The 72,089-nt window shown below is 45.2% G+C and overlaps 1 protein-coding gene across 1 annotated transcript; it reads right to left on the bottom strand.

The window, feature by feature from the left end:
- Window positions 1-28,211: 28,211 nt before the first annotated feature.
- LOC120985982 lies at window positions 28,212-34,569 on the bottom strand. The gene is made up of 12 exons (XM_040414229.1): window positions 34,532-34,569; window positions 34,213-34,446; window positions 33,990-34,096; window positions 33,665-33,833; window positions 32,730-32,825; window positions 32,544-32,562; window positions 32,019-32,134; window positions 31,747-31,818; window positions 28,790-28,878; window positions 28,590-28,701; window positions 28,401-28,509; window positions 28,212-28,222 (listed from the first exon to the last, which is right to left on the bottom strand). The coding sequence occupies exons 1-12, from the start codon at window positions 34,559-34,561 to the stop codon at window positions 28,212-28,214; spliced, it is 1,164 nt and encodes a 387-aa protein (XP_040270163.1). The 5' UTR covers window positions 34,562-34,569.
- Between the last annotated feature and the right edge of the window lie 37,520 nt (window positions 34,570-72,089).

The following is a 72,089-nucleotide window of genomic DNA, read 5'->3' on the forward strand; positions in this document are numbered from 1 at the left end:
GCGCAGGCGCGGCACATCGATGCGGCCGAGATGAGGCCGTATCCCTTGGATACCATAATAAACAATGAGGAGTGAAAGGAGGTTTTTTTGGACGAATGTTAGTTTTTTTTTAATGACATGTATTATAAGAAATGTTCAGTGGGGGGCATTTATTTAATGTATCCATATTTAATGAAGTGGGAATACCCCTTTAAACTTGACCTTATTCAATTCACTTGAATATATTTGATATTGTATTGGAGATTTTTAGATTTTATTTACAGTATAGTAAGAGAAAAAAACCAGTTGTTGGCCACAGACACTGCGTAATGCCCTTGAAGATTAAATGTTAAAAGGGGTTATCTGGGATTTTTGGGCTAAGAGAAAAAAAATTATATCTATATATATAAATCATTACTCACCCCTTAAATGTCACACTGTTCCTGCTGGTCCTGCAGATGACCAATGAGGCCAGTGATTGTGTACATGACATCACTCTAGGACTTGTGTGGTGGCCTGGAGCAGCGGGACCTTTAATGGATAAGCAAAGGTTATTTTTATCAGATTCGTGCTCTTCACTCATTTTTCTTTTTTTAGATTCCAGACAACCCCTTTAAGTAAAGAAACATGTTGGGAATGCTTTTTCAGTTTTTATATACGGCAAGCATTATGTTCTAATAAAATAGCCCTAATCCACTAATATAGTGCCAAGAAATTCAGTAGAACTTCATTCATTTATATTCCTCCTCATTCTGGATTTAGAAGTCCAGTGGGCCTCCCTACTCAGTGATTGACAGCTATCTCTGTATACACTTAAACAAGGAACATTGTCAATCATAAGACCACCCCCTGGACTCTTAAGCTCAGAATAAGCAGGAATTTAAATGGATAAATTAGAAGTTCTACTGCATCTTTTCCCCCAAAACTACATATCGGTCTGCTCAGTTCCTGCTGTTTTATAACATTCTCTCTGTAGATCAGACACCATATTCAACATGACAGGTTTCTTAAGTGAATACATTTATCATTATGATCGTGCAGGGCTGGAAAGCCCCCCCCCTCCCCCTGCCAAAGTTGAGACCATTGCTATACACCTTACAGTTTACTGTCACCCTTTCACCTAGAATAAAGTACACTACCTATGGTATGGACCTAGAAGAAGGTCTCATTATTCATCCGTCCTTACCCATATTTGAAGTTGTATGTTTTCCCTAAATAGTGAGCTGCGTTTGACAAGTCAAAGGGTTTTTCTGTCATTTTTGTTCCTGTTATGATTTCACTGAAACTTGTCTTGTACAAAGAGAAACTGAGATCATATCAGTGGCTGGGTGACAGTACGGCATTTTTTTTCTTATCAGTGAATACTGTACATCTCTCTGTTCCATCTCTTCGATACTCTGTACTGACATGAAGACAAAACATTTGTTTCAGTCTACAGACAAGAACCAGCATTAGACGTTTTTGACAGAAAGGTCATCTAAAACAGGACTGGGTTATCTTGAATACATGTTCAGAAAATGAGGGTAATATCTGTATATATACAGTAAATACTGTTTGTTTCTAATACAAATTTACCTCCAGCATTCATGCACGTACAATGGTTTAGTAGTCTTTTTTTTTAAACTTAGTGCATGTTGTATTTGCTAACTTAGGCTACTTTCACACTAGCGTTCGGGTGTCCGCTCGTGCGCACCGTTTGAAGGGGCTCACGAGCGGCCCCGAACGCATCCGTCTGGCCCCAATGCATTCTCAGTGGAGACGGATCCACTGAGAATGCATCCGCCTGCCAGCGCTCAGCCTCCGCTCCGCTCAGTGAGCGGACACCTGAACGCTGCTTGCAGCGTTCGGGTGTCCGCCTGGCCGTGCGGAGGCGAGCGGATCCGTCCAGACTTACAATGTAAGTCAATGGGGGCGGATCCGCTTGAAGATGACACCATATGGCTCAATCTTCAAGCGGATCCGTTCCCCATTGACTTACAATGTAAAGTCTGAACGGATCCGCTCAGACAACTTTCACACTTAGAAAATTTTCTAAGTTTTAATGCAGACGCATCCGTTCTGAACGGATGCGAACGTCTGCATTATCGGAGCGGATCCGTCTGATGAAACATCAGACGGATCCGCTCCGAACGCTAGTGTGAAAGTAGCCTGAGTTGTGCTGTTGGAGCACTTCAGACATGGTGGAAAATTTGTGCTGTATTATTTTCCAAAGGAGGAAAGCCACTGGAGAAATCCGCAACATATAGGACATGCTGAGGACATGAAACATCATGCCCAAACTTTGTGCAGATCTTTCCCTTTTCTTGTGAAAACATTATTTAAAACTCATGTCAAGAATAAATGTATTGTACACATATTCCATCACTCTGCAATGTTGGTAACATAAGCATTTGCTAAATTATACCATATATAATATTGTTATTATTATTATTATTATACATACATAATATTAAACAGGGATTTCCATGACTATCCCTTGTCGACGCTCATTGCCTTTTAGTATGTGTGACAATTAGGGTCCATTCACACATCCGGATCCGCAAAACATGGACAGCGGCAATGTGCGTTCCACATTTTGCGGACCGCACATTGCCGGCACTAATAGAATATGCCTATTCTATACAAGAATAGGACATGTTCTATTTTTTTCGGGAACGGAATTGCGGACCCAGAAGTGCGGGTCCGCAATTCCGTATCCGGGCAGCACATCGTGCTGCCCCATAGAAATGAATGGGTTCGCAATTCCGTTCCGCAAAATGCGAATGGACCCTGTGAATGGACCCTAACCTGATAATCTTTGTTCTCTTTTCTTTCTTTCATTTTTTAGCCTATCAAGTTCACATCACTGTGACATCAGTACAGCTGCCCTGGACCGGATTAGCAGTTCTGAAGCGGCATGTGATTCAACAGGTAAGTAATGATTGTTTTATTTTGCAACATCCCCTGTTTGTATGGAAAACCCTTTTATGAGTAAAATAAATTCCTTCCCAGCTTCAAATATGTCAAGTATATCAGAAAAAAATCCATGGATCAAGTAACAATCACAAGTAATTCACACAACTAGCAATACCATGGGGAGGTTTACTGACCAGAATTTCCCCCATGCCTGTCAAGAAAGGCATCAAGTAATAAACATATGCACTATAATGTGAGGCATATCACTGGTGTTCAAATGCTTGGTATAAGGAAAAGTAACGTGTAACATTTTGTGAGATGTGGCAAATACCATATATTATGCAATTTGTGCCATTGTACCTACATCTTTTGGCATTACTGATAAATCTCTTCTCTCATTATGTCTTTAGGACATCTAGAACCGTTATTCAACAAATCACTCATTACAACATCTTGAGAAGTAAGTTCTATATCAGGGATCGGCAACCTTCGGCACTCCAGCTGTTGTGAAACTACAACTCCCAGCATGGTCTTCCCACTTGTGTGGGAGTTTAGAGAGCAGCCAAGCAAGTGTGCATGATGGGAGATGTAGTTCCACAACACCTGGTTGCTGACCTCTGTTCTATATGCTTTCTGCACAGGACCAGAGACGGACAAGTACAAATGTGCACTGTGTGGCTATCTCTGGGATCGGCATATATAGGCAGAATGGAGGTTTCCTGACTCTTATGTGCCACTTCAGAAAAGTGGACATAAGGTGACCTTGAATGTGGCTGGAGCTCTGGAAGAGGAACCAGCACCAACTATCAGACTTTTATGGAGTATACTTTTGATATGCCATAAATGTCTTACTTGGCAATACAGCTTTAAAAGGGGTTGTCCCATGAAAAATATTCTACAGTTTTTAAACCTGCACCTGGCTCTCAATACTTTTGTAATTGCATATAATTTAAAATGTATTATAGCTACTGAGTTATTCAATGAAATCTATCTATCTAGCGCCACCTGCTCTTTGCTCTTTTGCTTATTTCTCTATCCTGCTCACTGGGATGGAAGCACATGCTCAGTTTCATCATTCAACTGCCACCAGCTGCAGCAGAAAGGACACACGCCTGAGAAAGGACACGCTCCCTATGCTGCCAACCATAAATCTAGCAGAACAATTGGAGCAAGGAATGTGAAAATCTCTAGATCCATATGAGGTAGTGGGCTGGTTCTAGCTTTGTTAGAAATAGGTTGCCATGTACTAATTATGTATGAATTATATTTTTTACATTATTCATGGGATAACCCCTTTAAGTCATATTATGGTCCTTGGGATTTGTTCAGTCTGACAATGTGGCCCGGGGACCAGAAATATTTCTGCACTAGAGACATAGGGGTGAATGCTGCAGTACGATGTGTCAAAATTATTAAGTATTCTGCCACATCTTCTGGAATCCCATGTGCCAGAAAGTGAAATCTACGGCAGTATTGAGCTGGTATACTTTGCAGGCATAAGGAGCGCCAGTTTTTGGTACACATATTGATAAATGTGTTGGGCCACAAGTGACCTGCCTGCGGCCCAACACCTCCCACCCATGCCCTGCCTACTTTTTGTAAAAGTGATGAAGATGGAGAAAAGAGCAAAAAGTTGCAAATATTTCTGCAAAACAGCCAGCCCTGCATTGAGGATGGCACATATGTCGAAGGGATAGTGGTGGATGGAAATGGGGAGAATATATTGCATCACAAAATAGGAGTGCTGGCAGGTAGGAAGGTGGCATTGGGCAATTAAGTAAATGATTGTCCTTATAACAGCTATAATGCTGAACTTTAGGGGACGAGGGGAAGGGGCATTTCTGAAACCCCTGCCATGTAAGAGAACATACTTGCCCCTGAGATCATATAATGGCTAAATTCTTAACTGGTTCTAGTAGCTATTTTCTACTACAGGTAGCAGATGAAGCTATAGTAATGGCTGTGTTGACTTTAATGAATCGTAATAAATTTATAAATCATGAGACAATTATTAATGAAATCCTGAGACAATTATTAGTAAATTTTATTTCTATTTTATTTTCTACTGCAACCCAATACAGAAATATCAAGTATCCCCACTGAGTGCCACAAACATTTGGCCCTGTGCCACTGTTCTTGTTTTTTTACTGGTAAAATAGTTATCAGTAGAGGCTAATTTGGGCCTTTGGATTACTTTCATTGTTCTGTGATTAGCAGGGTAAAGTAACAACACAGAAGCTAGACATTGACATTTAGAAATGCCTTTTTGAAATCAATTTACGTAAGACGTCGGCAATGATACTAAGTAAAGAATACATTTGGGAGAACAATGGAGGTCTAAATATAGACCTTGTTGTAATCAGCCTAGGGTTGCAAGCACCTTAGAAATACGAGGCAAACTAGGCTTGCATGCATTTATCTAAGAGACTGGTCGAAAAGATCAGTGGTCTGTGTAAAAGGCCCACTGCCAGCATGACAACTATCTTGCAAAATATGCAACAATATGTAAAATGTATAGGGGTAAATGATTGCAGCAATGTACGTTCACCCCATCCCATTCAAATTACTTTGCACTGTGTTAAAAAGTAAAGGGGTTGTCCCACGAAAAATATTCCACAATTTTCAAACCAGCACCTGGATCTAAATTCTTTTGTAATTGCATGTAATTAAAATTTTTGCATAGTCACTGAGATAGTCAATAAAATGTATCTGTATAGCGCCACCTGCTGTTTGTTTTTTCCTTATTTCTTTGTCTGGCTCACTGAGAAGGCCGCACATGCTCAGTTTCATCCTTCGATCTGACTCCTGGGCTGTGATAGGGAGAGCATGGACACGCCCCCTTAGCTGTAGCAGAAAAGACACTCCCCTTCAGCTGTCAGCTTGATATAAATCTAGCAGAGCAATGAATGAGGAGATCTCTGGCTCCATGTGAGGTACAGGGCTGGTTCTAGCTTTCTAGCTTAGAAAGAGATTGGCATGTACTGTATGATGTCTGATATTCATTTTTTTACATTAATCATCGGATAACCTGATTAATGCTGATTGTCTTGCATATCGGCAATCACCACTCGTTTGAGGCACAAATTGTCCTGTCTAAGGATCCTAAGGCTCTGTTCTCATCTGCATTCAGAGAAGGGCTGGACTGGGACTGAAATTCAGTCCTGGCATTTTAACCCCTTAAGGACTCAGCCCTATTTCACCTTAAAGGGACTCTGTCACCACTTTCTAACCCCCCCTTTTAAAAGTATTGTTATCTCCATGGCGCCCCTGTGATTACAAAGGTGTTGTTAGAAGATAAATTCGCCGTCTCCTTTTGATAAAAAGAGCTTTTATCTAACCTGTCAATCTTCTTGATAAGGTGCCCAGGGCGTTTCTGTTGGTCTCAAGCTGCCGCCCGCCGCCGCCGCCGTTGGTGCCCTGCTCCTCCCCTGATGCTTTCAGCGCCGCCTGAATGTAATGAAATACGCCTCCGGCTCTCGCTCAGTGCCCCCTCCTCCTTTTCAAAGATCCCGCGCGTGCGCACAGGCCTGTGCCTGATGCGCCCGTGCGGACATTTACAATCAGCCTCATTGAGCGAAGTGCGCATGCGCGCACTTCGCTCAACCTCCTCATCAGACGAGCACTGCAGCCAGCCACTCAGAGCCTGGCTGGCTGCAGTGCTCGTCTGATGAGGAGGTTGAGCGAAGTGCGCGCATGCGCACTTCGCTCAATGAGGCTGATTGTAAATGTCCGCACGGGCGCATCAGGCACAGGCCTGTGCGCACGCGCGGGATCTTTGAAAAGGAGGAGGGGGCACTGAGCGAGAGCCGGAGGCGTATTTCATTACATTCAGGCGGCGCTGAAAGCATCAGGGGAGGAGCTGGGCACCAACGGCGGCGGCGGGCGGCAGCTTGAGACCAACAGAAACGCCCTGGGCACCTTATCAAGAAGATTGACAGGTTAGATAAAAGCTCTTTTTATCAAAAGGAGACGGCGAATTTATCTTCTAACAACACCTTTGTAATCACAGGGGCGCCATGGAGATAACAATACTTTTAAAAGGGGGGGTTAGAAAGTGGTGACAGAGTCCCTTTAAGGACTTGGCCATTTTTTGCAAATCTGACCAGTGTCACTTTAAGTGCTCATAACTTTAAAACGCTTTGACTTACCCAGGCCGTTCTGAGATTGTTTTTTCGTCACATATTGTACTTCATGACACTGCTAAAATTGGGTCAAAAAAGTTAATTTTTTTGCATAAAAAAAATACAATTTTTACCGAAAATTTTGAAAAATTAGCAAATTTCAAAGTTTCAGTTTCTCTACCTCTGTAATACATAGTAATACCCCCAAAAATTGTGATGACTTTACATTCCCCATATGTCTACTTCATGTTTGCAGCATTTTGGGAATGATATTTTATTTTTTGGGGATGTTACAAGGCTTAGAAGTTTAGAAGCAAATTTTGAAATTTTCAGAAATCTTCAAAATCCCACTTTTTATGGACCAGTTCAGGTTTGAAGTCATATTGTGAGGCTTAGATAATAGAAACCTCCCAAAAATGACCCCATTCTAGAAACTACACCCCTCAAGGTATTCAAAACTGTTTTTTCAAACTTTATTAACCCTTTAGGTCTTCCACAAGAGTTAATGGCAGATGGAGAAACAATTTTGAAATTTCAATTTTTTGGAAAATTTTCCAATATAATCAATTTTTTCCAGGAGTAAAACAAGGGTTAACTGCCAAACAAAACTCAAAATGGGTTGCCCCGATTCTGTAGTTTGCAGAAACACCCCATATGTGGTCGTAAACTACTGTTTGGCCGAACGGGAGCACATAGAAGAAGGGGAACACCATATGGGTTTTGGAAGGCAGATTTTGCAGGACTGGTTTTGTTTATACCATGTCCCATTTGAAGCCCCCTGTTGCACCCCTAGAATAGAAATTTCAAAAAAGTGACTCCATCTATGAAAGTACACCCCTCAAGGTATTCAAAACTGGGTTTACAAACTTTGTTAACCCTTTAGGTGTTCCACAAGAGTTGTTGGCAGATGGAGAAACAATTTTGAAATTTCTATTTTTTGGAAAATTTTCCAATATAATCAATTTTTTCCAGGAGTAAAACAAGGGTTAACTGCCAAACAAAACTCAAAATGGGTTGCCCCGATTCTGTAGTTTGCAGAAACACCCCATATGTGGTCGTAAACTACTGTTTGGCCGAACAGGAGCACATAGAAGAAGGGGAACACCATATGGGTTTTGGAAGGCAGATTTTGCAGGACTGGTTTTGTTTATACCATGTCCCATTTGAAGCCCCCTGTTGCACCCCTAGAATAGAAATTTCAAAAAAGTGACTCCATCTAAGAAAGTACACCCCTCAAGGTATTCAAAACTGGGTTTACAAACTTTGTTAACCCTTTAGGTGTTCCACAAGAGTTGATGCCAGATGGAGAAACAATTTTGAAATTTCTATTTTTTGGAAAATTTTCCAATATAATCAATTTTTTCCAGGAGTAAAACAAGGGTTAACTGCCAAACAAAACTCAAAATGGGTTGCCCCGATTCTGTAGTTTGCAGAAACACCCCATATGTGGTCGTAAACTACTGTTTGGCCGAACGGGAGCACATAGAAGAAGGGGAACACCATATGGGTTTTGGAAGGCAGATTTTGCAGGACTGGTTTTGTTTATACCATGTCCCATTTGAAGCCCCCTGTTGCACCCCTAGAATAGAAATTTCAAAAAAGTGACTCCATCTAAGAAAGTACACCCCTCAAGGTATTCAAAACTGGGTTTACAAACTTTGTTAACCCTTTAGGTGTTCCACAAGAGTTGATGGCAGATGGAGAAACAATTTTGAAATTTCTATTTTTTGGAAAATTTTCCAATATAATCAATTTTTTCCAGGAGTAAAACAAGGGTTAACTGCCAAACAAAACTCAAAATGGGTTGCCCCGATTCTGTAGTTTGCAGAAACACCCCATATGTGGTCGTAAACTACTGTTTGGCCGAACAGGAGCACATAGAAGAAGGGGAACACCATATGGGTTTTGGAAGGCAGATTTTGCAGGACTGGTTTTGTTTATACCATGTCCCATTTGAAGCCCCCTGTTGCACCCCTAGAATAGAAATTTCAAAAAAGTGACTCCATCTAAGAAAGTACACCCCTCAAGGTATTCAAAACTGGGTTTACAAACTTTGTTAACCCTTTAGGTGTTCCACAAGAGTTGATGGCAGATGGAGAAACAATTTTGAAATTTCAATTTTTTGGAAAATTTTCCAATATAATCAATTTTTTCCAGGAGTAAAACAAGGGTTAACTGCCAAACAAAACTCAAAATGGGTTGCCCCAATTCTGTAGTTTGCAGAAACACCCCATATGTGGTCGTAAACTACTATTTGGCTAAACGGCAGGACATAGAAGAAGGGGAACGTCATATGGTTTTTGGAAGGCAGATTTTGCTAGACTGGTTTATTTACACCATGTACCCTTTCAAGCCCCCTGATGCACCCCTAGAGTAGAAACTCCATAAAAGTGACCCCATCTAGGAAACTACGGGATAAGGTGGTTGTTGTTTTGGGACTATTTTAGGGGTAAATATGATTTTTGGTTGCTCTATATTACTCTTTTTTGAGGCAATGTAACAAAAAAAATTTTTTTTAAATTGTTTCTACATTCGCTATTTAGTTTTGTGGAACACCTAAAGGGTTAACATAGTTTGTAAAGTAACTTTTGAATACCTTGAGGGGTGTAGTTTCTTAGATGGGGTCACTTTTTTGGAGTTTCTAGTCTAGGCTACATCAGGGGGGGCTTCTAATGGGACATGGTGTCAAAAAAAAACTGTCCATCAAAATCTGCCTTCCAGAAACCGTATGGAGTTCCCTTCGTTCTATGCCCTGCCGTGCGGCTATATAGCCATTTACGACCACATATGGGGTGTTTCTGCAAACTACAGAATCAGGGCCATAAATATTGAGTTTTGTTTGGCTGTTAACCCTTGCTTTAATACCGGCAAAAAGGATTCAAATGGAAATTTTGCCCAAAAATGGGTGTTTTGGCACCGTTTTTATTTTATATTTTTAACACCGTTCATCCGAGGCGTTTGGTCAAAAGTTATTTTTATAGCGACGACTTTTACGCACGCGATGATGCCCAATATGTATGGCTCTCAGACTTTGGAGACACTAAGCAGGCATCCTAAAAACTGCGGCCCTCCAGATGTTGTAAAACTACAATTACCATGCCCTGCTGATTGCTGTAGGTTGTCTGGGCATGCTGGGAGTTATAGTTTTACAACATCTGGAGGGCCGCAGTTTGAGGATGCCTGCTCTAAAACTAATATTTTTTTGGGGAAAAAAAATTGTTTCCGTGTCTCCAAAGTCTGAGAGCCATAGTTTTTTATGTTCTCTGGTAAACTGTTGGGGATTATAAAAATTTAGTACTCCATGGAAGTGTGATACTCCCTGAAGCAATTGATAATGCAGAGGCCCGGATGATCGGGGCACGTGTCACATTGAGTAGTGGTGTCCTTCCGTATCCCCCTCTTGTGACACACTCTGCATCTTTTTTGGGTTCGTCCCTTCTTTCCAGTATGGGGGACCACACCTGGAAAGTGTTGGCCAGGGACGATCCGGGCGCCTCCAATTCCCGAGGTACTCCGGCCTGCTCTTTCCCGGTCCGAAAAGATCAGGTCTTTGAGGACTGCCTCATAGAATTGGAGGAATGTCCCTGTGCTGCCAGCGCTTCGGGATAGTACAAAAGAGTTGTACATGGCAACCTGTACCAAGTAGACCGCAACTTTTTTGTACCATGCCCGGGTTTTGCGCATGGCATTATATGGCTTGAGGACTTGATCAGAGAGATCAACTCCTCCCATATACCGATTGTAGTCGACGATACAATCGGGCTTGAGGACCGTTGCCGCGGTACCTCGCACAGGGACTGGGGTGGTGCTGTTACCGTGGATTGTGGACAGCATAAGGACATCCCTCTTGTCCTTATATCTGACCAGCAACAGGTTTCCACTGGTAAGTGCACGGGTCTCACCCCTGGGGATAGGTACCTGGAGGGGGTGGGCAGGGAGGCCGCGTTGATTTTTCCGCACGGTCCCACAAGCGAACGTGGATCTGGCGGCAAGGGACCTGAACAAGGGAATGCTGGTATAAAAGTTGTCCACGTACAAGTGGTAACCGTTATCCAGCAGTGGGTACATAAGGTCCCACACGAGTTTCCCGGTAACACCCAGAGTGGGGGGACATTCTGGGGGTTGAATCCGGGAATCTCGCCCCTCGTACACACGAAATTTGTAAGTGTACCCTGAGGTACTCTCACAAATTTTGTATAGCTTCACGCCATACCTCGCCCGCTTTGTGGGAATATATTGGCGGAAACTGAGTCTCCCCTTGAACGCAACGAGAGACTCATCAACCGCGACCTCCCTTCCAGGTACGTAGGCCTGCTGAAATGTGGCCCCAAAGTGATCGATGACCGGCCGTATCTTATACAGCCGGTCATAGGCAGGATCACCTCGGGGTGGACATGCTGCATTATCGGAATAATGCAGACATTTCCGGATGGCCTCAAACCGGGGACGTGTCATGACCATACTGTACAGTGGGGTCTGGTATAGGACGTCCCCACTCCAGTATTGTCTGACACTGGGTTTTTGGACTAGACCCATATGCAGCACGAGGCCCCAAAATGTCCTCATCTCGGCTGCACTGACCGGCGTCCAGCCACCGGGTCTAGCCAAAAATGAGCCTGGGTTTTGAGCGACGAACTGTTGGGCGTACAGATTCGTCTGCTCCACCATCAGATTCACCAGTGGGTTACTGAAAAAAAAACTAAAATAGTCAATTTCAGTAAACCCCACTGTGGGAATCTGGATTCCAGGATTGCCAGCAAAATCCGGAATCTCAGGCTCAAAGTCCACTGGGGGACACCAGCTAAGTTCATCGGCAGGGGGCTCCGGTGGACTTATTTGGTGGGCCGGGAAACCAGTACGAACCCCAGGGCGGCTCGTACTAGGGTGGGCCACAGGATCCCTAGCATGTGGGGCCCCTGGCTCCGCCTGGCGGCGTCTCCGCCGCCTTGGTGGCTCATCGTCATCCGATGATGATGAGGAGGATGCGGATGACAAAAGGAACGTGGGGTCATCCTCATCCTCACTGGGGCTCTCGGAGTCGGAGGCAATCTGGGCGTATGCCTCCTCGGCCGAGAACATCCGGCGGGCCATGGGTGTGTGTGCGTGTATGTGTGCGTGTGTGGCAAACTTTATTATATGTGCGTGTGTGTGGGGGCAACGGGTGTTCGCGTACTAAATAAGGAAAAAAAGGGGCAAGTGTTAGAAAAAAAAAAAAAAAGTTCAAAGTTGCTGATCAGCGGTGGGGCGGTGGGTCGGGCGATGCGCTAACAGTGGCCGGACAAAAAAAGTGCCGGACAGTCAGCGCACGCAGAAAAAAAAAAAAAAAGTGGTGGTAAGGGGGCTGGTGGTGAAAGGAGGGGGGGGGGGCTGGTGAGGTGGGGGGAAGGGTGGGGGGTGGGGGGGCTGGTGGTGGTGGGGGGCTGGTGGGGGGGGGCGAGTGGCAGGGGGGGTCTGATAGATGGATCAGAAAGAAAGAAAAGTTTAGTGTAAAAGTTTTTTTTTTCTTCTAACTTTTCCCTTCTTTCCCTTCCTAACGGTGCCTCTCCCTCACTGACCCTAACCTACCTGGGTGGCGATGGGTGCAGGAGGGTGATGGATTACGATTAGGGGGACTCAGGAGCTGGATGCTGGACGGTGCTGCACGGACAGGGTGCTGGACAGGAAGAGGAGGGGAGAGAGGAGCGCAGGAAGTTTGAATCTCGCGCCTCTCTCCCCTGCACCAATCAGCACCCTGGACAGCGGCGTTCAGCACCAGGGCCAGCACCGCCTCTCCAAATCCTCGGACTGCGATAGGTGGTGTATAATTACGCCACCGATCGCAGTCTTTTTCCGGTTCATTGGGTCACAGGACACCTGAATGGACCGGAAACGCAGAAAACCGCAGGTCTGAATTGACCTGCGGTTTTCTGCGATCGTCGATACGGGGGGGTCAAATGACCCCCCCCTGCATTGTTACGGGATGCCGGCTGAATGATTTCAGCCGAAATCCCGTTCCGATTAACCCCCGCGGCGCCGGAATAGCAAATTAAAGCCATGACGTACCGGTACGTCATGGGTCCTTAAGGATTCGGGAACCATGCCGTACCGGTACGTCCTAAGTCCTTAAGGGGTTAAAACAGACAGTCCTATTGTTGTGTGGTGAATGTGAAGTGTGTTTGTTCGCCTCACTCCCACCCTAGTGCTAATGGTATATTTGGATGGGCATTACATTCACCACTACTAAATATCCAAGAAAATACAGCACCACATACCTATTAGATCCAGTGATGTCTCCTCTAATGTAGATGTTCTCTTTCCTCATCTTCTCCATTGGAAGCAGACCAAAATGACGACATCGTGCAGCCATGTCTCGTCTCTGCAGAGTTGACCACATAGACATCTTAGTTTCATCAATTTTTAAACATCCTTCTTCTCCTGGTGCCACAACATTGCTATCCTGCTGCTACCCCCAATACCATGCCCACTGTGCTCCTCAATGCCCACAAATACTATACTGTAGAAATAACATTGTAAGATAGTCCCCCCCATACTAGGATGGCTTTCAACAGTCCGACCAATTATAATCCCCTCTCAGAGTGCCCTCATTACTAATAGTGCCCCCTAATTACTAATAATGCTCCCTGAGAGTGCCTCTGCTAGTAGTAGTGCCCTCTATATTGTGCGCAAAAATAAGTTAATGTAGGTTTCTCTACAGTGCCTCCAGTAGTTATTATAGGCCCTTCTATAGTGCCACCAGTAGTTATTATGGGCCCCTGTATAGTGTATAGTATAGTGCTCCAGTAGTAATTATAGGAATTTTTTTGTGCACCCAGTAATTATACGTCCCTCTATGGTGCCTCCAGTTGTTGATATAGGATCCTCAGTACTTTATATAGGCCCCTCTATAGTGCCCCCAGTAGTTAACCTAGGCCCCTCTATATTGCCCCCATAGCTTATATAGGCCCCTCTATAGTGCCCCTGTAGTTATTTTAAGCCCCTTTATAGTGCCCTCAGTAGTTGATATAGGTCCCTCTATAGTGCCCCCAGTAGTTGATATAGTCTCCTCTATAGTGCCCCCATAGTTGATATAGTCTCCTCTATAGTGCCCCAGTAGTTGATATAGGCCCCTCAATAGTGCTTCCAGTAATTGATATAAGCCCCTCTATAGTGCCCCCAGTAGTTAATATAGTCCCCTCTATAGTGCCCCAGTAGTTAATATAGCCCCCTCTATAGTGCCCCAGTAGTTGATATAGTCCCTTTTATAGTGCCCCAGTAGTTAATATAGTCCCCTCTATAGTGCCCCCAGTAGTTGATATAAGCCCCTCTATAGTGCCCCAGTAGTTAATATAGTCCCCTCTATAGTGCCCCCAGTAGTTGATATAAGTTACCTCTATAGTGCCCCAGTAGTTGATATAGTCATGTTTATAGGGCTCTCAGTAGTTGATATAGGCCCCTCTATAGTGCCTCAATAGTTGGCATAGGCCCCTCTATAGTGCCCCAGTAGTTGATGTAGGCCCCTCTACAGTGTTCCGAGTAGTTATAGTGTCCCCAAAAGTGACAGGGAAAAAATAAAAAACAGAATACTCACCCGAGTACTGCTCCATTGCCTCACCGCAATATTCAACTGTATTGCCTTCCTAACAATGGCAATACAGTTGTATCTGCAGTGGCAACTAGCTTTGGGGCCTGGGGAGGCCCACCCAGGCACTGGCCCAACAGGCAGTTGCCAGAATTGCCTGATGGGCAGTCCAGCCCTGATTCAGAGCATTCAGAGTTAGCAGTTCCATTACTTTTGAAGAATAACATGGGAAGCAGAGCTTTATTGCTATCAAAATTAACATGGATCCGCCAGGTGCCATTTGGATCCTGCATTTAATGGATTTGCTAAATCATGGTGGCTTTCATTATGAATGAAAGTAGTGACGGAGATGTGAAGTACATCTTCAATGCAGAATTGCCATCATAGCCTGGCTTCACATTATTTAATTTAGTATCACAGTTCTATGATGATGTTACTGTAGCTTGGGGCAAATTATTTTAAAGGTAAAAATAAACCCAATGTTTACCCATGAGTTAGCCACATCTCTATGCCAATTTTCATGTTTAACTGTAGGCAAAACACATTATGATAATAGATAGTGATGACCTGCATCAATTTATATGCTCAATATATAAAATAGATATCTTTTTAGCATAAGTTCATTGATTGTATATAATCATTGCTGATATTTACCTTTTTCAAATATTTTATTTATGCATTTTAATAGACAACTATAAGGCCTCATGCACACAACCGTTGTTTGGGTCGGCGGCTCGGATGCGGACCCCCTGACTTTAATGGGGCCGCAAAAGATGTGGACAGCATTCCGTGTGCTGTCCGCATCCGTGGCTCCGTTCCGCGGCCCCGCAAAAAAAATATAACATGTCCTATTCTTGTCCGCGCTATGTGGACAAGAATAGGCATTAATATTGCCGGCGCCCGTTCCGTTCCACAAAAAAATGCGGAAGGCAACATGGGAGGCTGCCGTTTTATGCGGATCCGCAGTTTGCAGACCGCAAAAAACTGCACGGCCGTGTGCATGAGGCCTAACAGTAATAAAAACAGACAGTTGGTCAAAGGGAACCTGTCATGTTGTATATGCAGTCTGATCTGCAAGCAGCATGTTATAGAACAGGAGCAGACTGACATATGGTTTTATGGGAAAAGATTCCGTATAACTTGTATTTCACTCATTTAAAAGGATTTCTGCAGTTTTTCTGTATTGATGGCCTATCCTCTCATTTGGACCATACACAGATAGGGTGACCAGACATCCTCTTTTGGCTGGACATGTCCAGCCAGGATTTATGTATAGCTACAAATTTCCGGGATTCGGGCGCGGCTGGGCGGGCATTATTACTAATGAGCTTGATTGTGGAGAGCTCATTAGTACAGACTTTGGCTTGAGTAACAAAATAAAAAAAAAACTTACCTTATCCACTTGAACGCTCTGGAGACACGCGCTCAACAGTGGATATGCAGGATAGGACCTGCGCTCCCACTTCACTGGAGTGGATGCTGCAGGACCTGCTATACGTCATCACGCTGGGAGCGCAGGTCCTGTCTTGCAAATCCAGTGAGGAGCAAGTGTCCCCTGTGTATTCAAGTGGATGAGATTTTTGTCTTGTTTTGTCTTGTTACATAAGAGAAGTAGAATGGGGGCATGCATAATACTGGGGGGGGGGGGGGGGGGGGGGGGGCTACTAATGGGGACATTCATAATACATGGGGGCCACTAAAGGGGCATTAATAATAGTAGGGGCCACTAATAAGAAATTAATAATACTGGGGGCCACTGAATGTGACCTCAGTAATACTGGGGCCCACTAATGGGGGTATTACTAATACTAGGGGCCAGCAATGGAGTATTGATTACACTGGTGGCACTATGGGGAGGATTTGATGTCCAGGGGGCACTATGGGGGACATTTTGTATACAGAAGGCACTTCAGGGGTTGTTTTTTTTTTTCTTAAAGAAAAAGGAAATTAATAACAAACAGACGGGCAGAACATGGCTGCAAAAATGATTGAAAAATGGCCATGAAAAATGGACAATGTGTCAGTTTTTTATGGGCATTTTTTCAGTGGCATGTGAATGTAGTTTTATAGGACAGGAGGACCCAGGGAGCAGTGAATATGCTCTTTACTCACCGCTCCTTTATCCTCTTCTGCAGGTGCCAGCACCTCCAGTGTCCTCACCGCACATAGCTTTAGGACATAGTGCAGTACTGGCAACCATCCTGCTTCAAGTGGTTTTTGAAAGCCAAAATATGGTCAGCCTATATACACACACCCCATCCATGTGCAGATTGTTTAAAAAACGCTCTTGTGTTTACTGGTCAAAAGCTTCATATTGCTCGTCTGAAAGAGCCCTGAGCACTCATGTAAAACCATGAACTTGGGTCCTCTGCGGTAGTACACAGAGTTCTTGGATATGTATTAACTTTCTGTAGGCACTACTTTGGAAATTTATGAAAAGATGTATAAAAACTGCCATACACATGTAAAGATTTTTGAGAAAGTGGCATTTTATGCAAAATATGTGACTTTTTTATTTTTGCAAAGGGAGAGGTGATTGTCAGAGAAGTGTGGCCTCCAACGGCCTGACAAAGTGCAGAGAGAGCAGCAACTGCAACACCCCCATTGCTCCTAGAGGCTCATCTGAATATAGTAAAACTTCATTTTTCCCAGCAATGCGGGCACAGATGAAAATGAGACCAACACAGATGCCTTCCGCTGCCAAGGGCACATGTAACAGGTCAGTCAGGTACAAGTCTTTTTCACATGTCAGTGTTTTGCTTGGGCAGTGATTTCCATCAGTAATTGTGAGTCAAAACCAAGAGTGAAGCTTACAAAGAGATAAGGTCTAAGGCCGAATGCACACGGCCGTGTTCCGTGGCCGAGAGCGGTCCGTGGTATGCCGGGCTGGATTCCTGTTCAGAGCAGGAGCGCACGGCGTCATTGGTTGGTATGACGCCGTGCGCTTCATGCCGCCGCTGCACTACAGTAATACACTATACGAGTGTATTACTGTACAGCAGCGGCGACATGAAGCGCACGGCTTAATAGCGACCAATGACGCCGTGCGCTCCTGCTCTAAACAGGAATCCAGCCCGGCATACCACGGACCGCTCTCGGCCACGGAACACGGCCGTGTGCATTCGGCTTAATGGAAAGATTTTCTCCTGTGTTTTTGACCCACACCTGGTTTTGACTTATAATCACTGATGGAAATCACTGACCAAACACTGACGTGTGAAAGAGATCTAATTTATGCTAGGATCTGCCCCCAGATTGCCTGAAGATGCAACACATTTATTACGCACTTCTTAACACTGACAGCTGACAGTCCTAATAAATATCCCCCCCCCCCTCTCAATGTGTACCTTCATATATACATTTTTCTTCTTGTATTTTATGTGAATCAGTACAGCACAGATAGGTAATGTGGCGGTGTCGTCCGGTCTATGATATCATCTAACCCTTTAGTTATCGTTATTTTAGTGGACCGGTATGACATATCAACAGAAATTTTGAATTATTATAGAAAAAAAGATGCTTTTAACTAATTTCTGGATTTATTGGCCATATGTGCCAGATCCTTCTTTATCAGAGTAAGGCCTCGTGCACACAACCGTTTTTCAGGTACGCATCCGAGCCGCAGTTTTTGCGGCTCGGGTGCGGACCAATTCACTTCAATGGGGCCGCAAAAGATGCAGACAGCTTTCTGTCTGCTGTCTGCATCCGCTGCGAGGCCCCGCAAAAAAAAATATAGCATGTCCTATTCTTGTCCGTTTTGCAAACAAAAATAGGCATTTCTACAATGGGCCGTCCGTTCTGTTCCGCAAATTGCACGGTCGTGTGCATGTAGCCTAAATCCAATGGTAGAGTATTTATGGCCCTGCATTTTTAAGCAGCCAGTATTATGCATCATTAATGCTCATTTAAGACTAGTTGAGCCATGTTTTCTTATTTACTTGTCTCATTTCCATTTTAGTGAATTAGGAATGTTAAAACTAATCAAGATAATTGTGCTATGGCAAATACTGTGACTGTGTTCAAATTGAAAATCAGGAAATCATTACTTCACCATAATATGTTATAAACAACACCACTGAGATGGAAAAAATGTTTTTTCTTTTTTTTATATAACTTAGTGGCTACCTTGAGTAAAATAAGAGTTGCATTAAGTTGTAGTCTGCAATCTTTATCCCTTCATTCATTTTCAGAACCCCTTGATATGCAGTTTGCAACATGCTGTTACAGCAAGTCCCCGAGGAGCCGGTGCGGAGGATTGAAGTGGTAGTGGGCCTGATGAGGTGTTGTGTCATGGTGTGCTCCCTCAGGCCGATGCTCCCTGGGGATCGCTGCAGTGGAAAGGTGGTTTGACGAATCTGTCCAGAAGTAAAATTATAATAGTATCTCGTTACATTGTGCAAAATATAACTTGCGGCACACCCAACAGTATTAAGTACAAAGCGCATTTTTTGGCAGCAGATGAGAAAGTAGGGTGGCTGGTTGTGTGGCAATTAAATGACATTGATATAGCTGTCCACTGTGAGATTGAGGCTTGGAGGTAGTCTGGAAGTTGTTTAGGTGATGGGTGTCTAATCTGTTTTGCCTCACAGGCTTATGGGTCTTTCACTGATCACTCTGCTTTCTTTGTATACTGTACCTTTTTGGAAAGTAGGCCAGGCTTCTGGATTCTGGTAATCTCTTGTAGTAATGGTCTCACAGCAGAATTGGATACGGTCCCTTGGAGTAGGAGCTCTGACATGTACTTCCTTCCTCCACTCTGTATGGACTTGAACTCCCCCTCCTGGCATGAAGTAGAACCAGGTCACCCCTACTAAGAGGTTAGGAACAGGGTGAATAACCCTGTTCCTGCCAACAATTGCCAACCATACTTCTTGCTGGAATGCACGGCAGGAACAAAACATAACAATGCACAATAAAACATTTGCAGATACAGCACAATTAATGTTAGAGGTTTCTCTTGTGAGCTTTACCCCCTTCCCCTAGTAAGACATGTTGAATGTAAGGTCTGTGAGTTCAGCATGCTGCTGTCTTCACTAGCTCTCATGCATGAGCATATCTTTATTCCTGGACTGATTTCCCCTTCTATAGCTCATGAAGGATCTAATCTCACTTGTACTAACAGTCACTGATGCTGAGAGGCTTATGATTCCTCCTCCCATTGCAGACATTGCTTTTGGTGCTATGCTATCTCTCTACACGTGTACATATTGTATGTAATTCTGATGCAAACTACCTTGTGCATGCTTTGCTCCCTCTCTACAGCCTGTGTCAACTGCCCTACTTGGTTGCTTGTCCCCCTCTCCACACTCTGATCTACCATGTACCCCCCCCCCCCCACCTGCTGCTAGTGGGAGCCCTGATGGGTTTATGTCACATTCAGAAGCACTGCAGAAAGTTTTTAATTTTGCATTTAGTAAACTAATGCAGAATAAAATATTAAAAATGTGAAAATAAAGATGTGAAGGATGCTGACTGGAGATGACTCTGACTTGTGCATCCTCCTTCATAATATTGTACAAACACTAATATACACCACTATGATAATCAGGATATATACTAATAGCATCAAGTACTTTATCATCTTTAAGCATGATGTCACATAAATGTGCCTGCAGCATGTTATAGAGAAGGAATTGCTGAGCAGATGGATGTACAGTTTTGTGGGAAAATATTCAGCATAACTTGTAATGTATATATTTATATTTCTGCTCTTTCTGAGCTTTGAAGTTAAGGAGGTCCTATAAGTGATTGACAGCTATCTCTGTATACACAGTCATAGTGGGAAGGCTGTAAATCACTGAGGACCTCCACCCTGACTTCGAAGCCCAGAATGATCAGCAATTTAAATCAATGAAATATAAGTTATACTGAATCTTTTCCCATAAACCTATCAGTCTGCTCAGCTCCTCCTGCTCTATAACATGCTTCCTGCAGGTTAATTCTTGTTTTCATGGTGATAGGTTTCCTTTAACATGCACTATTTCTTACATTCTATGATTTGAAATATGTCTTTATTTTCTTTGGGTACTTAAAAGTGTCAAACTGATTTGTGTTCACAGTTGGCACAGAGATATTTTGCACATTTTAAGATGTGAGGACTGGGACACATCCTAAGAGCAATCTTAGGCAAACAGAGATAAGCCACCAGGAAATTTACTTTCAGTGTGTATTTGCCAACCTTAGGTCTTACATAAAGATTTATAGACATTTGGCAGAAGTATGATGGAATCATATTTATTAGCTTTTTTAACAACTGATGACAATTCAAATAGACCAGACAATTATAACACTCCTTCATCTGAGGGCCCACATGTCCACATTGCCACCTGTACCAACAGTTGGGCCAGTTTGCCATACTGCACAAGTCCCAACCAGATGGCCTGAGATAGTTTATATTCTTTTGACCAACATATATCAGTACCCAGACCAATAAGATGGCAATGGACTGCTCTATCAGTGTTTCTCAATGACAACTGAAAGCCTAATGGCATAGCTAGCCCTCTGCTTCTCCTTACATATGAAATCCCAGGGTTAAATGTTGATGTTCATAGCTAGCATAAATTGACTGAGGTCGTAAAAGTGGGAAATCCAAGACAAAACTATATCCATTCATGATCCCCATGAGGGTGGGTAAACATCCGTAGACTTTTTTCCAGTGTGTCCATGATTTTCTTTGATGCTGGAGGAGCTTGTTTGGATTATTGTGATTGTTATTATCATTTTATAGTTCCTAAATGCTGCTAATGTGTTCATATCTGTATTCTGGGCCGTAGACAAATATTATTTATAAGCTTTATGATTCATTATGGTTTTCCAGTTTGTCCATAAAAATTGTTAACTGCCTGCAATTTTTGGATAATTTGTCCAGAAAGAAAAAAAAGTTAGCACTCTGGTTTCCATTGATTTCAAGTTTTATTACACATCCTCTTAAAGCCACTTCAGAGTTTTCAAAAATGTATTCCCACTGCACAGCCCAGGAACTTAGCGCTATGGAGAATGAGTTCAACACACACCACGCACAAAGGGGAAAACGCATGTTGAGGTCTTACATGGGGTTATTGTGGGGTCCCATAGAGGTGGTTCTAGGAAGTGGAACATTTCCTAGAGCTCCAAGTCCACCTTTAAAAAAAACTTTGTCAAAATCCCAGGAAACCCATGTATTAACATGCAGTTTTGTATGGTGAAAGAGGCCTAAGCAGTACAAAAAGCATAGTAAAACACTTTGTTAATCTAATCTGGCATATGATTCTATGAGTTATGCAACTGAAAGGTATAGACGCCTTATTATATCATCTAGTAAGACCCATAAATGTAATCTGTCAGCAACTCCCAATTTACGAGCCATCATTCCAAGAAAGTCAATGTAGGCCATAATTACATCAGTTCATTTGGTTTATGGCTCCTTGCCAATTATTTTCTAGATCCCCATAATTAAACTATTATCTATCATCAGCATCGATCTCAAGAGATAAGCAGCTTGCTACTATTATGTAAAGTGTATGTACTAAACAGATGTTTTCCCTGCTTAAAGCTAACTCCTTAGATATTGATGACCTATGACTTGAATAGGAGTTGTACTACAGTACATCAGCAGGGCCACTAAACAGTGAAGGGAACCTTCTGCTTCCAACTCCATCTACTGTACTGTTTTGTTTCCAGCACCAGTGATTGGTGGGGGTGCCGGTTGTCAGACCCCTACTGATGTGATATTCATAACCTATCTGGAGTATAGGTCATCAATATCTAACTTCATTAAAGTGTAACTGTCATTCATTTTTGTAATTACTGAAATTGTACATTTCTATTAGAAAAATAGCTGTAAAGTGGCCCATTCTGTACCTTAGAAATGCTCCCTGTCTGTTTACTTAACTGTGCAGACACGCTCCACACTGACTGCTGCTGCCCTCACTGCCTTTCTCTCTCAATATATATATATATTTGTTGTAGGAAGGCGCAAGGGGCTGTCATTGATGGAAAGCATGTGTCACCGAGGTTCCTGGCCTCAGTGAGGGAAGAGCCGGTAGTTTTAAGTGTCAGCGGCAGCTACTGCTGTTTGTTGTTAGTATGGTTTATCCTCCATCCGTCAGAGAACCCGTGGAGACTCTGTTTTGAGATCTGTGAATTGGTGCCGTGCTAAAGGCTTGGAAGCTGCATGCTGGAAAACAGGCCCCTAAAGCCTGCTGTGGACGGCTGGGGGAAAAACTGCTAACCAGGTGAAGATTTTGTTCTATGGACATTGCATGGTGTCAACAAACACCAAGACTGTGAACAGTCATTTTGTGTTTCCTTATGTGTGAATAAACACCAAACTGTTTAAGTTAAAGACTTTGTGATTGCCTCTATACTGCCTCCGCTAGCCTGTCTACCAGAGCAAAACCCCACAATATATATTATATATATATTTACGGACCATTAAGTTAAAGATTTGGTTTTCTACACAACATCAAGTACCAAGAAGTAATGATGATAGATTATCTGAACTGTCTTTGTGTAATACAGGGCTATATTTAAAGAGCAATTTTAATCCTGTTATAGATCATCCAGCGATTGATGCTTTCTTTCTGGCTGTGAGGAGAGATATTGATGTGTTAAAACATGATTCTGAGACACATTGCCTAAATATGGCAATATTACATCTCAAGAAATCGCCGCAGTGGGCTCTCTGGCCTCAGACCACAGCCTCACCATCAAGTCTGCTGACAAGGGTGGTGAGGTTGTGGTCATGAACACCAGCGAGTACATCCGGGAGATTTATGGCCAATTGAATGATGTACAGGTGTACAAGCGAGTCACACAAGATCCTAAATTTGGCTTGCTGAGAGAGTTGCGTGATATTTTGAATCAGGCCTTGGAGGCTGACATTATAGATGCTAAGCTTTTCTCCTACCTATTCTGTGACAAACCCTGTACACCTATTTTGTACACCTTGCCTAAGATCCACAAGAGATTGGAGTCCCCTCCCGGGCAACCCATTGTGTCCGGGAGAGGTTCTCTTTTTTGCAATGTGGCTATCTTTTTGGACAAATTGTTATGCCAATATGCTACCTCCTCCAAATCCTATATTAGCTATACAGGTGATTTTTTGTCCAAAATAGATGACCTTGCTATACCTGTGGGCGCCACTCTGGTATCATTCGACGTGTGTAGCTTATACACGTCGATTGACCATGAGTTTGGCCTCCAGGCGGTACAAGCCTGTTTGAGACATTCAGACTACACTGAAATTTGCCAAACTTTCATTTTGACACTTTTGGGATTTGTATTGACTAAAAATTATTTTTTGTTCCAGGACGATTTCTTTGTGCAGATGCGTGGGACGGCGATGGGGTCCAACGTGGCGCCCACTTATGCTAACATCTATATGTCCCACCTCGAGGAGTCGTTTGTGTATGGCAGCCACCACTTCAGACACGTTCTGGGGTGGCGGCGCTATATCGACGATATCTTCTTGGTGTGGACGGGCGACACGTTGGGCCTCCTTGCGCTCCACGCATTTCTCAATGAGATCGACCCTACAGTGAAATTCACTGTGGTCCATTCGACTGATAAACTTCAATTTCTGGACACAGAAGTCCAGATCATGGAACGGGGAGTGGTCACTGATCTGTATGTGAAAAGTACTGACAAAAATACATTGTTGCGCTTTGACAGTCATCATCCCCGTTCCATGATCCGTCCGTTGCCCTATAGTCAATTCCTCCGAGTAAAGAGGATCGTGAGAGATAAATTGACCAGGGAGACACGATTCCATGAAATGGGTCAGAAATTCGCTGCCCGAGGTTACCCCAAGAAATTGATTAGTGCGAGCATTTTGCGAGTCGACAGTAACCCCACATCAAGCTCCAAAGAGGACTCTGTAAGAGCCCCCCGTCTCCCAATTTTCTGCTGACAGTCCGCAGATTGCGACTGCCATCAGGAGGCATTGGAAGATGATAGGGAATAGTTTCTCTCAGATTGAGGAGTTCCATACACCTCCATTATTCTCTTATTGGCGAGGGCATAATTTGGGGGACAGGCTGGTGAAGTCTGATGTGGGCAGCGGCAGGACCAGTGTCAGGGCACTATGTGGCTCCACGCGGACTGGCTGTTACCCTTGCCATCACTGTATAAATTGCAGTCTTATGCTTAAGGGGAATTCGTTCCATAATCCGGCGACCAACAAAACGATCACAATTACCCAATATTTGACGTGTGATTCGTCCTACATGGTCTACCAACTATCATGCCCTTGTGGGAGATGGTATGTTGGGGAGACCACGTGGGACGTTAAGACACGGTTAAATCAACACCGATACTCCATTAGAAAAGAAAAAATGGATCTGCCAGTGTCTAAGCACTTCAAGGAGGCGGGGCACTCGGAAAAGGATCTTAGGTTCCGAATACTAGAGCAGATACAAATGGGCAGGCGGGGGGAGATAGGAAGGCCCTCCTCAAAAAGCGAGAGGCCCAATGGCCTAAATGTTGACTTCAGAGTGGATTAGTGGTGTCTCTCCCCGTGTACCGTGTTATCCGTAGTCCCTATGTTTGGTATAGTGAACATGTGTACAAAACAATCAAGTTGAAGTGTTTTTAACATTTTTTCTTTCTATATTTTTCATAGATTTGGCTATCCATCACAATCATGACTGACATCCTGTTTAATGACTGAAGCATTCTGGGCCCTGCCAGCTACCCATATTTTGCTCTATTGTATAACATACCAGCGGGATGGCGCGATCTGATTTTTGCTAATTGTGTGGCGCTTGATATATGGCAGTTGTAGGTTCACCCACATAGTGAATACGTTTGATATTTTAATAAGAGGTTATCATGTCCCTTGTACAAAGGGTTATATCAGCGCCTGCCTCAGCTACTCGGTGCACTTGGTGGATTGGTGTGGTGACTCATGGGGGACGGAGACGGTTCGCTGTGGTGACGCCGCTATCGCCCGATCACGGCGACGATCATACTGTTGATCCGGTCGATCTTAGCTGTGGGACACCAACCTTCCCTGCAATGTGCACTTACAGAACGGTTTTGTGTCAGGACCTGAGGGTCGACAGGACGTTTGACCCTAGGTTCCCATGTGTGCAAGGCCCGCATACTATTGGTGAACTTGGGTTTCGATGCGATCCTGACCCACAGTTATCTGTTTAGTTTTTCCAACCTTTTTGTTTACCTGGTTCCGTTTGAGTCATGTGATAATGCACTGACATGCGCACATCTGAGCGTGACCAGATCGGGCCATCTTTGATATGGGCTTTTCTTTTTTGCTCTGCGCCTGAAGGATTGCAATATTTAGTGTTCTCGCTCATGCGCAGAGGTTGAATGGGGACGCTGCTGAGACCGCGATGCTCCATGTGTGCAGTCTATCAGCTGATTTGTGAGTTTTTAATTTACATTATGTAATTGGGCGCACCTGTATTATGTAATGAGCAATTATACTGCATTATGCATATTCACAACATATTATGGAATTGATTATAGAACACTGTATATTTATTTTACCTATGTACTTTGGATGACAATGAGATTTTTTTATAGGTTCCAAATGTCAATATTATTAATTTTGCTCACTTCTATGTTTGATTGATTTTTATTGTATGTTTAATTGATACACCTATATATTGTGTGATTGTAACACATGTGCACATAGCTTGAGAAAGACCGCAACAAGCGGTTGAAACGTCGCTGCTACCTGACATTGGGTGAATAAACTGCACGTTTTTCTGAATACCTTGGTGTGCTGCTGGCTTCTTTCCACTGTATATATATATTTATATATGATCGCTGTCTCACAGGGGGTCGGTAATGACAGTCTTCTCAACAAACAGGGGGTTTTCAAGCTCAGATAGAGCTTTATTTGTCACACAGCACATCACCCTTCCAAGTTTGGCATCGCTTGGCACAATGAAGTAGCAGCTTCACCTCCCAATTTGTTACATCAACACAAAACAAACAAACGCTTGCCTGGCTAGGCGCTCACTATACAGAGATCTCCCTAACTCCCCTCTAGCTCAGTGTTCACATTGTAGTATTCGGCTTCACTCAGCCATGCGATCAAACAGCTTCCTAGCTGTGACCTGTGCAACCCTTTGGGGTCTTGGTCCACCAGTCCTTCTGACGGTGACCCCGCAATATCTTGGGGATATGGTCCAACAGTCCTCCATTCGACACTTTTTCAGGAGTTGCTGGGCCCCCAAAACTCAGACTTCCTCAGCCTTGTGGCCCCCCAGCCCTCCTGGCTGGGGCCACACAGAGCCTCTGCAGGCTTCCATTTCAATTCCCCCCACTCTCACACACACTGAGGATTGATTTATCCCCTAGTGATTATCCCAGCTGGCCTCACCTGGGGCCAGGAAAACCTGTAGTGGACTAGGGGTGTGGACTGAGCTATACACCCCCACCGCACCTCTACCGTGCACTTCACCACTATTTTTATATATATATATATATATATATATATATATATATATGAAAATAATGGCGGCACTGGAAAACACACAAGGAGAGTGCTATGTCCAGGGATGTAGCAGCTTACCCCGTCAGATAGAGATGAAAAAACGGACAGCACTCCAAGTAAAAGCTAGTGGTGTTTATTCACCCATGTGGATGGCACATGGGTGAAAAAACACCACTAGCTTTTACTTGGAGTGCTGTCCGTTTTTTCATCTCTCTCTCTCTCTATATATATATATATATATATATATATATATATATATATATATATATATATATATATAAAGGACCCAGTGTTCTGCCAGATTCCTATACATTGGCAGAATGCTATACCCGGAAGTGACGCGGCGGCACAGGAAGTGACGCGGCTGGAGGAGGGTGTGTGTGGATCCACTGGATTCGTAAAAATAATTGCACTGCCGCGGGAGAAGCTGCTACTGTACTTCATTTGCATGTGCAAAACTGTACACCGCACATGCGCACTCAGGGGTAGGTAGATTTTTCAGTGCAAAATGTTCCATCAGATCTCCCTACCCCTGAGTGCGCACGCGCGGGCACATCATCTGGAGCAGTTCAGTTGCAGAGCTGAGTGCAGGATATTGGGGACACCACATAGCAGAGCTGAGTGCAGGATATTGGGGTGGTGAGGTCACCACATAGCAGAGCTGAGTGTGGGATATTGGGGACACCACATAGCAGAGCTGAGTGCAGGAAATTGGGGACACCACATAGCAGAGCTGAGTGCAGGAAATTGGGGTGGTGGGGTCACCACATAGCAGAGCTGAGTGCGGAATATTGGGGTCACCACATAGCAGAGCTGAGTGCGGGATATTGGGGACATCACATAGTAGAGCTGAGTGCGGGATATTGGGGACATCACATAGTAGAGCTGAGTGCAGGCTATTGGGGACACCACATAGCAGAGCTGAGTGCAGAAATATGAAGTCTAAACTGCATATTAACTTAGAAGAAATAAAGTATATTTATTTGCTGGGTCAGGCTCTGCCAACATCAGGTCCCTCCTGCGCACACATTTGGGCTTCCCATCGGAAAGCTGTAACTCAATGCTTTTCTATAGAGTTTTTAAAGATCCTGGTTGTCCTCATGCAAAGCTTGAAGCTGTCCAGTGTCATTTCACGTAGTTGGACCCCGTTAACGACCTGAAGCTCCTCTAGTGGCCGTCTTGTACACCCCTGTCCTCACCTTAGGGTATCTTCATCTTATGTTGCACCTAACCAAAAAATTAAAACACAACGTGTATATTTACATTATGGTAGATCATGTTAAAATTCCCTGGAATGTGTATTTTCACATTTTTGGACTGATTTAATAATGAACACATTACTAGCTCGATTGGATCCATGATGATTTTGAGCATGAATACATATTTGCTTGATAGTAAAACTGACCTTTATACTGGAGCAGGGCAGAAGCTATTTCCAGTCTTGCATTAGCTACATCTTCTGCAGAGGTCTTCACTGCATCAATGGTTTGGGTCTTTAGAAACTCCTTTGCAAACTGGAATATAAATTTGAATATTTTTAACAGCAATTCACATTTATGAGGAATAGCTTTTACAATGGTGCAAGGATGTTTACCATCAAGATCAAAACTCCGCAGCTGCTGAAATCCTGCTGGTTGCTGTGATGCATCACCCAGGTATTCCATTGTGCTCTTTCTTCCTCGGGTATATACCTCTTCAAGAACAAACTATTAAAAAAGAAACACATAAGTTTTAATTGAAAGTAGTGACTATAAGTTTAAGTGACAAAACATGTTTCCAAGGCACGCTACTCACCTCCAGTTTTGTTGTACTTTCAAAATATAGTCAGATTCACTTCCCAGTGGGTCAATTAGAACAATAACCTTCTTCGACCTGATGACAATCTAAAAAAATAATTTTGGAAAATATATAGTTACAAAAAACAAACACCAATTTGAGAGCCCACATATTCAAAATATCAAATTTTTTATATACCATGATTACATTGTAGACACAATAAAACCCATAAAGAACAGATTACGCAGGAGAGAATATGGAAAAATGTGTGTCCCCCGATTACACTGAACTGGTAAGGACACAAAGGCAATAACAACAAATTATAACCATCATGGTTAAGTAACAAACACTGCCCAAGTCCTACACCCACCCAGCATCCATCAATAACAATCCATCTCAGAGGGCACAATGCCTAACTGTGTAATGGAGACAAGTGCCTACACCCCCGACCAGGAGTGCTAACAGCAAGTCCCCAACACACTATTACTCCTGAGCAGCCTAATAACATACACATCAATGGACGAAACTGTGGGGATACCAACCAGCGATCAGGAGACGCACCACCCCAACTTACGTTTCGCTGTCGCTTCCTCTTGGGGGCGTGAATATATATATCCCACTTTGAAGCTCTTTCAATTTTGCAACATCTTCCTGCAACAAAAATTCCTTCTTGACCCCAAAACACTCAGATATCTCCTTGGATCAAGCAGCTATAACCCAGCTAATTAGAAATGATATCCTTGTATGTTGTGTTTTTTGCAAGTAGTTATCCAATTGCTGTTTAAACATCAGTATGGATTCTGATAAAGCCACCTCTTCAGGCCTCTTTCACACTACCGTATGGCTATTTCAGTGTTTTGCGGTCAGTTTTTCACGGATCCGTTGTTCCGTTTTGTTTCAGTTGTGTTTCCGTTTCGGCTCCGTTTTTCCCGTTCTATTTTTCCGTATGGCGTATACAGTAATTACATAGAACAAATTGGGCTGGGCATAACATTTTCAATAGATGGTTCCGCAAAAAATGGAACGGATACGGAAGACATACGGATGCATTTCTGTATGCATTAAAAAAAAAAATTGCACACCCATTGACTTAAATGGAGCCACAGAACGTGATTTCTGGCCAAATATAGGACATGTTCTATCTTTGCACGGAACAGAGATATGGAAACACGGAAACGGAATGCATACGGAGTACACAGCAGGTGTGTTATGTGGTGTCATAAGGATATAGTAAAATATCTGTATGTAACATAATTACATATATTATAATAGCACATGACAACACAAGTAAAGAAAGGTAAATTAACATAGTCCTCTAATAAATACCACTAATATCCAGTGAGCGCTGAAGCTTAGAGGGCATAGCCAAAGATCTTCCATTGGAATCGTCATCTGAAGAATAGAGAGAAATCACAAAAACACATTTTATATAAAAGAAAAAAAACATAATGAGGTTACAAGGTGATTCTTTGCTGAACTCATTAGCATATGCATTCCTCTTGCAGTATTACTACCACTTCAAATTTGAGATTTGTGTGGCAATACAATGTCTTAGGGCTTGACAGGTGTGTGTCTAGATCTGTGTTTATTGATGCATTGACACATTATATTATATACAAAAAAATTATAATATATATATATATATGCACACGTACAGTATGTATACATGTATATATAATATGTGTGTGTTCATTATATATATATATATATATATATATATACACACACATACATATATAATATATACATGCACACACAGAGTAGTAGTAGGAGGCAGTAGTAGTCCCAGTAGTGATAAGAGCACTCGAGGCTGTGACTCATAAGTTGGGAGAGTGGCTTCAACAGATTCCAGGTGGGACATATGAGATTGCTGTCCAGAAGAGTGCACTTCTAGGAACAGCAAAGATACTGTGCAAAACCCTCATACTCCCGAGAATGAGGAATAAACATACCACCCAGGAGGTGTTAATGTGTGTGTATGAATATGTCACGGCTGAGAGTGGGGGAAACTCTCAGCCGTGTACGATGTAAGAGGATGGATGGTAGCTGCTAGGCCAGGAGCACAGGATCAGGGAGCAGGTCACCTCCTATCGCGTCCCTAATGCTGACCCTGACTCCTAACTGTATGAGCCAACCCAGATGGTAGGAAGGCTCATACTCTGTAACCTAGGGTCCCTACTATCCCTCAGGAAAACCCTGTGCTAGGAGCAGGGTAAGACGACCTGTTCCTCCAAGACACAGACGAACAGGGGTCTCACTGGCCAAGCTGCAAGGAAGGGAGAACATATACAGACATATGGATATGGCAGGTGAACTACACCAGTTCCAAACCTACCTGCCACAGCCTTGCTGACTGGAACCCATGCACCAGTACTGCTGTCCACACAAACACTAAGGACACAGCACACCACAAATCACACAGGTAACCAGGACATCCATAGCTGCAATAAACATAGAATGGATAACAACATCAACTTAACATCATGCATAACTTTTATGACCACAAGGGTGGCCCTCACTGGACAGATGGTATAAGACCAGGAGGATGACTCCAGCATAAACATGGCAGGAGTACTCCTCAGACTTCTGGCATCCAGCAGGAGCTAAATAGCCCAAGCAGCCACACCCACACACACCAGAAAAGGAGTTAACCCTTTCATCACCAGAGAAGGTAAGTGTCACTTAAAGGAGAAGTGTACACAGAACAAACTCCCTAACACCAAACATGTGAACACTTAAACTCACGCGTTGCCAGAGGCAACCGCATGCCGTGACAGCGAGACGCCTAGCCTCCAGCTCCAGCACTGCCAACAACCATATGTTGCCAACGGCAACCACGCGTGAGGCAACAAACCCAGAGCCCTCACCTGTAGTTGACAACAAAGAACAACCCGCTGACAACTGCATGCGACCAAAGAGTCACGACCATTACCATGGTCGTGACAGAATAGCTGTTATGGAGACAAATAACTAACCTTTTCAAGTCTATCGAATATTCCGGAAAATAATGCCAATGAAATGACTGCATCCAACTGGTGAATAGGTTCCTGTTTAAAAAGATTAAGAGTTATAATGTAGAATAACAAAGCCAACTTACAACACAAGCATACACTAATTCACACTTGCCTGATGCTTTTCAACCAAGTGATAACAGTATGCATTAATCACCTGCATTATAGAGAAAGAAAAATAATTTTATTTTTCATATTTTTGCTTTTTGAACATTTTCAACAGTGAAGACTCTTACCTCATCAACCAGCCATTCTTTCCCATGCAGCGTTTTAAAGGACGAGATATACAGTTGGTAGGGTCCAACAACGGCTACCACCGAGCCGTCATCTTCAGCACTCCACAGCCCTTTCACTGGAGGAAAATAAAAAAAGAAACTTAAACTGCAGTTAAGTTATTGTACCATCAGGACCCAAAGCTAATACAGGTCGAGTATGCCTTATCTTCAAATTCCAAAGTAAACCAAAGCACTGGTTCCAAATACAGCATCCAATCTGCATGAGCTCTCCTTATAAATGTAAATATTCCGAAATCAAAATCCCCTATGTTCAAAGATATTTGTGATAAGGGGGTAACTCAACCTGTACAGGTTCTTTGGTAGTAACTTGGAAGGCTAATAAAATCAGAACATAATGCCAAACAGCGGCAACTTTCAACAACGGCCAGAATGGCCAACTGAATGAAAAGGCCAGGCCAACAGGGCACTGCCAATTAGATGACCAACAGGGTCAAACTAGGAAATGTAGATCTTTGCAAATGCTACCTCTGTCTTCTATGCTCAGCTGCAAATTCAAAGATGCAGAAGGCTTAAAAAAAAACAATATTAAAGTTAACGAACTACATTTTGTTATATAGTACAAAAATAAAGAATATGCTGAGGATACAGAAGAAGCACACTATATGCAATATAGGTGTATGTAAGCTATTCAGGTAGGGAGTTCAGTTGTACCTCCATAGTGCTATCCTTTTTCTTTGGGGCAAATGGAATCACAGAGGGCCTTTGTGGTACATTGCATACACCAGTGTCGATTTCAATATTTGACAGCTGGAAAACAAATTGTTTAAATAAATGGTAACACAATACAGTATGAATAATAAAACAAAAAAAATCAACTTTCGTAGTACAGTTTTAAAGGAAAAATGAAACTGATGGTTATGAAGATTAAAATGCTTAAAGGGAACCTGTCACCGGGATTTTGGGCATAGAGCTGAGGACATGGGTTGCTAGATGGCTACTAGCACATCCGCAATACCCAGTCCCCATAGCTCTGTGTGCTTTTATTGTGTAAAAAAACCCGATTTGATACATATGCAAATCAACCTGAGATGAGTCCTGTCCCTGAGATGAGTCCAGCGTGAAGGAGCCCAGCACCGCCCCGCTTGCGCATCGCGAGATTACGGCGTTCTGGCCTTCTGACGTCGGGGAGCAAGGAGGAGATTCTGAGGATGCGGGGCGGTGCTGTGCTCCTTCACGCTGGACTCTTCTCAGGGACAGGACTCATCTCAGGTTAATTTGCATATGCATCAAATCGGTTTTTTTTCACAATAAAAGCACAGAGAGCTATGGGGACTGGGTATTGCGGATGTGCTAGCGGCCATCTAGCAACCCATGTCCTCAGCTCTATACCCAAATCCCGGTGACAGGTTCCCTTTAAAGAAACAAAAAGAACATGTTTATTTGCATATGCACTAAGCAAACCTTAACAGGTAATAGTGTAACAACAAATAACATTCAAATGTAATTTGCCACATAAGTGGAATAAAGCAAGTAGTCTGAATCAGGTGAAATCTGTATATACAAAACAATGAGTCCATGTAACATAGGCAAATATTTTACTGTGGCCGTCACAGACAGACAGAAATAAAATAAAAACAGCTACTCACCGGCAGTTCAACAGGAACTTCACATGGGAAAACTGCCTCCCTCCCATACATGAGAAGAAACGGAGAAACTTTGGTTGTGCTGTGGGGCTTTGATCGGATCGAAAATAATATAGGTTCCAAATACTTGTCCCAGTTGTTCTGTTTTTCATTGACAAATTTAGATAGACCTCTAGAACGAATACAGAAAAAAACACATTTACAAAGTAATGTTAAATTTATAGCTCTAACCACTAATAGAAACAAGTGGAATGTAAGAATAACATTAGTTAAAGTGAAACCTGTGAAGCAAAGTTCTAATAAAACCCTGAATGAAAAGTTAAATTACCTCTTAATATTGTCAATTGTTCTCTTATCCACACCGTGTGTCTGCGGATGATACGCCGCTGTCACGCTTTTTTTTATGTCTAGAAGACTGCACATCTGGTCATTAAGCTTAAAAAAAAATTAAATAAAAATACATACAGGTATATAAAATTCTCATTTAAATAAAAAAAATGAAAGGTTATTACATCAGTTGGACATGTATGGTACATGGAAAGTAAACATACTTGATTCACAAATTCTCTGCCCTGGTTAGAAAGTATCCTTTTTGGGCAACCGTGTCGGTATATCATGCAACAAAGATGACGTCCCACCTCGGCAGCAGTTTTGGTCTTCATAGGAAAAGCCTCTACCCACTTGGAGTAGTAATCTGTGGCCGTTAAAATGTATTCGAAGCCATCCACTGTCTTTGGCATAGGGCCCATCATGTCAATTCCAACCAGCTCCCAGACATTAGACACCTAATGGGAGGAAAAAAGATATATATACTTATTTGCAATAGACCAATGTAATAATAACTGATGTCATTATATAGTAGACATTTACCTTAAAGCACTGTAAAGGCTTTCCAACCATCTGGCAGTTTGCGCATTCCTTGATCTGTAAGAAATCAGTTGTTAACCCGTGTACAGTATTCATAAAAATTGAAAACCCCAAAAATTATTAGTGTGTACCCAGTTCTCAATATCTTTTGTCATTCCAGGCCAAAAATATTGGGAGGAGATTTCCAACCGCGTCTTGTTAATCCCTGAATGGCGACCAATCAGTGCAGAATGAAATTCAAAAAATATCCTTCTCGCTTCTTCTTTGCTTTTTAAGACAGTTTTTCTGCCGACAAAGAGCTTTCCTTCTGTAATAAAAGGAAAAATTCAAGAGCAACATTCTTATAAAACAACTAACATTGCTTATATTGATGATACTCACCCTTTATTGTATATTTGGCAGTGGACTTTCGAAAGCATTCTCTCTGCGACTCATTATACCCGGATGGGTAATCTCCTACTGAGAGGAATTGGAAGATTTCATCATACTTCTTCTCCATACCTAGAAATGTAGAATACAACTCTTAGGTAAACTATTACTATCCTTCACAGCCGTCAATAGCCATCTGCTCAGATTAATAAACCATTATTAATAGTTTATTAATCTGAGCCCCCCAATATAATGCAAAGTCTCCCCCCAAAGTACTGCACAGCCCCCAATATAATGATGCAAAGCCTCCCCCCAAAGTTCTGCACAGCCCCCCAATATAATGATGCAAAGTCTCCCCCCAAAGTACTGCACAGCCCCCCAATATAATGATGCAAAGTCTCCACACCCAGTACTGCACAGCCCCCTAATATAATGCAAAGTCTCCCCCCAAAGTACTGCACAGCCCCCAATATAATGCAGTCTCCCCCCAAAGAACTGAACAGCACCCCAATATAATGCAAAGTCTCCCCCCAAAGTAATGCACAGCCCCCCAATATAATGATGCAAATTCTCCCCCCAAAGTAATGCACAGCCCCCAATATAATGCAAAGTCTCCCCCCAAAGTAATGCACAGCCCCCCAATATAATGATGCAAATTCTCCCCCCAAAGTAATGCACAGCCCCCAATATAATGATGCAAAGTATTCCCCCAAAGTTCTGCACGGTCCCCCAATATAATGATGCAGTCTCCCCCCAGTACTGCATAGCCCCCCAATATTACTTTGCAAAGTCTCCCCCCAAAGTTCTGCACAGCCCCCCAATATAATGATGCAAAGTCTCCCCCCCAGTACTGCACAGCCCCCCAATATAATGCAAAGTCTTCCCCCCAAAGTAATGCACAGCCCCCCAATATAATGCAAAGTCTTCCCCCCAAAGTAATGCACAGCCCCCCAGTATAATGCAAAGTCTCCCCCCCCAGTACTGCACAGCCCCCCAATATAATGCAAAGTCTCCCCCCAAAGTAATGCACAGCCCCCCAATATAATGATGCAAAGTCTCCCCCCAAAGTAATGCACAGCCCCCAGTATAATGCAAAGTCTCCCCCCCAGTACTGCACAGCCCCCCAATATAATGAAAGTCTCCCCCCTAAGAACTGCACAGCACCCCAATATAATGCAAAGTCTCCCCCCAAAGTAATGCACAGCCCCCCAATATAATGATGCAAATTCTTCCCCCAAAGTAATGCACAGCACCACAATATAATGATGCAAAGTCTCCCCCCAAAGTACTGCACAGCCCTCCAATATAATTATGCAAAATCTCCCCCCAAAGTACTGCACAGCCCCCAATATAATGATGCAAAGTATTCCCCCAAAGTTCTGCACGGTCCCCCAATATAATGATGCAAAGTCTCCCCCCCAGTACTGCATAGCCCCCCAATATTACTTTGCAAAGTCTCCCCCCAAAGTTCTGCACAGCCCCCCAATATAATGATGCAAAGTCTCCCCCCCCAGTACTGCACAGCCCCCCAATATAATGCAAAGTCTTCCCCCCAAAGTAATGCACAGCCCCCCAATATAATGCAAAGTCTTCCCCCCAAAGTAATGCACAGCCCCCCAATATAATGCAAAGTCTTCCCCCCAGTACTGCACAGCCCCCAATATAATGCAAAGTCTCCCCCCAAAGTAATGCACATTGCACAGCCCCCCAATATAATGATGCAAAGTCTCCCCCCCAAAGTAATGCACAGCCCCCAATATAATGCAAAATGTAACAGAACGCCTGGCATCCCGACTGAGTACCTCCGTTGATGGATGCTTCCCAAGGGCTCCAAGCACTCCACTTGACACTGTAAGCACTGCCGACCCCACGAACTGCCGGACCTACGACAAGGCTTCCAGGTTCCAGTGGGTGAACCTCTCTTCCGTCAGATAGCGATGCAGGAACAGCTCTTAAAAGAGCTCAGGGATTATAGCCAGGTGAGTATACAGCGTTCAGTTACCCAAACACCAGCCTCAACATGAAGGGTAAAACAGGAACTCCTTTAATGACCACCCAAGCATTTCCTTTTATACACATTTTCCAAGAAGGTTACCACCCCCGTGGACCTTGTTGGGAACTGAGGACATAAACATAGCAGCCAATCATTTACAGTTTTACAGTTTAAACACATTTGTGTAACTCCAAAACTATACATCCAACAAAATACACTGGGCATTATCTGTGACGCAATTACAAGAATACAATGGACATTGTCTGTGACGCGATTACAAGAATATAATGGTCTAACCTAATCACTCACAGGCAGAATACACACATTTTTCCCCAAAACAGATCCATACACTGGACGGCAAAACACTGCTGGACAATTTAAGATGGCCGCCGCCACATGTTTGAATCTGTTCCAGTTAAAAGTCCAAGGGGCAGAAACAGTGCCTTTAAAATCCATTATGACCAAATAGTGTCCCAGGGGCCATAGTCACAGGGCAAGAGGCTGGTAAGCAGGCCTCTACAACTCCCAGTGGCGAAGGTGCTTTCCCCAAAGTTCTGCACAGCCCCCTAATATAATAATGCAAAGTCTCCCACCAAAATTCTGCACAGCCCCCCAATTTAATGATGCAAAGTCTCCCCACAAAGTTCTGGACAGCCCCCCAATATAATGATGCAAAGTCTCCCCATAAAGTTCTGCACAGCCCCCCAATATAATGATGCAAAGTCTCCCCACAAAGTTCTGCACAGCCCCCAATATAATAATGCAAAGTCTCCCCCCAAAATTCTGCACAGCCCCCAATTTAATGATGCAAAGTTTCCCCACAAAGTTTTGCACAGCCCCCAATATAATGATGCAAAGTCTCCCCACAAAGTTCTGCACAGCCCCCAATATAATAATGCAAAGTCTCTCCACAAAGTTCTGCACAGCCCCCAATATAATAATGCAAAGTCTCCCCCCAAAGTTCTGCACAGCCCCCAATATAATAATGCAAAGTCTCCCCACAAAATTCTGCACAGCCCCCCAATATAATGATGCAAAGTCTCCCCACAAAGTTCTGCACAGCCCTCCAATATAATAATGCAAAGTCTCCCCCCAAAGTTCTGCATAGCCCCCCAATATAATGATGCAAAGTCTACCCACAAAGTTTTGTACAGCACCCCAATATAATAATGCAAAGTATCCCCCCAAGGTTCTGCACAGCCCCCAATATAATGATGCAGTCTCCCCACAAAGTTCTGAACAGCCCCCCAATATAATGATGCAAAGTCTCCCCCAAAGTTCTTCACAGCCCCCCAATATGATGCAAAGTCTCCCCCCAAAGTTCTGCACAGCCCCCCAATATAAATGATGCAAAATCTCCCCACAAAGTTCTGCACAGCCACCCAATATAATGATGCAAAGTCTCCCCCCAAAGTTCTGCACAGCCCCCCAATATAATGATGCAAATTCTCCCCCCAAAGTTCTGCACAGCCCCCCAATATAATGATGCAAAGCCCCCCCCCCCCAGTACTGTAATATAAGAAAATTTAGACTAAGGCTCCATTCACACGTCTGCAAATGGGTACTCATCCGTTCTACAATTTCGCGGACCCATTCATACCCACACAGTGTGCTGTCTGCATCCGCATTTGCGGAGCGTGGCCCCGATCTTCCAGTCTGTAGCTCCGCAAAAGATAGAACATGTCCTATTCTTGTCGGCAGCTGCGGATAGGAATTTAAGAATAGGAATTTCTATAGGGGGTGCCGGCCGGTGTGAATGGACCCTAAAACACTCAGAATCACAGGTGTATGTATAATGGTGTGCAGCCATTTTTTATCAACCATGTTTGCTTCATGGATATGCACCTGTGATTCTTAGTGTTCTAGGCTAAATTTTCTTGTAGTATTAATTGAGGGTAGAGCCTCTTTTAGAATGAACACGCCCATCTACCTGGGGCTTCTGAGCAGAGTACGTATGTAGCTGGTCTCTACACTGTCCTGAATATTGTAGGCTTAAGTAAGTCCAAGAGAGGCGGTATATTAGTGTTAGGGACCCATCTGCGGAAGCCACCTTGACGCCTTGTAGATGGGCCCAACATGTTAAAGAGCTTCCATTAACTTATTTATAGTAGGTATAATACCACTTTGATTTAGAATGATCCCTATTTCTTAGCTCTAGTTTTTGCATGTGTAATGGTGTGCAGCCATTTTTTACCCCCCCCCCAGTACTACACAGCCACCCAATATAATGCAAAGTCTCCCCCCTTCCAAGTACTTAACAGCTCTGCTATATGGTGTCCCCCAAGTACTTAACAGCTCTGCTATGTGGTGTCCCCAATATCCTGCACTCAGCTCTGCTATGTGGTGTCCCCAATATCCTGCACTCACCTCTGCTATGTGGTGTCCCCAATATCCTGCACTCAGCTCTGCTATGTGGTGTCCCCAATATCCTACACTCACCTCTGCTATGTGGTGTCCCCAATATCCTGCAATCACCTCTGCTATGTGGTGACCCCAATATCCTGCAATCACCTCTGCTATGTGGTGTCCCCAAAATCCTGCACTCAGCTCTGCTATGTGGTGTCCCCCCAATTACTTAACAGCTCTGCTATGTGGTGCCCCCAATATCCTGCAATCAGCATTGCTATGTGGTGTCCCCAATATCCTGCACTCAGCTCTGCTATGTGGTGTCCCCAATATCCTGCACTCAGCTCTGCTATGTGGTGTCCCCAATATCCTGCACTCAGCTCTGCTATGTGGTGTCCCCAATATCCTGCACTCAGCTCTGCTATGTGGTGTCCCCAATATCCTGCACTCAGCTCTGCTATGTGGTGTCCCCAATATCCTGCACTCAGCTCTGCTATGTGGTGTCCCCAATATCCTGCACTCAGCTCTGCTATGTGGTGTCCCCAATATCCTGCACTCAGCTCCGCTATGTGGTGTTCCCAATATCCTGCACTCAGCTCTGCTATGTGGTGTCCCCAATATCCTGCACTCAGCTCTGCTATGTGGTGTCCCCAATATCCTGCACTCAGCTCTGCTATGTGGTTTCCCCAATATCCCGCACTCAGCTCTGCTATGTGGTATCCCCCAAGCAGTGGTGTGCCTAGGGTATTTGGCCCCCGGGGCGGGTACTTTCTCTGGCACCCCCCTTTCCCACTCGAAACCATAAGAAACTTTAATTTTACATTTAAATATACTGAAATATTTATTTCGTTTGAAATAACATTTTTTTAAGGCTAGTAAACAGAAAATTGCTTGTAAATGAAAATTTAACCCCTTAAAGAATAACTCACATTTAGACCCTAATTCCAATTTACATATATGTAGTTACTAATAACATATTCCAGAATTAGTTACTATTAGACTGACTTACCCCATATTTAATAAGATTCAGCCCTTAGCAACCAGTCTGCATGAAACTGCAATTTCACTATTCAGTTAAGATGGCCGCCGCTGCCCTCACCCTGAGGCTAATCCTGCCTGCCCTCACTAGCCAGTAACAAAAGCCCCCCAAAAGTGTCAGTAACCAGAGCCCTCCCCCCTAAAGGGTTAATCTCCTGCAGCACAAAGGGGTCCTCTTACCACATGTTGCTTTCATTTATACACTGAGCAGATGGCAGATCTCCCTTCCCTGGTCTGCGCTGCTTCGGCTCTGCATCCTCCAGCTCTGCTGAGTGAGGGAGCGTCTGCCAAGTGCATGGACAGGGAGAAGTGCACACAGCCCAGGCACTGTTATCAGCTGCTGGGGAGGACCTGGCTTTAATCATTTACCTACAGTCCCTGGCTGTCTGTAATCTGACCTTGCAGGCTGCTTCTGCGTCCTCCCTCCTTCAACACAGAGGATAGCAACCTGATTTTAAGCAGAGGTAAAAGTAGGCAGTACAGGGAACTAAACTGTTGAAATAAGGGGTAATTGAATACACAGTGAAAAGTTTAAATAGGGCCACCAAGGAGATATTAATCACCACAATCCAATACTCCAAAAAAAAGTATTGGACAGCTCCCCAATTTAACCGCCTCCGGACCGCCTAACGCAGATTCGCGTTCCGGTGGCGGCAGCCCTGCGCACAGTCACGCATCTACGCGTCATCTCGCGAGACGCGAGATTTCCTGTGAACGCGCGCACACAGGCGCGCGCGTTCACAGGATCGGAAGGTAAGCGAGTGGATCTCCAGCCTGCCAGCGGCGATCGTTCGCTGGCAGGCTGGAGATGTGATTTTTTTAACCCCTAACAGGTATGTTAGACGCTGTTTTGATAACAGCATCTAATATACCTGCTACCTGGTCCTCTGGTGGTCCCCTTTGTTTGGATCGACCACCAGAGGACACAGGCAGCTCAGTAATATGTTGCACCAAGCACCACTACACTACACCCCCCCCCTGTCACTTATTAACCCCTTATTCACCCTTGATCACCCCTGATCACCCCATATAGACTCCCTGATCACCCCCCTGTCATTGATTACCCACCTGTCATTGATCACCCCCCTGTAAAGCTCCATTCAGATGTCCGCATGATTTTTACGGATCCACTGATAGATGGATCGGATCCGCAAAACGCATCCGGACGTCTGAATGAAGCCTTACAGGGGCGTGATCAATGACTGTGGTGATCACCCCATATAGACTCCCTGATCACCCCCCTGTCATTGATTACCCCCCCTGTCATTGATCACCCCCCCTGTCAGGCTGCATTCAGATGTCCGTATGATTTTTACGGATCCACGGATACATGGATCGGATCCGCAAAACACATACGGACATCTGAATGGAGCCTTATAGGGGGGTGATCAATGACAGGGGGGTGATCACCCCATATAGACTCCCTGATCACCCCCCTGTCATTGATCACCCCCCCTGTCATTGATCACCCCCCCTGTCATTGATCACCCCTCTGTAAGGCTCCATTCAGACATTTTTTTGGCCCAAGTTAGCGGAAATTATTATTTTTTTCTTACAAAGTCTCATATTCCACTAACTTGTGTCAAAAAATTAAATCTCACATGAACTCACCATACCCCTCACGGAATCCAAATGCGTAAAAATTTTTTGACATTTATATTCCAGACTTCTTCTCACGCTTTAGGGCCCCTAGAATGCCAGGGCAGTATAAATACCCCACATGTGACCCCATTTCGGAAAGAAGACACCCCCAGGTATTCCGTGAGGGGCATATTGAGTCCATGAAAGATTGAAATTTTTGTCCCAAGTTAGCGGAAAGGGAGACTTTGTGAGAAAAAAATAAATAAAATCAATTTCCGCTAACTTGTGCCAAAAAAAAAATATTTCTATGAACTCGCCATGCCCCTCATTGAATACCTTGGGGTGTCTTCTTTCCAAAATGGGGTCACATGTGGGGTATTTATACTGCCCTGGCATTCTAGGGGCCCTAAAGCGTGAGAAGAAGTCTGGGATCCAAATGTCTAAAAATGCCCTCATAAAAGGAATGTGGGCCCCTTTGCGCATCTAGGCTGCAAAAAAGTGTCACACATCTGGTATCTCCGTACTCAGGAGAAGTTGGGGAATGTGTTTTGGGGTGTCATTTTACATATACCCATGCTGGGTGAGGGAAATATCTTGGCAAAAGACAACTTTTCCCATTTTTTTTATACAAAGTTGGCATTTGACCAAGATATTTATCTCACCCAGCATGGGTATATGTAAAATGACACCCCAAAACACATTCCCCAACTTCTCCTGAATACGGAGATACCACATGTGTGACACTTTTTTGCAGCCTAGGTGGGCAAAGGGGCCCACATTCCAAAGAGCACCTTTCGGATTTCACTGGCCATTTTTTACAGAATTTGATTTCAAACTCCTTACCACACATTTGGGCCCCTAGAATGCCAGGGCAGTATAACTACCCCACAAGTGATCCCATTTTGGAAAGAAGAGACCCCAAGGTATTCACTGATGGGCATAGTGAGTTCATAGAACTTTTTATTTTTTGTCACAAGTTAGTGGAATATGAGACTTTTTAAGAAAAAAAAAAAAATCATCATTTTCCGCTAAGGGCTCTTTCACACTTGCGTTCTTGTCTTCCGGCATAGAGTTCCGTTGTCGGGGCTCTATGCCTGAAGAATCCTGATCAGTTTTATCCTAATGCATTCTGAATGGAGAGAAATCCGTTCAGGATGCATCAGGATGTCTTCAGTTCCGGAACGGAACGTTTTTTGGCCGGAGAAAATACCGCAGCATGCTGCGCTTTTTGCTCCGGCCAAAAATCCGGAACACTTGCCGCAAGGCCGGATCCGGAATTAATGCCCATTGAAAGGCATTGATCCGGATCCGGCCTTAAGCTAAACGTCGTTTCGGCGCATTGCCGGAGCCGACATTTAGCTTTTTCAGAGTGGTTACCATGGCTGCCGGGACGCTAAAGTCCTGGCAGCCATGGTAAAGTGTAGTGGGGAGCGGGGGAGCAGTATACTTACCGTCCGTGCGGCTCCCCAGGCGCTCCAGAGTGACGTCAGGGCGCCCCAAGCGCATGGATCATGTGATCACATGGATCACGTCATCCATGCGCATGGGGCGCTCTGACGTCATTCTGGAGCGCCCCGGGAGCCGCACGGACTGTAAGTATACCGCTCCCCCGCTCCCCGCTCCTACTATGGCAACCAGGACTTTAATAGCGTCCTGGGTGCCATAGTAACACTGAAAGCATTTGGAAGACGGTTCCGTCTTCAAATGCTTTCAGTACACATGCGTTTTTCCGGATCCGGAGTGTAATTCCGGCAAGTGGAGTACACGCCGGATCCGGACAACGCAAGTGTGAAAGAGGCCTAACTTGTTACAAAAAATAAAAAGTTCTATGAACTCACTATGCCCATCAGCGAATACCTTAGGGTGTCTACTTTCCGAAATGGGGTCATTTGTGGGGTGTTTGTACTGTCTGGCCATTGTAGAACCTCAGGAAACATGACAGGTGCTCAGAAAGTCAGAGCTGCTTCAAAAAGCGGAAATTCACATTTTTGTAACATAGTTTGTAAACGCTATAACTTTTACCCAAACCATTTTTTTTTTTTACCCAAACATTTTTTTTTATCAAAGACATGTAGAACAATAAATTTAGAGCAAAATTTATATATGGATGTCGTTTTTTTGCAAAATTTTACAACTGAAAGTGAAAAATGTCATTTTTTTGCAAAAAAATCGTTAAATTTTGATTAATAACAAAAAAAGTAAAAATGTCAGCAGCAATGAAATACCACCAAATGAAAGCTCTATTAGTGAGAAGAAAAGGAGGTAAAATTCATTTGGGTGGTAAGTTGCATGACCGAGCAATAAACCGTGAAAGTAGTGTAGGTCAGAAGTGTAAAAAGTGGCCTGGTCATTAAGGGGGTTTAAGCTATGGGGGCTGAGGTGGTTATTGATGCAAAGTCTCCCCACAAAGTTCTGCACAGCCCCCAATATAATGATGCAAAGTCTCCCCCCAAAATTCTGCACAGCCCCCAATATAATGATGCAAAGTCTCCCCATAAAGTTCTGCACAGCCCCCAATATAATGATGCAAAGTCTCCCCACAAAGTTCTGCACAGCCCCCCAATATAATAATGCAAAGTCTCCCCCCAAAATTCTGCACAGCCCCCCAATATAATAATGCAAAGTCTACCTACAAAGTTCTGCACAGCCCCCCAATATAATAATGCAGTCTCCCCCCAAAATTCTGCACAGCCCCCAATATAATAATGCAAAGTCTCCCCCCAAAGTTCTGCACAGCCCCCAATATAATGATGCAGTCTCCCCACAAAGTTCTGAACAGCCCCCCAATATAATGATGCAAAATCTCCCCACAAAGTTCTGCACAACCCCCCAATATAATGATGCAAAGTCTCCCCCCAAAGTTCTGCACAGCCCCCCAATATAATGATGCAAATTCTCCCCCCCAAAGTTCTGCACAGCCCCCCAATATAATGATGCAAAGCCCCCCCCCCCAGTACTGTAATATAAGAAAATTTAGACTAAATTCTCTTGTAGTATATATTGAGGGTAGCGCCTCTTTTAGACTGAACACGCCCATCTACCTGGGGCTTCTGAGCAGAGTACGTATGTAGCTGGTTCCTGCACTGCCCTGAAAATGTAGGCTTAAGTAAGTCCAAGAGAGGCGGTATATTATAGGCTACTTTCACACTAGCGTTCGGGGCTCCGCTTGTGAGCTCCTTTTGAAGGCTCTCACAAGCGGCCCCGAACGGATCCGTCCAGCCCTAATGCATTCTGAGTGGGTGCGGATCCGCTCAGAATGCATCAGTTTGGCAGCGTTCAGCCTCCGCTCCGCTCAGCAGGCGGACACCTGAACGCAGCTTGCAGCGTTCGGGTGTCCGCCTGGCCGTGCGGAGGCAAACTGATCCGTCCAGACTTAAATGTAAGTCAATGGGGACGGATCCGTTTGAAGTTGACACTATATGGCTCAATTTTCAAACGGATCCGTCCCCCATTGACTTTCAATGTAAAGTCAAAACAGATCCGTTTGCATTATCATGAATTTTTTTTTTTTTTTTGTTCATGATAATGCAAACGGATCCGTTCTGAACGGATCTAAGCGTTTGCATTATAGGAGCGGATCCGTCTGTGCAGATACCAGACGGACCCGCTCTGAACGCAAGTGTGAAAGTAGCCTTAGGGACCCATCTGCGGAAGCCACCTTGACGCTTTGTAGATGGGCCCAACATGTTAAAGAGCTTCCATTAACTTATTTATAGTAGGTATAATACCACTTTGATTTAGAATGATCCCTATTTCTTAGCTCTAGTTTTTGCATGTGTAATGGTGTGCAGCCATTTTTTCCCCCCCCCCCCCCCCCCAGTACTACACAGCCACCCAATATAATGCAAAGTCTCCCCCCTTCCAAGTACTTAACAGCTCTGCTATGTGGTGTCCCCCAAGTACTTAACAGCTCTGCTATGTGGTGTCCCCAATATCCTGCACTCAGCTCTGCTATGTGGTGTCCCCAATATCCTGCACTCAGCTCTGCTATGTGGTGTCCCCAATATCCTGCACTCAGCTCTGCTATGTGGTGTCCCCAATATCCTGCACTCAGCTCTGCTATGTGGTGTCCCCAATATCCTACACTCACCTCTGCTATGTGGTGTCCCCAATATCCTGCAATCACCTCTGCTATGTGGTGACCCCAATATCCTGCAATCACCTCTGCTATGTGGTGCCCCCAAAATCCTGCACTCAGTTCTGTTATGTGGTGTCCCCAATATCCTGCACTCAGCTCTGCTATGTGGTGTCCCCAATATCCTGCACTCAGCTCTGCTATGTGGTGTCCCCAATATCCTGCACTCAGCTCTGCTATGTGGTGTCCCCAATATCCTGCACTCAGCTCTGCTATGTGGTGTCCCCAATATCCTGCACTCAGCTCTGCTATGTGGTGTCCCCAATATCCTGCACTCAGCTCCGCTATGTGGTGTCCCCAATATCCTGCACTCAGCTCCGCTATGTGGTGTCCCCAATATCCTGCACTCAGCTCTGCTATGTGGTTTCCCCAATATCCTGCACTCAGCTCTGCTATGTGGTTTCCCCAATATCCTGCACTCAGCTCCGCTATGTGGTGTCCCCAATATCCTGCACTCAGCTCTGCTATGTGGTGTCCCCAATATCCTGCACTCAGCTCTGCTATGTGGTGTCCCCAATATCCTGCACTCAGCTCTGCTATGTGGTTTCCCCAATATCCCGCACTCAGCTCTGCTATGTGGTATCCCCCAAGCAGTGGTGTGCCTAGGGTATTTGGCCCCCGGGGCGGGTACTTTCTCTGGCACCCCCCTTTCCCACTCGAAACCATAAGAAACTTTAATTTTACATTTAAATATACTGAAATATTTATTTCGTTTGAAATAACATTTTTTTAAGGCTAGTAAACAGAAAATTGCTTGTAAATGAAAATTTAACCCCTTAACCACCTCAGCCCCCAGTGCTTAAACACCCTGAAAGACCAGGCCACTTTTTACACTTCTGACCTACACTACTTTCACCGTTTATTGCTCGGTCATGCAACTTACCACCCAAATGAATTTTACCTCCTTTTCTTCTCACTAATAGAGCTTTCATTTGGTGGTATTTCATTGCTGCTGACATTTTTACTTTTTTTGTTATTAATCGAAATTTAACGATTTTTTTGCAAAAAAATGACATTTTTCACTTTCAGTTGTAAAATTTTGCAAAAAAAACGAGATCCATATAGAAATTTTGCTCTAAATTTATTGTTCTACATGTCTTTGATAAAAAAAAAATGTTTGGGTAAAAAAAAAATGGTTTGGGTAAAAGTTATAGCGTTTACAAACTATGGTACAAAAATGTGAATTTCCGCTTTTTGAAGCAGCTCTGACTTTCTGAGCACCTGTCATGTTTCCTGAGGTTCTACAATGCCTAGACAGTAGAAAAACCCCACAAATGACCCCATTTCGGAAAGTACACACCCTAAGGTATTCGCTGATGGGCATAGTGAGTTCATAGAACTTTTTATTTTTTGTCACAAGTTAGCGGAAAATGATGATTTTTTTTTTTTTTTTTTTCTTACAAAGTCTCATATTCCACTAACTTGTGACAAAAAATAAAAACTTCCATGAACTCACTATGCCCATCACGAAATACCTTGGGGTCTCTTCTTTCCAAAATGGGGTCACTTGTGGGGTAGTTATACTGCCCTGGCATTCTAGGGGCCCAAATGTGTGGTAAGGAGTTTGAAATCAAATTCTGTAAAAAATGACGAGTGAAATCCGAAAGGTGCTCTTTGGAATGTGGGCCCCTTTGCCCACCTAGGCTGCAAAAAAGTGTCACACATCTGGTATCTCCGTATTCAGTAGAAGTTGGGGAATGTGTTTTGGGGTGTCATTTTACATATACCCATGCTGGGTGAGATAAATATCTTGGTCAAATGCCAACTTTGTATAAAAAAATGGAAAAGTTGTCTTTTGCCAAGATATTTCTCTCACCCAGCATGGGTATATATAAAATGACACCCCAAAACACATTCCCCACCTTCTCCTGAGTACGGAGATACCAGATGTGTGACACTTTTTTGCAGCCTAGGTGGGCAAAGGGGCCCATATTCCAAAGAGCACCTTTCGGATTTCACTCGTCATTTTTTACAGAATTTGATTTCAAACTCCTTACCACACATTTGGGCCCCTAGAATGCCAGGGCAGTATAACTACCCCACAAGTGACCCCATTTTGGAAAGAAGAGACCCCAAGGTATTCGCTGATGGGCATAGTGAGTTCATGGAAGTTTTTATTTTTTGTCACAAGTTAGTGGAATATGAGACTTTGTATGAAAAAAAAATAAAAAAATAAAAATCATCATTTTCCACTAACTTGTGACAAAAAATAAAAAATTCTAGGAACTCGCCATGCCCCTCACGGAATACCTTGGGGTGTCTTCTTTCCAAAATGGGGTCACTTGTGGGGTAGTTATACTGCCCTGGCATTTTCCAGGGGCCCTAATGTGTGGTAAGTAGGTAAATGACCAGTGAAATCCGAAAGGTGCTCTTTGGAATATGGGCCCCTTTGCCCACCTAGGCTGCAAAAAAGTGTCACACATCTGGTATCTCCGTACTCAGGAGAAGTTGGGGAATGTGTTTTGGGGTGTCATTTTACATATACCCGAGTACGGAGATACCAGATGTGTGACACTTTTTTGCAGCCTAGGTGGGCAAAGGGGCCCATATTCCAAAGAGCACCTTTCGGATTTCACTCGTCATTTTTTACAGAATTTTATTTCAAACTCCTTACCACACATTTGGGCCCCTAGAATGCCAGGGCAGTATAACTACCCCACAAGTGACCCCATTTTGGAAAGAAGAGACCCCAAGGTATTCGCTGATGGGCATAGTGAGTTCATGGAAGTTTTTATTTTTTGTCAAAAGTTAGTGGAATATGAGACTTTGTATGAAAAAAAATAAAATAAAAAAAAATAATCATTTTCCACTAACTTGTGACAAAAAATAAAAAATTCTAGGAACTCGCCATGCCCCTCACGGAATACCTTGGGGTGTCTTCTTTCCAAAATGGGGTCACTTGTGGGGTAGTTATACTGCCCTGGCATTTTCCAGGGGCCCTAATGTGTGGTAAGTAGGTAAATGACCAGTGAAATCCGAAAGGTGCTCTTTGGAATATGGGCCCCTTTGCCCACCTAGGCTGCAAAAAAGTGTCACACATCTGGTATCTCCGTACTCAGGAGACGTTGGGGAATGTGTTTTGGGGTGTCTTTTTACATATACCCATGCTGGGTGAGATAAATATCTCGGCAAAAGACAACTTTTCCCATTTTTTTATACAAAGTTGGCATTTGACCAAGATATTTATCTCACCCAGCATGGGTATATGTAAAATGACACCCCAAAACACATTGCCCAACTTCTCCTGAGTACGGCGATACCAGATGTGTGACACTTTTTTGCAGCCTAGATGCGCAAAGGGGCCCAAATTCCTTTTAGGAGGGCATTTTTAGACATTTGGATACCAGACTTCTTCTCACGCTTTGGGGCCCCTAGAATGCCAGGGCAGTATAAATACCCCACATGTGACCCCATTTTGGAAAGAAGACACCCCAAGGTATTCAATGAGGGGCATGGCGAGTTCATAGAAATTTTTTTTTTTTGGCACAAGTTAGCGGAAATTGATATTTTTTATTTTTTTCTCACAAAGTCTCCCGTTCCGCTAACTTGGGACAAAAATTTCAATCTTTCATGGACTCAATATGCCCCTCACGGAATACCTGGGGGTGTCTTCTTTCCGAAATGGGGTCACATGTGGGGTATTTATACTGCCCTGGCATTCTAGGGGCCCTAAAGCGTGAGAAGAAGTCTGGAATATAAATGTCTAAAAAATTTTACGCATTTGGTTTCCGTGAGGGGTATGGTGAGTTCATGTGCGATTTTATTTTTTGTCACAAGTTAGTGGAATATAAGACTTTGTAAGAAAAAAAAAAAAAATTCCGCTAACTTGGGCCAAAAAAATGTCTGAATGGAGCCTTACAGAGGGTGATCAATGACAGGGGGGTGATCAATGACAGGGGGGGTGATCAATGACAGGGGGGGTGATCAGGGAGTCTATATGGGGTGATCACCACAGTCATTGATCATGCCCCTGTAAGGCTTCATTCAGACGTCCGGATGCGTTTTGCGGATCCGATCCATCTATCAGTGGATCCGTAAAAATCATGCGGACATCTGAATGGAGCTTTACAGGGGGGTAATCAATGACAGGGGGGTGATCAATGACAGGGGGGTGATCAGGGAGTCTATATGGGGTGATAACCACAGTCATTGATCACGCCCGTGTAAGGCTTCATTCAGACGTCCGGATGCGTTTTGCGGATCCGATCCATCTATCAGTGCATCCGTAAAAATCATGCGGACGTCTGAATGGAGCTTTACAGGGGGGTAATCAATGACAGGGGGGTAATCAATGACAGGGGGGTGATCAGGGAGTCTATATGGGGTGATCACCACAGTCATTGATCATGCCCCTGTAAGGCTTCATTCAGACGTCCGGATGCGTTTTGCGGATCCGATCCATCTATCAGTGCATCCGTAAAAATCATGCGGACATCTGAATGGAGCTTTACAGGGGGGTAATCAATGACAGGGGGGTGATCACAACAGTCATTGATCATGCCCCTGTAAGGCTTCATTCAGACGACCGGATGCGTTTTGCGGATCCGATCCATGTATCAGTGCATCCGTAAAAATCATGCGGACATCTGAATGGAGCTTTACAGGGGGGTGATCAGGGAGTCTATATGGGGTGATCACCACAGTCATTGATCATGCCCCTGTAAGGCTTCATTCAGACGTCCGGATGCGTTTTGCGGATCCGATCCATCTATCAGTGGATCCGTAAAAATCATGCGGACGTCTGAATGGAGCTTTACAGGGGGGTAATCAATGACAGGGGGGTAATCAATGACAGGGGGGTGATCAGGGAGTCTATATGGGGTGATCACCACAGTCATTGATCACGCCCCTGTAAGGCTTCATTCAGACGTCCGGATGCGTTTTGCGGATCCGATCCATCTATCAGTGGATCCGTAAAAATCATGCGGACGTCTGAATGGAGCTTTACAGGGGGTTGATCAATGACAGGGGGGTAATCAATGACAGGGGGGTGATCAGGGAGTCTATATGGGGTGATTAGGGGTGATCAGGGGCTAATAAGGGGTTAATAAGTGACGGGGGGGGGTGTAGTGTAGTGTAGTGGTGCTTGGTGCTACTTTACTGAGCTACCTGTGTCCTCTGGTGGTCGATCCAAACAAAGGGGACCACCAGAGGACCAGGTAGCAGGTATATTAGACGCTGTTATCAAAACAGCGTCTAATATACCTGTTAGGGGTTAAAAAAAACACATCTCCAGCCTGCCAGCGAACGATCGCCGCTGGCAGGCTGGAGATCAACTCTCTTACCTTCCGTTCCTGTGAGCGCGCGCGCCTGTGTGCGCGCGTTCACAGGAAATCCCGGCTCACGCGAGATGACGCGTATATGCGTCGCTGAGCGCAGGGCTGCCACCTCCGGAACGCAATCCTGCGTACAGCGGTCCGGAGGTGGTTAAAGAATAACTCACATTTAGACCCTAATTTCAATTTACATATATGTAGTTACTAATAACATATTCCAGAATTAGTTACTATTAGACTGACTTACCCCATATTTAATAAGATTCAGCCCTTAGCAACCAGTCTGCATAAAACTGCAATTTCACTATTCAGTTAAGATGGCCGCCGCTGCCCTCACCCTGAGGCTAATCCCGCCTGCCCTCACTAGCCAGTAACAAAAGCCCCCCAAAAGTGTCAGTAACCAGAGCCCTCCCCCCTAAAGGGTTAATCTCCTGCAGCACAAAGGGGTCCTCTTACCACATGTTGCTTTCATTTATACACTGAGCAGATGGCAGATCTCCCTTCCCTGGTCTGCGCTGCTTCGGCTCTGCATCCTCCAGCTCTGCTGAGTGAGGGAGCGTCTGCCAAGTGCATGGACAGGGAGAAGTGCACACAGCCCAGGCACTGTTATCAGCTGCTGGGGAGGACCTGGCTTTAATCATTTACCTACAGTCCCTGGCTGTCTGTAATCTGACCTTGCAGGCTGCTTCTGCGTCCTCCCTCCTTCAACACAGAGGACGGACCTGCATAGCAACCTGATTTTAAGCAGAGGTAAAAGTAGGACTCAGCCCTATTTCACCTTAAGGACTTGGCCATTTTTTGCAAATCTGACCAGTGTCACTTTAAGTGGTAATAACTTTAAAAACGCTTTGACTTAGGCTACTTTCACACTAGCGTTCGGGGCTCCGCTTGTGAGTTCCGTTTGAAGGCTCTCACAAGCGGCCCCGAACGGATCCGTCCAGCCCTAATGCATTCTGAATGGATGCGGATCCGCTCAGAATGCATCAGTCTGGCAGCGTTTGTCCTCCGCTCAGCAGGCGGACCCCTGAACGCAGCTTGCAGCGTTCGTGTGTCCGCCTGGCCGTGCGGAGGCAAACGGATCCGTCCAGACTTACAATGTAAGTCAATGGGGACGGATCCGTTTGAAGTTGACACAGTATGGCTCAATTTTCAAACTGATCCGTCCCCATTGACTTTCAATGTAAAGTCAAAACGGATCCGTTTGCATTATCATGAACAAAAAAAAACAAAAACAAAAAAAAATAATTTTTTTTTTTTTTTTTTGTTCATGGTAATGCAAACGGATCCGTTCTGAACGGATCTAAGCGTTTGCATTATAGGTGCGGATCCGTCTGTGCAGATACCAGACAGATCCGCACCTAACGCAGGTGTGAAAGTAGCCTTATCTAGGCCATTCTGAGATTGTTTTTTGTCACATATTGTACTTCATGACATTGGTAAAATGAAGTAAAAAAAATTCTTTTTTATTTATAAAAAAATACCATAGTAATACCTCCAAAAATAGTTATTACTTTACATTCCCCATATGTCTACTTCATGTTTGGATCATTGGGAATGATATAACATTTTTTGGGGATGTTACAAGGCTTAGAAGTTTAGAAGCAAATCTTGAAATTTTTCCGAAATTTTCAAAAACCCAATTTTTAGGGACCAGTTCAGGTCTGAAATCACTTTGCGAGACTTACATAATAGAAACCATCCAAAAATTACCCCATTCTATAAACTACACCCCTCAAGGTATTCAAAACTGATTTTACAAACTTTGTTAACCCTTTAGGTGTTCCACAAGAATTAATGGAAAATAGAGATACAATAGATTTTCCATTTTAATATTTTTTTTCCAGTTACAAAGCAAGGGTTAACAGCCAAACCAAACTCAATATTTATGGCCCTTATTCTTTAGTTTACAGAAACACCCCAAATGTGGTCGTAAACCGCTGTACGGGCACACGGCAGGGCGCAGAAGGAAAGGAATGCCATACGGTTTTTGGAAGGCAGGTTTTGCTGGACTGGTTTTTTTGACACCATGTCCCATTTGAAGCCCCCATGATGCACCCCTAGAGTAGAAACTCCATAAAGGTGACCTTATCTAAGAAACTACACCCCTCAAGGTATTCAAAACTGATTTTACAAACGTCGTTAACCCTTTAGGTGTTCCACAAGAATTAATGGAAAATAGAGATACAATAGATTTTCCATTTTAATATTTTTTTTCCAGTTACAAAGCAAGGGTTAACAGACAAACCAAACTCAATATTTATGGCCCTGATTCTGTAGTTTACAGAAACACCCCATATGTGGTCGTAAACCGCTGTACGGGCACACGGCAGGGCGCAGAAGGAAAGGAATGCCATACGGTTTTTGGAAGGCAGGTTTTGCTGGACTGTTTTTTTTGACAACATGTCCCATTTGAAGCCCCCCTGATGCACCCCTAGAGTAGAAACTCCAAAAAAGTGACCCCATTTTAGAAACTACGGGATAGGGTGGAAGTTTTGTTGGTACTAGTTTAGGGTACATATGATTTTTGGTTGCTTTATATTACACTTTTTGTGAGGCAAGGTAAGGCTACTTTCACACTTGCGGCAGAGAGATCCGGCAAGCAGTTCCGTCGCCGGCACTGCCTGCCGGATCAGGCAAAATGTATGCTAACTGATGGCATTAGTAAGACTGATCAGGATCCTGATCAGTCTTAAAAATGCCTGATCAGTCGAAAAAATGCATTGAAATGCCGGATCCGTCTTTCCGGTGTCATCTGGCAAAAACGGATCCGGCATTTATTTTTTCACCTTTTTTTCAGTCTGCGCATGCGCATACCGGAAGGACGGATCCGGCATTCCGGTATTCTGAATGCCGGATCCGGCACTAATACATTCCTATGGGAAAAAATGCCGGATCCGGCATTCAGGCAAGTCTTCCGTTTTTTTAGCCGGAGATAAAACCGTAGCATGCTACGGTTTTCTCTTTTGCCTGATCAGTCAAAACGACTGAACTGAAGACATCCTGATGCAAACTGAACGGATTACTCTCCATTCAGAATGCATGGGGACATACCTGATCAGTTCTTTTCCGGTATAGAGCGCCTGTGATGGAACTCTATGCCGGAAAAGAAAAACGCAAGTGTGAAAGTAGCCTAACAAGAAATAGCTGTTCTGGCACCGTTTTTATTTTTTGTTATTTACAACATTCATCTGACAGGTTAGATCATGTGATATTTTTATAGACCAGGTTGTCACGGATGCGGCGATACCTAATATGTTTTTATTTTTATTTTTTTAGGGTATTCACCCGAGGGGCTAGGTCATGTGAAATTTTTATAGAGCAAGTTATTACGGACGCTGCGATACCTAATATGTATACTTTTTTAAAATTTATGTAAGTTTTACACAATGATTTCATTTTTGAAGCAAAAAAAATCATGTATAAATAGTATAGGTTTATAGTGGCTCACCCTTCTGATTGCTAGGGTAGGTGCTCTAACTAAGGTGTGGTTCACCCTGACCACAATGGGGGATTTAAGAGATATAGGTATGTTATAGTGGGCACTCAATATCTGTTGCTATACATCAGGTCCGATTTATTATAAATCATTTATTAGATAGTCATTAGATCATAATATATTATACATACAATAAAATAGAAATAGACAGTGTATAAAATGTAAAATACAAAATATCTGAATAGTGATATATATCTGAAATCATCAATTTCAACAAACCGCTAAATGGGATCCTTATTATTGAAAAAGACACCTCACCATATCGGAAACATCAGCTGATCAGCACGCACAGTTACGGACATAACCGCATAGACGGTAATTGATATCACCCCTGACTCACCATAGGAACCTTGAACTAACTAACAAGTAAAGATTCCTCCGACGCCCTGACCGCGTGGAGTGCTGGTAAGACACAGGACGCCAGCTACACGTGGGGCGCACAGCAGCTAGCTGTGAGCAGGTTTTCAACTACCGTAACGATACTGCGGACACCAAGCATCGGAAGATATTCCATATTGTCATAAGGAAGCCGGGTGAGTGTACTGACCTGTGGTGGGACGCCACCACGGGCTGATACGTACAAGCCGGACCTCAAATAGTGAGTACCATTGAATATTTATACTCACGGATATACCGCATAAGGCCTATTGCACACGACCGTATGGCTTTTTCAGTGTTTTGCGATCCGTTTTTCATGGATCTGTTGTTCTGTTTTTTGTTTCCGTTGTGTTTCCGTTTCTGTTCCGTTTTTCCGTTCCGTTTTTCCGTATGGCATATACAGTATACAGTAATTACATAGATAAAATTGGGCTGGGCATAACATTTTCAATAGATGGTTCAGCAAAAAACGGAACGGAAACGGAAGACATACGGATGCATTTCCGTATGTGTTCAGTTTTTTTGCGGACCCATTGACTTGAATGGAGCCACGGACTGTGATTTGCGGGCAATAATAGGACATGTTCTATGTTAAAACGGAACGGAAAAACGGAAATACGGAAACGGAATGCATACGGAGTACATTCCGTTTTTTTGCGGAACCATTGAAATGAATGGTTCCGTATACGGACCGTATACGGAACGCAAAAAACGGCCAGTAAACGGGAAAAAAAAACGTCCGTGTGCAATAGGCCTAAGACTGTGAACTGTCCTCCCCAATAGTATAATATACGATTGAGACTCTGTAGCGCTAGGAACAAAGTTTCAGCGTTTATAAGGACACAAGAAAATTTTTAGATCTGTTTTAGTGATATATATCTGAAATCATCAATTTCAACAAACCGCGATATTTTATATCAGACCGAGATATTTTGTATTTTACAAAAAAAATCATGTTTTAGTGTTTCCATAGTCTGAGAGCCATAATTTTTTCAGTTTTTGGGCGATTACCTTGGGTAGGGTATGATTTTCGCGGGGTGAGATGACTGTTTTATTGGCACTGTTTTGGGGTGCGTGTGACTTTTTGATTGCTTGCTATTACACTTTTTGTGATGTAAGGTGACAAAAAATGGTTTATTTAGCACAGTTTTTATTTTAAATTTTTTAAGGTGTTCATCTGACGGGTTAGGTCATGTGATATTGTTATAGAGCCGGTCGATACGGACGCGGAGATACCTAATATGTATACTTTTTTTTATTTATGTAAGTTTTACACAATAACAGCTTTTTTAAAACCAAAAAATTTATGTTTTAGTGTCTCCATATTCTGAGACATAGTTTTTTTTATTTTTTGGGCGATTGTATCAGGTAGGGGCTCGTTTTTTGCAGGATGAGGTGACGGTTAGATTGGTACTATTTTGGTGGGCAAATGCCTTTTTGATCGCTTGCTGTAGTACTTTTTGTGATGTAAGGTGACAAAAAAATGGTTTATTTAGCACAGTTTTTATTTTTTATGGTGTTCATCTGAGGGGTTAGACCATGTAATATGTTTATAGAGCCGTTCGATACGGACGCGGCGATACCTAATATGTAAACTTTTTTTCCCCCCTATTTTTTACCAATTTTTATTAACTTTTTATTAACTTTATTTTTTCAACTTTTTTTTTTACTTTATTTTTTGTCCCACTTTCGGACTTCATCTTTTGGGGGTCTAATCCCTTTTACAATGCATTCCAATACTTCTGTATTGGAATGCATTGGCTGTATGAGTAATACTGTGTGTATTACTCATACAGCTTCCGGCCTGTGAGATCCAGGGGGCTGGATCTCACGGGCTCGTCACCGGAAGGCAGCGCAGATGCCATCGGGTCCCCCCTACAGCCGCAAAGAGACCCGGTGGCACCGCCGCCCGCCGGATAAGGTAAAACCGCAAACCGCAGGTCTGAATTGACCTGCGGTTTGCGGCGATCGCCGATGCGGGGGGGTCACATGATTCCCCCCGCGTTGTGACAGGATGCCCGCTGAATGCTTTCAGCGGACATCCTGTTCTGATTAACCCCCCGCCACGCCACAATTAAATTTTAAAGTTAGGACGTACCGGTACTCCCTGGGTCCTTAAGGACTTTGAAACATAGCGTACCGGTACGTCCTAAGTCCCTAAGGGGTTAAAGGGAATCTGTCACCATGAAAATACAATGTAAGCTTGGTATTACACATTTTGTGAAGGAAGGTTAAGAAAAAAACGGCTGTTTTATTATTATTTTTTTTACAGGTTTACCTGACGGGACGGATCATGTTATATTTTTATAGAGTGGGCTGGAGTTTTCACTGATGCCGGTGCACCCTGCCCTGATAGCAGGGGCTCAGCTGACAGTGACAGCCAGACCCATGCCGCTGATCGGACGGGCACAGCTCCTGCACCTGCCCGATTATCCCGCGCCATACCTGTACAGTGCTGGGACTCAGGTCATGTCCTGCAGCGCCGTACAGGTAAGGCACTGGTATCCTACAGGTTAATAAGCCTGGTCCTTTCCCATCCATATTTGGGCCCCTTGTAAATTTCTCCCCTGGCACTGGCTGGCAGTAGCCCTGTGACTCAACACCCCTCCCCCCATTGAAAATACAATGCAGCAAGGCCCTTAACTGAAATAATACCTCTCTAGTCTGCTGCCTCTTACCTGCACACTGTTCTGCCACAGTGCCACTGTGACTGTCTGCACCACTCCTAACTGCCACACACCACAGTGCCACTGTGAATGTCTGCACCACTCCTAACTGCCACACACCACAGTGCCACTGTGACTGTCTGCACCAATCCTAACTGCCACACACCACAGTGCCACTGTGACTGTCTGCACCACTCCTAACTGCCACACACCACAGTGCCACTGTGACTGTCTGCACCAATCCTAACTGCCACACACCACAGTGCCACTGTGAATGTCTGCACCACTCCTAACTGCCACACACCACAGTGCCACTGTGACTGTCTGCACCACTCCTAACTGCCACACACCACAGTGCCACTGTGACTGTCTGCACCACTCCTAACTGCCACACACCACAGTGCCACTGTGACTGTCTGCACCACTCCTAACTGCCACACACCACAGTGCCACTGTGAATGTCTGCACCACTCCTAACTGCCACACACCACAGTGCCACTGTGACTGTCTGCACCAATCCTAACTGCCACACACCACAGTGCCACTGTGACTGTCTGCACCACTCCTAACTGCCACACACCACAGTGCCACTGTGAATGTCTGCACCACTCCTAACTGCCACAGTGCCACTGTGACTGTCTGCACCAATCCTAACTGCCACACACCACAGTGCCACTGTGACTGTCTGCACCACTCCTAACTGCCACACACCACAGTGCCACTGTGACTGTCTGCACCAATCCTAACTGCCACACACCACAGCGCCACTGTGAATGTCTGCACCACTCCTAACTGCCACACACCACAGCGCCACTGTGAATGTCTGCACCACTCCTAACTGCCACACACCACAGCGCCACTGTGACTGTCTGCACCACTCCTAACTGCCACACACCACAGTGCCACTGTGAATGTCTGCACCACTCCTAACTGCCACACACCACAGCGCCACTGTGAATGTCTGCACCACTCCTAACTGCCACACACCACAGCGCCACTGTGACTGTCTGCACCAATCCTAACTGCCACACACCACAGTGCCACTGTGACTGTCTGCACCACTCCTAACTGCCACACACCACAGTGCCACTGTGACTGTCTGCACCAATCCTAACTGCCACACACCACAGTGCCACTGTGACTGTCTGCACCAATCCTAACTGCCACACACCACAGTGCCACTGTGAATGTCTGCACCACTCCTAACTGCCACACACCACAGTGCCACTGTGACTGTCTGCACCAATCCTAACTGCCACACACCACAGCGCCACTGTGACTGTCTGCACCACTCCTAACTGCCACACACCACAGTGCCACTGTGACTGTCTGCACCACTCCTAACTGCCACACACCACAGTGCCACTGTGACTGTCTGCACCAATCCTAACTGCCACACACCACAGTGCCACTGTGACTGTCTGCACCACTCCTAACTGCCACACACCACAGTGCCACTGTGACTGTCTGCACCAATCCTAACTGCCACACACCACAGTGCCACTGTGACTGTCTGCACCACTCCTAACTGCCACACACCACAGTGCCACTGTGACTGTCTGCACCAATCCTAACTGCCACACACCACAGTGCCACTGTGACTGTCTGCACCAATCCTAACTGCCACACACCACAGTGCCACTGTGACTGTCTGCACCACTCCTAACTGCCACACACCACAGCGCCACTGTGACTGTCTGCACCAATCCTAACTGCCACACACCACAGCGCCACTGTGACTGTCTGCACCACTCCTAACTGCCACACACCACAGTGCCACTGTGACTGTCTGCACCACTCCTAACTGCCACACACCACAGTGCCACTGTGACTGTCTGCACCAATCCTAACTGCCACACACCACAGTGCATGTCTGCACCACTCCTAACTGCCACACACCACAGTGCCACAGTGCCTGTCCGCACCACACCTAACTGCCACACACCACAGTGCCTGTCCGCACCACTTCTAACTGCCACACACCACAGTGCCACTGTGACTGTCTGCACCACTCCTAACTGCCACACACCACAGTGCATGTCTGCACCACTCCTAACTGCCACACACCACAGTGCATGTCTGCACCACTCCTAACTGCCACACACCACAGTGCCTGTCCGCACCACTCCTAACTGCCACACACCACAGTGTCACAGTGCCTGTCTGCACCACTCCTAACTGCCACACACCACAGTGCCTGTCTGCACCACTCCTAACTGCCACACACCACAGTGCCACAGTGCCTGTCCGCACCACTCCTAATTGCCACACACCACAGTGCCAGTCCGCACCACTCCTAACTGCCATACACCACAGTGCCTGTCTGCACCACTCCTAACTGCCACACACCACAGTGCCACAGTGCCTGTCCGCACCACTCCTAATTGCCACACACCACAGTGCCAGTCCGCACCACTCCTAACTGCCATACACCACAGTGCCTGTCTGCACCACTCCTAACTGCCACACACCATAGTGCCACTGTGACTGTCTGCACCACTCCTAAATGCAGGGCCGGCTCCAGGTTCATGTGGGCCCTTGGGCGATCAATCCCAGTGGGCCCCCTTGAGGCATTTTTTTACATTTACATGTCCCCCTGTGGCTCCCACACGGTATAATGACTCCCAGTGGCCCCTATACAGTATAATGACCACTAGTGGCCCTACACACAGTATAATGCCCCCCCCCACTGTATAATGACCCCCAGTGGCCCTTCATTCAGAATAATAACCCCCAGTCGCCCCCCATTCAGAATAATGACCCCCAGTAGCCTCCACATTGGGGGAATACTGTATGGAGGGGGCACTGGGGGGTCATTTTACTGTATGGTGGTCACTGGGGGTCATTATATTGAATGGGGGCTCTGGGGGTCATTATACTGAATGGAGGGTCATGGGGGATCATTATACTAAATGGGGGACACTGGGGATCATTATACTATGTAAAGGGCCCTCACAGTATAATGACCCCACAGTGGCCCTCCATTCAGAATAATGACCCCCAGTCGCCCCCACACTGGGGGTTATACTGTATGGAGGGGGCACTGGGGGACATTATATTGAATGGGGCCTCTGGTGGTCATTATACTAAATGGAGTGTCAATGGGGATCATTATACTAAATGGGGGGCACTGGGGGTCATTATACTGTGCTAAGGGGTCCTCGCAGTGTAATGACCCCCCAGTGGCTCCCTCACATACCTATCATTGCTGGAGCGCAGGGAATCCGGCGGTCCTGTCATTCACTAACCGCAGCTCCCTGCGCTCCTTTTCTCCTCAGGCCCGCTGCAGCAGTGAGACACACGTCATGACGTCACCCCTGGGCCGGGCATGGAGGAGAGAAGGAGATGTGCAGTGATGTAGCTAGAACTGACTGGGCCCCACAGCAAATTTTAGTACGCCCCCCTCCCCCAGTGGGTTCACATCACGTTTTTCCTATCGGTTTGATGTATACAAATGTGCAGCACTCCACGTTTTTGTATCCTGCAGAGTCCATTAAAAAATACATACGTTAACGTATATGTTTTTTTTTACAATGGAACTTTATGGTGAACGGACACCACTGTACGGCATCAGTCTGAGGCATCAGTTAACGCATACATTTTTGGTATACATTAAATGGATGGCACAAATGGGATGTGAACCCAGCCCTAGTGTCAGAATAAGCACCAGTACACTGCGGAGCAGCGTGGCGGAGAGGGGAGGCCGCCATCTACTGACAGAGCGCTACCTGGTCCTGGTGGTCAGGAATGAGGACTGTGTTTCCCAAGGATCATTTTCTACTGGCAAATACAGGGCACAGTATAATACACTAGAATCTATATAATATAAAGATATTAGCCCTACCCCCGAATAATAATACAATTAAGTGTTCATTTATTATATAGAAATACGTCTATATTAGGCATATTTCTGACACAGATTGTGGCGCAAAGGTCCTTAGCACCGCAATCTGTATCTTTTCCCGCTCATGCTAGGTCTAAAAAAAGTGGTGTGGGCAGGGAAGGGGATACAGTTATGGCCATACAGATATTGGATACCACCTCCATACAGTGTGCACACCGCCATACAATGATAAAACCACCATACAGTGACCGGATAAAAGGGTATAAGAGGGCACAGTACAGGGAATGACTAGGGGCACTGCACAGGGTGTGGTAAGAGGGCACAATGCAGGGTATAAGGGGCACAGTACTGGGTGGGGGGCACAGTACAGGGTGGGGGGCACAGTCACATGACCCTGTGATGTTAGAAGGTCCTTATGGTGAATGCGGTTCAGATGCTACCATAATGAGAGGCAGAGGAGTGAGACAGGAGCCCTGGGCCCTGGATGGACAGGAGGGGTGGTGCGGTACGCCAGACCTGCAGGGTAATGCGATTGTGAGGTCACGGTTAATGGCAAGCGAGGGTTACTCACAGTTCTGTAGGGAACCCTGGGCAGGCATATGGCAGTGAAGGAGAGGCTGGCACAGGAGTCCTCTGGGGCACACTCTGTATTTAGGGACCAGGCCTGGTGGTGGATGAGGTGCCCTGGATGTTGCAGGTGTTTTATGTGCCTGGGGCAAGGTCCCTTTAAGGTACGTGACGCCAGTGCCTGTAACGGTGGCACACCGGTTGGTAGTATTAATAAGTGAGGTACACAGATGGTATGGTGAACCAAACTTTGCTTTACTGTGATCAATTCAACTTTATACAGTTGGATGTCAAACTCAGTTCCACATATCAAGTACACTTCGCAAGCAGGTTTTCATAATTATGGCAGGTATACTGTTTCTTGACAAGATACACAGAGGTGAAACATCCACATGCGCAGAATCAGGCTGTACAGACTCCTCGGAGATAGTGTACAACGTTCATTAGAACTCCTGTCTGGCTTTGATCCCAAGGCCCAGATACCTTATTGTAGGCTTTTATCCTTGGTAAATAATCCTCCTCAGGTACTCCTTCTTGCCTTACATTTCTACTCTTTCTGCCCTTCAGCTTACTTGTTTTAGCTGGACATGTTGACTCTGCTTGGCTTGATGGGAACTACAGGGTTGCTCTCCCAGGAGGTAAACTCTTCCCCTGGGGTAGATCTTCTGAGCTAACCATGGCTCTCTTGATCAGCAGGTAGACTAGGATCCCTTTACCAGTCTCCTGGTGGCCACTAGAAGCCTGGGCTGTCTAGTTGCATGTCAGGAGAAGGCTCTGGCTTGTGCCTTCTAGCTTGTCTGCAGACTCCTGACCTTCAACCACCTTCCCTGTCTGGGCCTGAATATATATACCAGGGGTTCTCTAACTCCCTCTAACGTCTGGGATGACTAACTGCAGCTAACTAGGCCTGATGTTACATATTACAGGGGAACATTGCATGCAAACAATACCTTATAAAATACATAAGATGCGCAATTAAAGATAACATTCCTGTCCCTAGTGAGGAGGAGTAACGCACACACCAATTGACCCTTGTGTAGTGCCCACGCTTAGTCCGTGAGGCCACTACATACCCCCACGCTTTAACGTTGCCCGACCTCGGCGCAACCTGAAGGGGCCCTGCCCAGCTGGATACTGCACCTGAAAAAGAGACCAAAACGCAAAGCAGGAAACACATCTACATTTGCAGAAGCATAATATATGCACACATCAGGCAATTCCAACTGGCTTAGGAACAAGTACTGGTGAAAAGGGGCGTCGTTCTCTTCTCTCAGGATCATAAGAGGGAACAGGGGCGCTGACCTGGCGCAGCGTAACATTATTACCAGGATAGTCCATATGTGCAAATTGTCCTTAAGAGAACAGCAGGAAAATGTAAACAATTTAAAAGTTCTTGGAGGCTCAAGGAACAAATATGAGTCCGTACCCAGGTTCCTTTCTTATAAATCACAGAGGCTCGCGTACAGTGGAGTCCATCTCTGGGCACGTTTCTTTGGAGTTCCGTTGCACAATAAAAATGACAGCACATAAAAGATAGTCCATACTGTCAGGTGATATAAAAACAAGTGCTGTAATACCCCTGATCAACCTGAAAAGGGGTTTAAGGGTAAAAGGTGCAACAACGGAACAGGCACAACTTGGTGTGTGATAGCAGAAGCAGGCAGGAGGTCCTGGAAACAAACTTGGCTTTGCTGACTTTATTATTTCAGTGGGTGACCAGTACCACTGAGCCGTGGGTAACTGGCAGCAGCAACAAAGGACCATAAACATAGGACTCCTGTCCTGAAAGAGTTAAATTTTCAAAAGTCCTCCCTTGGCAAAATAAATCAAATGCCTAGCAGGCTAATTCACAAGGGCGTATCACAGTTACCCGGCTCTGCTGGCAAATAAGGCCTGTAGTAATCCTCTACAGGTGGATGTGCCCACATTACAGTGTTAGGGGGCAGCTGTAGCATGAAGGGACCCCTTATAGGTATCGGCCCCATAGGCCTAGGGGTAAGAACGTTTGAGGACCGCACCGGTCCAGGCATGATGATTGTAGGCGGTGCTGGATTAGATACCGCCGCAGCAAGCGGTCTGGTGGGCTGTGAAATGACTGACTCTGTGCAGCTAGTCATAGAGTTAGAGGGCCGTCTTGGAGGCACCGACGGTGCGGAGGTGGTAGAAGGTGGTCTACGGGTGATGACAGGCACCCTTACCTCGTCCTTCCTAGGCGGCGTCTGGATCCTGGCGGTGGCAATCTTGCGCAGCTCCAGCAACTTTTCTTCCAGACGGACGATCTGGTCACCTATGCTGTCGGTCTCAGAATCGCTGTCCTCTGCTGTCGCCGCCAGCGCAGGTACAGTGTAGGATGCATCGGACGCAGCCGCTGCAGGTTCCGGTGGCGCATCGGGTCTCATACCCTTCCGGATATTTTCCAGGGTAACGCGGAGTCCTTTTAGATTTTCCATGTCCTGGATTGTTCTCTCCCGGCGTGGCAACTCGGGGGACGGATAGGGACTCACCCATTTTTCCAACACAGTTGGCTGCCAAAACACATTAGGACCAATGAAAGAGCCCCGCTCTTGGAATGCGTGATGGGCCGGTTCTGGAGAGCGCTCAGGTTTGCACTCGCAGCCAGAGTAGTCCTCATCTGCCTCCCAGTCCTCCGGTTCCTTCTTGGGACGGGTCACGGCAGTCGCATATGGGCCTCGCAGGCTCTCGGCAGGGGTGAATTCTACCTCCTCTCCCTCGCGGAGGTTATGCAAATGCTCAGGGAGGTAACCTCTCTTGACAGACCTCCGGTTGACGTACAAGTCTCTGCCAGTAATGTAGTCTTGTATGAACCCGTAGCCACGGGTCTTATCAAAGGACACAACCAACCCCTTTCTCCTTTCCAGGCGGGGTTGGGTATTAGTGTGACGTTCGTGAATGGACTTGGTCAGTTCTTCATAGTATATTTTAGTTTTAGTATTCCTCTTTATAGCGGCCTCCCGGATCTCTGCCATAAGTGTCGACCACTTGAATGAGGGCTGAAAGAAGTCTCTCCAGGAGCCGTAGTAGTGCTCCGGTTCTTTCCCCAGTGGCGGGCAGGCGGGTCTCTCCGGTCCCGGAGAGTAGGCCGGTGGAGCCTCTTCTGGCTCTACACCAATATCAGTCACGTTCAGTAAATCAGGCGCGGACATCTCAGCAGAGCAGTCTTCACTTTCCAACATGCTCGATCCTTCTCTGGAGAGCGACAGGGTGGCGCCAATAAGTTCAGACAGATCCTCCCATTGCACTGAGGGGCCGCCTCCCAGGTACTCCAGTATGGGGAAGGCGGAGTCCATTCTGGCAGACATGCAAATGTCCAGACAGGCGGTGGCGCCAACTTTTAGCTTTTTCCCGCTCTTCTCAGCAAAAAGGCACCAACTTTTACCGCCAATTTAGGATGAAGATGACGCAGCAGTAATCTCAAGCAAGCTCAGCGGCCATCTTTAGCAAAACGCTGTCTATTCACTGACAGCAAGCGGTGGCTTAAACAAGCAGCAAACAGTCCATAAAACACTATTTTCACACCGCTACTTAGGACAGTCCTTTGGCCCAGTAATTTTCAATAAACCAATTAGGGCTTGGTCACTTTAAGATGATTTTCAGCACACAGTTTTGTAATCCAACAATGGCGCAGATATGTTCCGTATCCTGTTCGTGACGCCAATTTATGCGGTACGCCAGACCTGCAGGGTAATGCGATTGTGAGGTCACGGTTAATGGCAAGCGAGGGTTACTCACAGTTCTGTAGGGAACCCTGGGCAGGCATACGGCAGTGAAGGAGAGGCTGGCACAGGAGTCCTCTGGGGCACACTCTGTATTTAGGGACCAGGCCTGGTGGTGGATGAGGTGCCCTGGATGTTGCAGGTGTTTTATGTGCCTGGGGCAAGGTCCCTTTAAGGTACGTGACGCCAGTGCCTGTAACGGTGGCACACCGGTTGGTAGTATTAATAAGTGAGGTACACAGATGGTATGGTGAACCAAACTTTGCTTTACTGTGATCAATTCAACTTTATACAGTTGGATGTCAAACTCAGTTCCACATATCAAGTACACTTCGCAAGCAGGTTTTCATAATTATGGCAGGTATACTGTTTCTTGACAAGATACACAGGGGGTAAACATCCACATGCGCAGAATCAGGCTGTACAGACTCCTCGGAGATAGTGTACAACGTTCATTAGAACTCCTGTCTGGCTTTGATCCCAAGGCCCAGATACCTTATTGTAGGCTTTTATCCTTGGTAAATAATCCTCCTCAGGTACTCCTTCTTGCCTTACATTTCTACTCTTTATGCCCTTCAGCTTACTTGTTTTAGCTGGACATGTTGACTCTGCTTGGCTTGATGGGAACTACAGGGTTGCTCTCCCAGGAGGTAAACTCTTCCCTTGGGGTAGATCTTCTGAGCTAACCATGGCTCTCTTGATCAGCAGGTAGACTAGGATCCCTTTACCAGTCTCCTGGTGGCCACTAGAAGCCTGGGCTGTCTAGTTGCATGTCAGGAGAAGGCTCTGGCTTGTGCCTTCTAGCTTGTCTCTGCAGACTCCTGACCTTCAACCACCTTCCCTGTCTGGGCCTGAATATATATATCAGGGGTTCTCTAACTCCCTCTAACGTCTGGGATGACTAACTGCAGCTAACTAGGCCTGATGTTACATATTACAGGGGAACATTGCATGCAAACAATACCTTATAAAATACATAAGATGCGCAATTAAAGATAACATTCCTGTCCCTAGTGAGGAGGAGTAACGCACACACCAATTGACCCTTGTGTAGTGCCCACGCTTAGTCCGTGAGGCCACTACAGTGGACACAAGTAGGTGGAAGGGGCTCTGAGGGGGATTCATACAAGAAGTAGTGGCAGGAGGTCTGTGCAGGGCAGCAATAAGAGATAGTAGGGTGGAACAGGAGCTCTGGATACATGAGGAAACAGAAAGGGATCCATGATGATCCATAAAGGAGACAGAATGGGATCCATGAGGATGACATAGGACAGGATATGGGGGGGGGGCAGGTGTCATGGAGGCAAACTGCTTAATGAAACAGTAAAACAACTAAATAGAATGAAGCAGCATCCAGCAGCAGTTCGAAGAGTTCCCCCCCCCCTTCCTGTCCCACAGAGAAGAGAAAGTCACAGTGCAGACTTACTCACAGACTGTCTTCACACTTCTGCTCCAGCCCTGACAGTCTCTCTACTCAGGCAGCATGTCCTGTGTAGAAGGGGCGTGTTCTGAGTCTCTGCAGCAGCCGGCCTCATGTGCCTCAGAGGGCCCACCAAAGGGGTACTGCGTAAGTGAAATGACAGCAGTGAGAGCTTCCATCTGTATTGATGGAAATGCTCATAGCAGCTCAGTGGGCCCCCGCAGGAGCTTTGGGCCCCGGCACTTGCCCGGGGATGCCGGGTTATGACTCTGGCCCTGCCTAACTGCCACACACCACAGTGCCACAGTGCCTGTCCGCACCACTCCTAATTGCCACACACCACAGTGCCTGTCCGCACCACTCCTAACTGCCACACACCACAGTGCCACAGCGCCTGTCTGCACCACTCCTAACTGCCACACACCACAGTGCCTGTCCGCACCACTCCTAACTGCCACACACCACAGTGCCACAATGCCTTTCCGCACCACTCCTAACTGCCACACACCACAGTACCTGTCCGCACCGCTCCTAACTGCCACACACCACAGTGCCTATCCGCACCACTCCTAACTGCCATACACCACAGTGCCTGTCCGCACCACTCCTAACTGCCACACACCACAGTGCCACAGCGCCTGTCCGCACCACTCCTAACTGCCACACACCACAGTGCCACAGTGCCTGTCCGCACCACTCCAAACTGCCACACACCACAGTGCTTTTTGCAGGCTCAGCTCGGCGGAAGTGTATCTGCAGACACACACACAACACTGGTGAGGTGGTCACATCTCTAGAAGGCACAGGTCGCACAGCACAGCCGTTTTCTTGCTCAGAGGCACTGGAGCAAGCGGCTACAAGGAAGATGGGAGGTTTTCCCACCTGGAAGGTGAGCGGCGGCCGGCGGCGAGCATACAAGTGAGTTAGGCTACTTTCACACTGTTTTTTCTGGGTCCGCTTGTGAGACCCGTTTCAGGGCTCTCACAAGCGGCCCAAAATGGATCAGTTCAGCCCCAATGCATTGTGAATGGATAAGGATCCGTTCAGAATGCATCAATTTGGCTGCGTTTGGTCTCCGTTGCGTTTTTTAGACGGTCACTAAAACGCAGCTTTCAGCGTTTTGGTGACCATCTGACTATGCGGAGCCATACGGATCCGTCTTGACTTACAATGTAAGTCAATGGGGATGGATCAGTTTTTCACTGACATAATATGGTGCAATTGAAAACGGATCCGTCCCCCATTGACTTTCAATGTAAGTCAAGACGGATCCATTTTGACTTAGACTTTTTTTTAAATTAATAATGCAAACGGATCCGTTATTAACGGATACAGGTGTTTGCATTATTGGTGCGGATCCGTCTGTGCAGATACAAGACAGATCGGCACCGAACGCCAGTGTGAAAGTAGACGAAGGCGTGAGCGGGCTCCCTGGCTTATTAGCTTATTAGAGCGCGCACCAGGGGCCGATTAAGTATATCATAGGCCAGGGCTGTTTACCAATCTTGGGCCTTCTCTGTCCATTTGCTCCGACCGTCCCCTCTTTCGCGTTGTGCCCCATGTTTATTTTTTTCTGGCAAATATTAAAGAAAACTATGCCACGTATATAGTGTCGTTGCACATTATCCCTGAGGATCCCAGGGATCGGGCAAACATTTTGGGGGCAACGTATGAAGCGATTTTAGAGGACGGCTATTGTCAGAGCTGACCCTAAACCATATAATATAATCAATGTGATTAATCAATGAAAAGGAAGCAATAGAGGGACGAGTGGTGACAGTGCACAGAACCACATCCCTGGTGTAGGAGTGAACACAGGTACGATAGCTCACCAGTGTTTACTGGTCGGAGGACTTTTAATAAAAACTAGTGGAATTATTATTCCAGATTATACGATAAATGTAAATTGGGGGCTATCAGCCATAGGGGGGGGCAGTTTTTATTTAAGAGAACCTAATACCCTTCATTTATCTAGGTCAGATTTGTTGATTTGACGTCTATTGTACCCCCAGCCCCTCATAGTGTATAGTGTACAACGCTATTACACTACAGTGTAATACCCCACAGTATATAACACTGCCCAGCAGGGGCGTAGATAAGGGGGGGGATAGGGGGGTTCAAACCCCCCCCAGGCGTGTCGCAGACCCGAACGCCCACATACTGTATTGCTGCGGCGGGGCACGGGAGCGCATAGCTCCCTCTCCCGTCGCCTATAACCGCCATAGGCTTCAGGCCTTGTAGGCCTGAGGCCTATGCGGAAGTGAGATCCCGGCGCAGGCGTGCGTGATGACGTCATCGCGCGCCTGTGCCGGGACGCAGCACTGTGACGCGCCTGACTCATCCAGCCTTCCTCTGCGAGCAAGCGCCTGGCCCTGGACATAGGTGAGTATTTAGCTTTTCATTTTTTGTTCATTTATTATTTTTTTTTATTTCATGTGCCTACTTTGGGGGACATGGAGGAGGGGGAGGAGGACATATAAGGGAAGATAAATTGAGTACATGATGGGGGGGGGGGATGTAGGGGCTGTATGGGGCCAAATTATTATGGGAGGGAATACTATGTGGGGCAAATTATTATGAGAGGGACTACTATGTGGGGGCAAATATCTATATGGGGGCAGTGTGGGGGAAACTATTGTGTGGGGGCAGTGTGGGGGTAATTGCTATGTGGGGACAGTGTGGGGTAATTGCTATGTGGGGACAGTGTGGGGTAATTTCTATGTGGGGACAGTGTTGGGAAATAGCTATGTGGGGGCAAATTACTATGTGGGGGCAAATTACTATGTGGGGAAATTGCTATGTGGGGGCAAATTACTATGTGGGGGCAGTGTGGTGGAAATTACTATGTGGGGGCAGTGTGGGGCAAATTACTGTGTGGGGGCAAACTACTATATGGGGGCAGTTTGGGGGAAATTACTGTGTGGGGGAAAATTACTATGGGGGGATTACTATGTGGGGGCAGTGTGGTGGAAATTACTATATGGGGGTGTTGCTATTGGGGAGGCACTGTAGGGGCAATTCTATTATTTCTGGGGACACTATACAGGGATTATTGCCTGGAGCACAATAGAGGGTGTTATTATTACTGGGGGTCTCTAGGGGACATTATAGCTGCTGTGGACACTATAGGAACATTTGGGGTAATTTATCAAACTGGTGTAAAGTAGAACTGGCTTAGTTGCCCATAGCAGCCAATCAGATTCCACCTTTCATATTTGACAGCTCTTTTGGAAATCCAATTCTACTTTACACCAGTTTGATAAATTACCCCAATTATTAGGGTCACTATTTTATCAGCAGTATAGTACCTGGGGCATTGGGGGGCACAACGGGCACAGTATTGGGGGTGGCAGGATGACACTGTGGGGACACCAGGATGAGGAGGTTGATGGAAAAATTTAGAAATCTAACGTGTCTGTGTTACAAACTGTAGAGACGAGATGCGGCTGAAAGAATTTGCCATGGTGGTCTGGGTCAAATGGAGGAGAAGAGGAAAAAGAAGGTCTACATGACAGGAGATGTCACTGGATGTAAGAGGTATGTGGTGCTGTATTCTCCTCCATGTCTTTTTTATTACAACTATATGTATTTTAAATTTGGCGACCAAATTTTTCAGTTTAGGACCCAATTTGGGGTATTTTTTTTTAGTCTGAAGATGTCATATGGCCTAAGAAGAGACTGTGGCGCTCATGAAGCACCGCAGTCTCTTCATACAAAAAAAAAAACTAAACTAAAATGGAGGGGGGGGGGGGGGGCCCAAGTTGGGTAGACAGCCCTGGGCCTATCATGCACTTAATCCTCCCCTGGGCAGCATAGGCGTGCGCATGGGGTGTGCCGGGTGTGCCTGGGCACACCCTAATCACACCCCTGTCCTCCGCCGCCTGCCAGCCCCGCACTAGTGTAATTTGAGAAAGCTGAACGCCCCCCAGGAAAAAAAATTATCTACGGCCCTGCCGCCCAGTATACAGTACCCCATAGTATGCAATACACAGTATACAGCACCCCACAGTATGCAGTATAGCACCCTATAGTATACAGCACTCCACAATATGCAATATATAGTATAGCACCCCTCAGTATATAGCACCCCATAGTATACAACACCCCACAGTATATAGTACCCCACAGTATGCAATACATAGTATAACACCCCACATTATGCAGTATAGCATCCTATAACATATAGTATAGCACCCCCCAGTATATAGCACCCTACAGTATACAGTACCCCACAGTATACAGTACCTTACCGTATACAATATACAGTACCCCACAGTATACAGTAGAGCACTCCACAATATATAGCATCCCACAGTATACAGCAGAGCAGTACAGCATCCCACAGTATATAGTACCCCACAGTATACAGTACCCCACAGTATAGAACCCCACAGTATACAGCACCCCACAGTATACAGCGCCCCACAGTATACAGCACCCCACAATATATAGTAGAGCAGTATACCACCCCACAGTATACAGCACTCAACAGTATACACCGCCCCACAGTATACAGCACCCCACAGTATACAGCACACCTCATTATACAGTATACAGCACCCCACAGTATACAGCACCCTACAGTATATAGCACCCCACAGTATACAGTAGAGCAGTATAGCAATCCACAATGTACAGCACCCTACAGTATACAGCAGAGCAGTACAGCACCCCACAGTATACAGCACCCCACAGTATATAGCACCCCACAGTAGAGC

This window comes from Bufo bufo, chromosome 1 (assembly GCF_905171765.1).
Source record: "Bufo bufo chromosome 1, aBufBuf1.1, whole genome shotgun sequence".
Lineage (NCBI taxonomy): Eukaryota > Metazoa > Chordata > Amphibia > Anura > Bufonidae > Bufo > Bufo bufo.

Coding starts and splice junctions, on each gene's coding strand:
- LOC120985982 (XM_040414229.1), bottom strand. CDS start 34,561: ATGGTTGGAAAGCCTTTACAGTGCTTTAAG. Junction 31,819..32,018: donor AAGAATGGCTGGTTGATGAG/GTAAGAGTCTTC, acceptor CTTTTTAAACAG/GAACCTATTCACCAGTTGGA. Junction 28,879..31,746: donor TATTCGATAGACTTGAAAAG/GTTAGTTATTTG, acceptor TTATTTTTTTAG/ATTGTCATCAGGTCGAAGAA.